The sequence below is a fragment of the Phyllobates terribilis genome, unplaced genomic scaffold (assembly GCF_046119375.1).
Source record: "Phyllobates terribilis strain yellow unplaced genomic scaffold, ASM4611937v1 Scaffold_8__6_contigs__length_399053987, whole genome shotgun sequence".
In the NCBI taxonomy this organism is placed as follows: domain Eukaryota; kingdom Metazoa; phylum Chordata; class Amphibia; order Anura; family Dendrobatidae; genus Phyllobates; species Phyllobates terribilis.
Genome location: NW_027362768.1, coordinates 55,162,252 through 55,234,340, shown reverse-complemented (window position 1 = coordinate 55,234,340; position 72,089 = coordinate 55,162,252). Strand labels below are relative to the sequence as shown.

Here is a 72,089-nt window from a genome sequence, read left to right as displayed (position 1 = left end):
GATGATAACAGTAAGTCCAGCCCAAAAAAAAATAAAAGGAAAAAAATTCGGGCATCAGTATGGTTTCCGTCCAGGAGTTGGCTCAACGCCTGCAGGGATTGTCTCTGGAGGTGGACGAGCTTCAGCAACACGTGAGTAGCTGTTCTGTAGCGCATTTTGTGGAACCCAAGGTAGGACTGCCTGATGTTTTTTATGGTAAACAGCAAGATTTTTTTTCCTTTAAAAATGCTTGTTTGTTATATTTTCGTTTGAGACCAAGGTCCTCTGGGAATGAATCACAGCGCATTGGTTTTATTATGTCACTTTTGCGCAAACAACCACAGGGTTGGGCCTTTTCTCTCCAGCCTAATGATCCGTGTCTAAGTTCTGTTGAAGAATTTTTTTCTGCTATGGGGCTATTATATGACGATCCTGATCGAATCTCATCTGCTGAATCAGAACTTAGACGTTTGAATCAGGGGTCTGATGATGTTGAAAATTATTGCACACACTTCAGGAGGTGGGCTTCAGAAGTTAAGTGGAATGATTCGGCGCTGAGATGTTTATTTCTTTCTGGTCTGCGTGAAAGGGTTAAGGATTTGCTAATTGCATTCCCTGCACCTGAGACTCTGCAGGAAGCTATGCAGTTAGCTGTTCGTATAGACAGGAGACTGAGGTGCAGGCTCAATGAGGTAAAGACTCCTGTAATGTCAGGTCCTAGTCCCCAGAAAATCTGCTCTGACGGTGGGGAACCGATGGATGTTGGGGGGATGTCACTCTGCTCTCAGGAAAAAGACCGGAGATTCGCTGAGGGATTGTGTCTTTATTGTGGTAAAGGTGACCATTTGATTAAGTATTGTGAGCATCGTTTAAGTAAAGAAAAAAAAAGGTCAGTTACACCCATATAGCTTGTTTACGCTCTGCAGGAGTATTTCTTTCTGGGAGTACTACTCTGCAGGGAGATTTGATTGAATTTCAGGTGTTTGTGGATTGTGGTTCACCACTTAATGTGATTGATAAAGGGTTTTTGGAAAACCTTAAATTGAAATCTAAACCTTTGTTATCGCCTATTTCTGTGGTTGCAATTGATAACACTCCCTTGAAATGTATTACTCACAAGACTGCTGCATTTCCTCTCACTATCAATGGAGTTCACCAAGAAATTTTGGACTTGGTTGTTTTGGATAATTTACCCTCTCCAGTTGTTTTAGAATTGCCTTGGTTAAGACTGCACAATCCTTTATTGGACTGGTCTACTAATGTGATTAAGTCTTGGAGTTCGAAGTGCTATGATAAATGTTGTAATGGTCGCATTGCGGCTGTGGAAAAAGTGGAATTACCGGTACCTATTCAAGATTTTTGGAGGGCTTTTTTGGAGGAGGAGTCGCAAGTTTTACCTTCTCATAGGGATTATGATTGCGCCATTGAGTTTGTTCCGGGTGCTACTCTTCCCAAAAGTCGCTTGTTTAATCTGACTATCCCTGAAAGAAAGGCCTTGGAGGAGTACATACAGACTAGCCTGGCTGCTGGTCACATTAGACCTTCTAAGTCGCCTGTGGCAGTTGGATTCTTCTTTGTTAAAAGAAAGGATGGCGGTTTACGTTCATGTCTGGATTTTCGTGAAATTAATAAGATTACCGTACGCAATTCCTACCCATTACCGTTAATTCCTGACTTGTTTAACCAGTTAGTGGGAGCCAAGTGGTTCTCCAAAATTGACCTCCGGGGGCATACAATTTTTTACGTGTGAAGGAGGGTGATGAATGGAAAACTGCTTTTAACACTCCGGTAGGTCATTTTGAGAATCTGGTGATGCCTTTTGGTCTTACCAATGCACCTAAAAATCATGTGCAGTTAACTGAATGCAGTTTTTACATAAACAAGGTGGATTTGTGATGGTCTGGTGAGGATATCATTACAGGGTTACACAAGCCTCTAGATAATAGCCAACAGTACCCTGACTGCTGTTAAGTTCCAGGATTAAATCCTCAGAGACATTGTCAGACCTTGTGCTGGTGCAGAAGGCCAAAGTGTTTCTCCTGGTAGAGGATGATGTCAAGCCTCATGTGGCCAAAGTGTGCAGGCAGTTTCTGGATGACAGAGAAATTGATGCATTTGACTGGCCATCACACTCCCCAGGGCTAAAACCAATTAAGAACATCTGGTACATTATGCATCAGTGCATCTGGTACCTCCAAATAGTTTCAGACTGCCCAGTATTAGTTCACTGATGCCATGATCCAGATCTGGGAGGAAATGCCCTTGGGAGACCATCCACCATCTCATCTAGAGAATATTGAGACATTTTCAGGAGTGCATACAAGTACAAGGTGTCCAGAAACACAAATGAATTGCCATCATGAAATTCATACACATTGGATCCACCTGTGATTTCAGTATTTTACTTTGATTTTCAAAGGGACTTGCAATCCAATCTTCAGTTGGTTGATGATTTTGGCTTTTATTGACCATTTATTAAAGATGATCAGATTGATCTGCTGAAAATCCACTTTCAGTCGAATTTCATGAAATTTGTAGGTCCCAAAGAATTTGAAGAATTTACTATTCAATTCACACAAATCGCCCAAAATTACCCATTGCCATTTTAGACATTGCACCAGCCAGAGAGCTGGCTCACATGACGTTAGGCACGTCTGTGCAGGCTTCGCCATATAGTCTTGTAGGTATTACTTGTTATGATCTGTTGCAGGCAATAAGAGGGGACTATTACAGTCACTATAAAAGATGAGGCAGGAAAAGAAGTTGCCTTTTTAGGGTTTTATAGCCTAGGGAGAAAAGGTCAGAGCGCACAGCTCATCATTAGAGATAGGGACAAAAAGGCCAAAAACAGGATTTTTTCTCATTTGTTAGCCATTCATAGTCTGTTTCTATACAGTCCTGGCCAAAAGTATTGGCATCCCTGCAATTCTGTCAGATAATTCTCAGTTTCTTCCTGAAAATGATTGCAATCACAAATTCTTTGGTATTATTCTCTTCATTTAATTTGTCTTCAATGAAAAAAACACAAAAAGAATTGTCCTAAAGCCAAATTGGATATAATTCCACACCATACCTAAAAAAGGGGGTGGACAAAAGTATTGGCACCCTTTCAAAAATCATGTGCTGCTTCTCTAATTCGTGTAATTAACAGCACCTGTAACTTACCTGTGGCACCTAACAGGTGTTGGCAATAACTAAATCACACTTGCAGCCAGTTAACATGGATTAAAGTTGACTCAACCTCTGTCCTGTGTCCTTGTGTGTATCACATTGAGCATGGAGAAAAGAAAGAAGACCAAAGAACTGTCTGAGGGCTTGAGAAACCAAATTGTGAGGAAGCATGAGCAATCTCAAGGCTACAAGTCCATCTCCAAAGACCTGAATGTTCCTGTGTCTTCCGTGCGCAGTGTCATCAAGAAGTTTAAAGCCCATGGCACTGTGGCTAACCTCCCTAGATGTGGACGGAAAAGAAAAATTGACGAGAGATTTCAACGCAAGATTGTGCGGATGGTGGATAAAGAACCTCGACTAACATCCAAACAAGTTCAAGCTGCCCTGCAGTCTGAGGGTACAACAGTGTCAACCCGTACTATCCGTTGACATCTGAATGAAAAGGGACTGTATGGTAGGATACCCAGGAAGACCCCACTTCTTACCCCGAGACATAAAAAAGCCAGGCTGGAGTTTGCCAAAACTTACCTGAGAAAGCCTAAAACGTTTTGGAAGAATGTTCTCTGGTCAGATGAGACAAAAGTAGAGCTTTTTGGGAAAAAGCATCAACATAGAGTGTACAGGAAAAAAAAAGAGGCATTCAAAGAAAAGAACACGGTCCCTACAGTCAATCATGGCGGAGGTTCCCTGATGTTTTGGGGTTGCTTTGCTGCCTCTGGCACTGGACTGCTTGACCGTGTGCATGGCATTATGAAGTCTGAAGACTACCAACAAATTTTGCAGCATAATGTAGGGCCCAGTGTGAGAAATCTGGGTCTCCCTCAGAGGTCATGGGTCTTCCAGCAGGACAATGACCCAAAACACACTTCCAAAAGCACTATAAAATGGTTTGAGAGAAAGCACTGGAGACTTCTAAGGTGGCCAGCAATGAGTCCAGACCTAAATCCCATAGAACACCTGTGGAGAGATCTCAAAATGGCAGTTTGGAGAAGGCACCCTTCAAATATCAGGGACCTGGAGCAGTTTGCCAAAGAAGAATGGTCTACAATTCCAGCAGAGCATTGTAAGAAACTCATTGATGGTTACCGGAAGCGGTTGTTCGCAGTTATTTTGGCTAAAGGTTGTGCAACCAAGTATTAGGCTGAGGGTGCCAATACTTTTGTCCTGCCCTTTTTTGGAGTTTTGTGTGAAATGATCAATGATTTGATTTTTTCTTCATTCTCTTTTGTGTTTTTTCCTTGCAAGCAAATTAAATGAAGAGAATAATACCACAGAATTTGTGATTGCAATCATTTTCAGGAAGAAACTGAGTATTATCTGACAGAATTGCAGGGGTGCCAATACTTTTGGCCAGCACTGTACATCATCATTGTAAAAATGTATAAGACTAAACACAGGTTCTCATGTTAAAGAATTTCAATGTATCCGAAAAGTCCGGATGTTAAACGGTGGCTATGATTTTTGGGGGTTACCCATAGACTTGAATAGGCGAGTCTCATCCGACACACAATGGAAACTAGTGCATGCTGAGAATTTTTTCACTCACAGATTTGGTCCATAAAAAAAATTGTTCATCTGCATTGCCCCATTGAATAACATTGGTCTGAGTGCTGTCCTTTTATTCTATGACCAAACTAAGACCAAAAATATGGTTGTGTGAACCTGTCCTGACTGAGAATTGATTGATCCTTGATGTAGCACAAAACATTTCCAGCTGTCTGTGGATTTAATTACACCAATTTTTCCCCTCACCCATGACAGCATCTAAAAGAGTGGGATCCGCACCTTCACTGGACAGAAGCCAAGAGCACAAAATGAAAAAGCAACTCCCACTTCCTCCTTCAATGTGATTTCCTGTCCTTTGGATGTAGGAACCTTGAGCACATGGCTGAAGCAGCTGTGAATCATAGAACACCATAGCGTGTTTCAATAGCAACCTCTAATAAGAATGGCAGTGAGTACAGGGCCCAGTTGGGCGCTGAAATGCTAACATCAGTCTGTGAGAATTTACATTTTATGCTTCAGTACATACCTATATTTGATGTCTGGCCTATGAGCTGGTGTCTGGCCTGGGCCTTGTGTTTCAGTAGTACTGCAGTGTTGTGATTCTCGCATGTCTTGCAGCCTGGCGATTCTCATTTGGTCTGCAGCCTGGTGTGTGGCCTGCAGCCTGGCATTTAGCCTTGCAGCCTGGCATTTAACCTTGCGTTTCTCATTTAGGTGCTGTGGCTTAGTTGGTTAAAGAGCCTTTCTTGTCAACAGATCCTGTGTTCGAATCTCTGTAGTGTCTGGCCTAGTGTCTTGTATATTGGGCCGGCTGCCTCATGTCTGACCTCATGTCTTGTGTATTGAGCCTGCCGCCTCATGTCTGGTTTCATGTCTTGTGTGTTGGGCCTCCTACCTTAAGTCTGGCCTCATGTCTTGTGTGTTGAGCTGGTTGCCTCGTGTGTGGCCTCATGACTTGTATGTTGAGCCTGCAACCTCATGTCTTGTGTGTTGAGCCTACCGCCTCGTGTCTGGCTTCGTGCTTTGTGTGTTGTGCCTGCCGCTTCATGTCTGGCCTCATGTCTTGTGTATTGAGCCTGCCACCTAATGTCTGGCCTCATGTCTTGTGTGTTGGACCTGCCGCCTCTTGTCTTGTGTGTGGGTATGGCCTCTTGGGTATGGCCTCATGTTTGCCATGTTATCTCATGTCTGGTGTTTGGCCTGCCACTTCAAGTCTGGCCTTATGTCTCATTTTTGGCAGGCCACCTCATGTCTCGTTTTTCCAGAAAATCACATTGTATGATTTTTAAATATTTAATCTAATAAACTGCAATTTAATTAAGTATTTGATCACCAAACAACCAGCAAGAATTCTGGCTCTCACAGACCTGTTAGTTTTTCTTTAAAAAGCCATTCTACTCTGCACTCATTACCTGTATTAATTGCACCTGTTTGAACTCGTTACCTTTATAAAAGACATCTGTCCACACACTCAATCACACTCCAACCTTTCCATCATGGCCAAGACCAAAGAGCGTTCTAAGGACACCATGGACAAAATTGTAGACCTGCACAAGGCTGGGATAAGCTACAGGACAAAAGGCAAGCAGCTTGTTGAGAAAGCAATAACTGTTGGCACAATTATTAGAAAATGGATGAAACACAAAATGACTGTCAATCTTCCTTGGTCTGGGGATCCATGTCAGATCTGACCTCGTGGGGTAAGGATGATTCTGAAAAAGGTCAGGAATCAGCCCAGAACTACATGGGAACACCTGGTCAATGACCTGAAGAGAGCTGGGACCACAGTCTCAAACATTACTGTTAGTAACACTCTATGTCGTCATGGATTAAAACATTGTTCTCCAACTCCAGTCCTCAAGGCCCACCAACAGATCATGTTTTCAGGATTTCCTTAGTATTGCACAGGTAATGGATTTATTGCCTGTTCAGGTGATGTAATTATCACCTGTGCAATACTAAGGAAATCCTGAAAACATGACATGTTGATGGGCCTTGAGGACTGGAGTTGGGGAACCCTGGATTAAAATACTTCAGGGCATGCAATACCCCACTTCTTACACTAGGACATGTCCAGGCCCATTGAAGTTTGCTAATGACCATCTGATGATCGAGTGGAGGCACTGGAGAAGGTCATGTGGTCAGATGAGATCAAAATAGAACTTTTTGGTATCAACTCTACTCGCCGTGTTTTGAGGAAGAAGAAGGATGAGTACAATACCAAGAACACTGTTCCAACCGTGAGGCATGGTGGGGCTTTGGGGGTGATTTTCTGCAAATTGAAGGGAGGATGGATGGGCTCATGTATTGCGAGATTTTGGCCAACAACCTCCATCCCTCAGTATGAACATTAAAGATGGGTTGTGGTTAGGTCTTTCAGCATGACAATTACCCGAAACACACAGCCAGAGCAACTAAGGAGTGGCTCCGTAAGAAGCATTGCAAGGTCCTGGAGTGGCCTAGCCAGACTTAAGACCTGAAACCAGTAGAAAGTCTTTGGAGGGAGCTGAAACTCAATGTTGACCAGCGACAGCCCTGAAACCTGAAAGATCTGGAGAAGATCTGTATGGAGGAGTGGGCCAAACCCTGCTGCAGTGTGTGTAAACTTAGTTAAGAACTACAAGAAACGTCTGACCTCTGTAATTGCAAACAAAGGTTTCTGTACCAAATATTAAAGTTCTATTTTTCTATTGTATCAAATACTTATTTCATGCAATAAAAAGGCAAATTAATTATGTAAAAATTATACAATGTGATCTTCTGGATTTTTTTAAGATTCTGTCTCTCACAGTTGAAGTGTACCTACGATAAAAATTACAGATCTCTCCTTTCTTTGTAGCTGGGAAAACTTGCAAAATCAGCATTGTAAAAAATACTTATTTTCCCCACTGTATGTACAACATTGGGGGTAGTTGCTTTTGCCTGGTAGTCAGTCAACTTGCGGCTTGAAGGTTTGATTCCATTACTGTCTCAAAGCTTCACCACCCTTTACAACAATATTGGTAGGATGGCTCCCAGATGATGTAGTCGGTCTGTGGTGATTCTATTAAACAACGAGAGTCTTTTAGAAAATACAGTTCTGAGAGTAGTTGGTGAGTCCAATAGATTTCTAGCCAATTCCTCATATGGATTGCATATTGAACTGGTCCACATTTAACATCTATGTGTCACGGGTATGTCAGAGGTGACAGACATTTGCCCTGCAGTTGGTTGCAGGAGATGTCTACGTTTGGCATTACAGACGTCTTCTTAGAGGCTGGCTGTCTCTAGGACCCAGTGGCTACCTCCCTTTGTCTAATTAGCTCCTTGGCCTGAGTGTATAAATAGCTGGTGTGTCTGAGAGGGAGGTGCCAGCAATATTCATTAGTACTTGTGAGGCTTTAGCAGGAGTAGTACGTCATCCTCTCTGGAGCTTGAGGCTGTGTGCGCATTTGTCTGGAATCATCTAAAGCTAAGAAATCCCCCCATTTGTCTCCCCTTGTTGTCTATAGAGTTTAGTGGAGATCGACTAATGCTCATAGAATCATAGAATCATAGAATGGTAAAGTTGGAAGGGACCTCCTGGGTCATCTGGTCCAACCCCCTGCTCAAAGCAGGATTCACTAGATCATCTCAGACAGATGTCTGTCCAGCCTCTGTTTGAAGACGTCCATTGAAGGGGAACTCACCACCTCTCGTGGCAGCCTGTTCCACTCATTAATCACCCTAACTGTCAAAAAGTTTTTTCTAATATCTAATCTGTGTCTCCTCCCATTTAGTTTCATGGGAGCCATATGCCAGGGAAAGTCAGGGCGAGGCACGCGTGCAGCAATTGAAGAGTCAATATAGGGACGGTAGTTGAGACAGGGAGACACTAGACCAGACTAGGAGGTCTCCACTCGTCCCATTCCCTCTTCCCTCTGTGTTGCACTAGTTCTTCCCACACCCTGCGTGACATTATCGCCAGCCGACCACGTTTTGAAAAGGAAAAAAGAAACAACTGACATTTTTTTTTCTCTGTGTGTTTTTGGCCACGGACCTTTTTTTTTCATTTCTCTCTTGGTATGGGTTCAGTTTCAGAGCTCGCAGAGCAGTTCCGCCGTCTGTCTCTGGAGGTGAATGACCTCCACTGTGAGGTTCAGCAGCACCATCAGCGGTTACAGGTCGCCAATGTGGGGGTCTCAGCAGGTAGGCCTGTCCAGCCTGAACCCAAGGTTGCCCTTCCGGACAGGTTTTCAGGAGGTAGGGACAAGGAGGCATGTAAATTTTATTGGAAACTTCATCCTTACTCCTCCGGTAATGAGGAGCAACGGGTTGGTATTGTGATCTCTCTGTTGCAGGGAGATCCTCAGTGATGGGCGTTTTAGTTACAACAGGACTCGGATTGTCTCCAGTCTGTGGAGGGGTTTTTCGGGGCTCTGACCCTCATCTATGATGACCCTGACCGAGTCGCTTTGGCCGAGTCTAGGCTACGTCGCCTTCAGCAGGGAAATCGGTCAGTGGAAACGTACAGTTCGGAATTCCGTAGATGGGCAATGGAAGCAAAATGGAATGACTCAGCCCTTAGAAGTCAATTTTGTGACGGGCTTACTGAAAGGTTGAAAGATTCCTTGGCAGTATATGAAACCCCTCAGTCCTTGGAGGCTGCCATGTCTTTGGCCATACGTCTTGATAGACACCTTCGGGATAGACGGGTGAGACCACCTTCTCCGTTCTCCGGGGCCTTCTTGTCAGGGTTGTGTACCTCTGCTGGTGGAGAGGTCTGGGGTTGAGCCAGTACTGGGGGAGGTGGAGGAACCCATGCAGTTAGGGGGTGTCTCTACATCATACATATCCCCAGAGATTCGCAAAAAAAAGGCGTTTTTTTTTTTGTGGGAAAAAGGGACATTTTGTTGGGACCTCTCCTTCAATTCCCAAACAAAAGGAGACTCGATTAACACTTGGTAGTCTGGAATTGGATAAACAAGGGGTTCATTTGAGGCCAAACTGCAGTTCCTGCTTTGTCCTTACAGCAGAGGTGGTGTTAGAGAGCAAAACTGAGAACATTTCTGTGTTTGTTGACAGTAGAGACGGAGACAGCATGGTTGATGCTGAGTTTGTGAAAACTCATGGTCGTGCTTGTTGTACTTTAGCTGAACCTATTTCCATCTTTGCCATTGACTCGGCGCCACTTGCACAGAAAGTATTTACTCAGATTCTACATAATGTAAAACTAAGGGTGGGGTTAGTTCATTGTGAAATAATCCCTTGCTATGTTCTGGACAATCTTCACACCGATTGTCTTGGGTACACCTTGGCTTGTTAAGCATAATCCGCTAGTGGATTGGCAAACCGGGGAGATTATTGAATACTGCCATGAGAACTGTCTAGATATTTCCCTTGCTACTGTCTATGGAAATAGTACCTGCTTTTCTGTCTGGTTTTGAGGACGTTTTTTCTGAGAAGGGGTGTCAGTATTTGCCTCCTCATGGTGCTTATGACTGTCCTATTAACCTGACCCCTGGAGCTAAACTACCAAAGTCCAGACTGTATAACTTTCTGGCCCTGAGAGACAAGCCATGAAGGATTTCATTGCGGAAAGTCTGGAGAAGGGACATATCAGACCCTCATCTTTGCCCGTGGTGGCAGCGTTTTTCTTTGTGAAGAAAAAAGATGGCGGTCTACAGCCCTGTTTAGATTTCCGGGAATTAAATCAAATTACCATCCATGATCCATACCCTCTTCCTTTGATTCCTGATTTGTTCAGCCAGGTTGTGGGAGCTAAGGTATTCTCCAAGTTGGATTTAAGGGGAGCCTACAACTTGGTTAGAATCAGAGAAGGGGGCGAATGGAATACAACGTTCAATTCCTCGGAAGGACATTTCGAGAGTCTAGTTATGCATTTTGGTTTGACCAATGCACCTGCGGTATTCCAGCATTTCATAAATTATATTTTCCATCATTTGATGGGGAGGTTTGTGGTGGTCTATCTGGACAATATTTTGCTTTACTCACCTGATTTTGAGACTCATCGGGGGCATGTTAAGCAGGTTCTCCATATATTAAGGGATAACAAACTTTATGCCAAACTAGAAAAATGTTTTCGCTGTTCAGGAGGTGCAGTTTTTGGGGTACTTGTCATCTTCAGGTTTTTGGATGGATCCGGAGAAGATCCATGCAGTCCTTGACTGGGAATGTCCCGAGAACCTGAAGGCTCTACAACGTTTTCTGGGCTTTACTAATTTTTACTGGAAATGTATCCAAAATCACTCTTATAGTGAAACGCCTTGCTGACATGACTAAGAAGGGGTCTGATTTTTCCAAATGGTCGCTTCCCTCCAGGCTTTTTTTTCCTTAAAGAATCACTTTGCTACTGCACCTATACTCAGTTAACCTGATGATTCTTAGCCCTTTATTGTGGAAGTTGATGCGCTGGATGTCGGGGTTGGGGCTGTGTTGTCTCAGGGTTCGTCCCCTGGTAAATGGTGTCCATGCACCTTCTTTTCTAAAAAAAGTGACTTTGACTGAGAGAAATTATGACGTGGGTAATAGGGAACTTTTGGTGATCAAATTAGCGTTCGAGGAATGGCGACATTACAGTTATTACTGACCATAAGAACCTGTCATATCTCCAGTCAGCTAAATGTCTCAACCCTAGGCCAGCCAGATGGTCCCTGTTTTTTACTAGGCTCAATTTTGTTGTCACTTTTCGTCCAAGGGTCAAAAATGTCAAAGCTGATGCTCTGTCGCAGAGCTTCCATGGTGGTGGTAACCATGAGAACCCTGCCAGGATATTACAGAAAGGGGTATTCATTTCAGCACTGTATCCTGAACTGGAGGGTGAGGTGTTGGAGGCTCAGGGGGACACCCCGGCCTCCTGCACTTCATGAAGGTTATTTATGCCATCTGATCTGCGCCGCAAAGTAATTAAGGAACATCATAATTCGGTACTTGATGTGCATCCAGGTGGTAAGGAGGCAACGGTGGACCTCCTCTCTTGTCGTTTTTGGTGACCGGGGTTGCATCGGGATGTAATTCAGCTGCTTGTAGTATTTGCGCGCGTTCTAAGGCTTCGCATACCCGTCCGTCTAGTACTCTTCTTCCGCTACCTATCTCTAGTAGGCCATGGACACACTTGTCCATGGATTTTATCACTGACCTACCGGTTTCTGCAGGCAAAATGGTGGTTTTGGTGGTAGAAGATAGGTTCAGTAAAAAGATTCATTTTGTCGCATTGCCTGCACTTCCAAATGCCAAGACACTTGCTCGGGTGTTCATAAATGAGATTGTGAAGCATCACGGGGTTCCCTTCGATGTGGTGTCAGATTTGTTTCCAAGTTCTGGAAGGCATTCTGTTCTCGACTGGGGGTGCAGCTGTCCTTTTCCTCTGCCTTCCACCCTCAGTTAAATGGACAGACTGAGCGTGTCAATCAGAATTTGAAGACCTACTTCAGGTGTTTTGTTTTCGAAAATCAGGAGGATTGGGCATCCTACATACCGCTGGCAGAATTTGCCATTAATAATCATAGTCAAGGATCCACTGGCAGATCACCGTTCTTCAATGCACACTGTTATCACCCACAGTTTGGTACCTTTAGTGGGGGAGGAGCTTCAGGAGTTCCTGAGGAGTAACGGTTTGCTTCGTCACTCTCCTCGGTATGGCAGGGTGTGCTGAGTAATTTAAAAATCATGGGAGACAGGTATAAACATATGGCTGACAGAAAACGCTTGCCAGGTCTGGAACTGAATGTGAATGACTTTGTGTGGTTGACTACCAGGAATATAAGATTAAAAGTTACTTCTTGGAAGCTGGGACCTGGGTTTATTGGTCCCTATAAAATAACCACCGTCATAAACCCGGCAGCGTTTCGTCTTGAACTTCCTCAGGCCCTTAAAGTCCACAACGTGTTCCATAGGTCCTTACTTAAAAAATATGTGGAACCTCTTGAGCCCTCGCCTCTACCACCACCCTCAGTAATGGTTAATGGTGGTCTGGAGTTCCATATTTCAAGGATTGTAGATTCTCGTCTCCAATGTTGTTCTCTATGATACCTGGTGCACTTGAAAGGCTATGGTCCAGAGGAGGGGATGCAGGTTTCAGCGTCAGAGGTGAACGCTCCCAGATTGGTTCGCTCATTTCACACCTCTTTTCCTGAAAAACCCAGTCCTGAGTGTCCAGAGGCCACTTGTTGAGGATGGGGTACTGTCAAGGGTGTGTCAGAGGTGACAGACAGTCGCCCTGCAGTTGGCTGGCTGTTTCTAGGACCCAGCAGCTACCTCCCTCTGGCTAATTAGCTCCCTGGCCTGAGTGTATAAATACCTGGTGTGTCTGAGAGGGAGGTGCTGGCGATATTCATTACTACTTGTGAGGCTTTAGCAGGAGCAGTACTTCGTCCTCACGGGAGCTTAAGGCCATGTGTGCATTTGTCTGGAGTCATCTAAAGCTAAGCAATCCCTCCCCTGTTTGTCTATAGAGTTTAGTGGAGACCGACTAGTGCTCATCTCCTCCCTTCCCTAGCCTTAGTCATACCCAAGGGAAAGTCAAGGCGAGGCACGCGTGCGGCGATTGGTGAAGAGCAAATATAGGGACGGTAGTTGAGACAGGATGACACTAGACCAGACTAAATGGAGGTCTCCATTTCCCCCTTTCCCTATTGTCTGGGCTCACGTTCCCTCTGTGTTGCACTAGTCTTTCCCACACCCTGCGTGACACTATGTCCCAGTTTGTAGGAGGCATAAATGGTTACCCTAATCAGGATGAAATCATTTTAAGTTCAGTTAATCTTTGGGGTCTGGAGTCCCAATTTGGACTGGTTGGCATTTAAGTTTGTTAATCATTTAGGTTCCAGATTATCCTTTTAGAGGGATTTGTAGCTTAGGTATGGCTAAACTGAACAAAACCAGTGTAAGTCCAGTTAATCATCTCGGTCTGGTGTCATAAGATAGACTGATAAGCATTTAAGTTGATAAACATCTACATTCCCATTTAGCCTCTTAGTTGGAGGTGCAAGAGGGACATGGAAGCGCTAAGCTAAGTGAAACCACCAAAAGTCCAGTTAAGGCTCCTAGTTAGAGTCACAAAATGGCCTTGTGGATATTAAGTGATTAAATTCTCAATTGCCCCAATCTACCCTCCTGGTATGGAGTGGTAAGATGAAATTGAAGGTGCCAAGTCGGGTGGCACTGTACCAGTCTACCCTCCTAATGGAGGTGCGAGTTGGTCTCGATGGTATGGGGGGCTGATAAACCATAAGTTGCAAGAATCTATCCTTCTGGTATGGAGTGATAAGATGAACTTGATTGTGCCAAGTTGGGCGGCACTATTACCGTCTACCCTCCTAATGGAGGTGCGAGCTGGAGTCACCGGTATGAGGCTGATAAACCATCAATATTCCAACCTATCCTCCTAACTAGAGTTGCATGACAGACATCGTTATACCGGATCTGGTCAAAATATTTCAAGACCAGTGTATCCTCCTGGTTGAAGTCAGAAATTGGACTCATTGGAAATTAAGTCGGTGGAGCCATTATGCCCAACACGTATTTTGGACTGAAGTAATGCAACTGGTAGATTGAACTAAGCAAGGAGTTGTGTAAATATCCAGACTATGCGCTTTTGGAGTGATAAAATGGCAACTCTGCAATAAACCTATAAAGGGAGGAATCGATAGATGAGCTAAAACGTCCCCTTACCTGTCAGACTCCTGTGGCGAAAGAGGAATATCTTCGCTAGTCAAGACGAATGCCTTCGCACTGAGGTAAGACCATTTTAGATATCACTCAAGAACAAGAGGATACGTCTGTAAGGTACATGTTTGAGGGGACTGGGTTCTAATACCTTGGTTTAAAACCATCTGAGCTTTGACCAATACCATATGAGGTCTATATATCTTTCTGACAGAATCGCCTCCTCATGGGGAAAAAAGTGGTGTATCACTTGGTTTTCTTAGTCTCAACTAATTTATTTAGTCTATGACTGTTTTCAACTAACAATCTTCATGGTTGGATTGGATTATTAGCATCAATTTAAGTTGTGGAATTGATGCCATTATAGAGAAAAGGATAAATTCTATCATCCCTAAATGAATATTTGATTGTGGCTCTCTTTCTGTTGAATACCTCAGACCTCTTTTTGCCTGTTCTAGTTGTATCAGCTCTGGAAATTCTCTAAGATCTTGAGCTAGAGTTGTCTGTTTCGGCTTAAATAAATTTCTTAGGAGGACTTAACATTACATCCTAAGGGACACACCCCAAAAAAAAAATGATAGTCAATGTCGAATTATAATAAAGTACTAAATATTTCTTTTGATTTCTGTAACCCTTTGGCATTCTGGGATGCTCAGTCTCCACTTGATAGCATAGAGTTGGGTAGATTTTCAACCATTCAACCATTTTTCTGCTAATGATATTTTGGTGCACCAGGGCCGGACTGTACACAGGGTCTTCTCCTCCCTGTCTGTGATTCCCGCATCCTCTGCCTCCAGTCAGTGAATGACCGGCCTCCTTTGAAATCTCAGCAGTGACCTCAAGAGCCTTAAAGGGATTGTTCCCTCTTAAATTTTCTCCCCTGCCTGCAATTTGTTAAAAAAAAAAAAAAAAAAAAAACGCTTTGCACTCAGCCTCGAAGAGTCCAGTGGTGAGTCTCCGCTGCTCCTCCAGGTGTCTTGCATTGGTTGCGGCACTGACGTCTGTTGAGAGCCCCCCATTTTGATATTCTTTTGAAGCCCAGTTACAGGCTGCAGGATTTTTGCTATTAAAGGGTTTGTCCATTACTCGGATAACCTTTTCTCAAATCGCTCACATACGGAGGAAGGGAGCACTGCTGCTCTCTCTCTCTTCCTTTGGATGTAAGTGATTTATCTGAAGGCAGGGAGAGTAAAGTGGGCACTGATTGGCTGCAGGGTTCGCATGACGTGACACTGTTACACGATCGCCAGGAGAGACAGTGCTGACACCGCTGAAGTGAGATCAGAGTATAAGTGTTATTTTAAAAGGGAGAAACATACTGATTGAGAAGGGGTTGTCCGAGTGGTGGACAAACCCTTTAAGGCCAGGCTCACACGGCCATCGATTCTCTCATGTCAGTGTAGTCCTATGTTTCACACGCACCCAGGGTCGGATTGTGGTGTCTGGGGCCCACAGGAGGAATTTACTCTAGGGACCCACCCTACAGCTATATGCAATTATCTGTTAGCCATCATCCCTGTTATAGTGGAGCGTTGACAATAAATCACAGGCGGCTCCAGTACATGTACTGTGCGCCACCATAACTGGGAAGTACAATTATGGTGGTTTGCATTAAAGGGATTCTTTGGTGAAAACAAGTTATCACCGATCCACTGGTTAGGAAGGTAGAATCCGACCATTGGAAACAAACCGCACTGATAGAAAGAATGGGAACTTTTATTCCTCACAGGACACTTTTATCCCCATTTTAAAATGGAGTGGCAGGTCGGATGTCAGACGGCTGCTTCATTCATCCTCTTTGGGTCTTCCAGAAAAAGCCAAGTCAGCAGCCATTTAGGGATTGAATGGATCATTTGTCAAGTCAAACATGCCACTCCATTCTAATGGGGATGAAAGTTGCACATTCTACCAATCGGTGCGGGTTCCAAGAGTCGGACCCCACCAATCAATAAATTATTACTTATCCTTTTGCCACATTCACACGTTGAGTATTTGGTGAGTATTTTACATCAGCATTTATAAGCCAAATTCAGAAATGGAACAATCAGAGGAAAAGTATAATAAAAACACGTCACCACTTCTGCATTTATCACCCACTCTTGGTTTTGGCTTAGATATACTGATGTAAAATACTGATCAAATACTGAATGTGGCCATAAGATAGGCGATTACTTGTTTTCACCGGAGAACCCCTGTAAGTGCATATTTGCTACTGTGTAACAGTCACAGGACAGGAAGGGGTTGAACATCCAAGTATTTAATCTCTATTGGAAATAAAGAATATTCCTTCTAGATTCTGATTGAGAATTTTCTGATTCCTCAGAATGTCCCACTGTCGAGTCCTGGTATGGGCCTGAGCCCATCGTACCCCCGGGATACAAGCTGTAAGAGATCCTATGAGAGACATAGCTGTCCTTAGCAACATGGTTGGTGATTCTATGGCATTGGACACTAGGCTCTGGATCCTCATTATCTTGTACCGAGGAAGGTGGCAGTCTTGTTTGCCTGAATCCAGTATAAGACCTAAGAAGGTCTGGGACGTTAATGGGGTTAGCCTTGATTTCTCCCAATTGATGAGCCACCCCAGATTCTGTAACATCTTGAAGACCTGTTGGACCTGGTCCAAACAATGCTGAGCTGTCTTTCCAACTATCAAGAAGTCGTCTAAATATGGCACAATTAGAATCTTCTTTTCTCGAAGATGTGCTGAAACCTCTGCGATAACCTTGGTGAAAACACGAGGAGCAATTGCTATGCCGAACGAAAGGGCCTGGTACTGGAAGTGCTTGATCTGAGAGTTCATCTGAACCGTGACCCGAAGAAATTGTGGAGATTGATTGCATATGGGAATATGGTAATATGAGTCTTTTAAATCCAGAACTGCCATGTGGCAGCCTGGACAGAGAGGCTTTATAGCAGACTCAATTGACTCCACCTTGAAAGTTGGGACCTCTAAGAAATTGTTCAAGTCTCTTAGGTTTAAAATGGTTCTGAAAGAACCTTCTGTTTTTTTTTACCAGGAAGAGGGGGGAGTAATAACCTCTTCTCTCCTCATGAGCCGGAACCTGAACTAAGACAGCCTTGTTTAAGAGAGTCTAAATTCCGTTCACCAGAGCTTGCTGTTCGTACTGTGAGCACCGAGGAGGGGTGACAAGAAACCTGGTTAGAGGAAGGCTTGGAAACCATAGTCTCAGCCCTGTTCTTATGAGGCTTAGGATCCAGCTGCTTGAAGATATTTGTGTCCAGGCAGGGAGGAAGTGAGAAAGTCGACCTCCCACCTGGGGGAAAGAGTCACTTGGAGGTCTTTTTGGGGTCTCGAGCAGACCCTTTAAACATAAAACCTTTCCCTCCTTTCCTACGCTCTGACCAACCTGACTGGTCTTTTTTAGGGGAATACTTTCTTGAGTATCTTCTGGTCCGAAAGGGCTTTTTGAGGGAAAAATCTGAAAAATCTGGAAACTTTTTCTTTTTATCCCCGGCCTTCTCCAAGATGTCATCAAGTGCGGCCCCAAATAAAAATTCCCCTTCACAAGGGAGTAAATTAAGCCTGTTCTTTGTTTGAAGATCCCCAGGCCAACATTTTAGCCATAACGCCCTCCAGGCGGTCATTGGAAGATGTTGCGGACCTTGCTGTCAAAATGGTGGAATCCGCAGCCGCGTCTGACAAAAATGCTGCAGCCCCCTGTATTACTGGGACCAAGGCTAAGATCTCGGCTCTAGGGACTCTGTTTTTTAATTGACTGGAGAGTTGGTCTAGCCAGACCATAAGGGACCTGGCCGTACCTATGGCAGCAATCCCTGGTTTCAGTCCTCGTGCTGACGACTCCCAGGTATTTTTAAGGAACTGGTCGGCTTTCTTATCCAAGGGATCTTTTAGCGAACCCATATCTTCAAAGGGAAAAGAATACTTCTTTGAAGCTTTTGCCACTGCCATGTCTAGTTTCGGAGCCTTATCCCAAGAAGAGCAGGAGGCCTCTTCAAAGGAGATATTTACGTTTCAAAAAAGACGTGGGGGCGCCTTTCCTATCTGGCCTACTCCATTCTCTTGTTATTAGGGCTTGGATCCTTCCATCAAGGGGAAAGGGGCGACGCTTCTTCTGCCCTAATCCTCCAAATATTAGATCTAGGCTAGATGGCTGCGCCTTTTCCTCCTTAATCCCCATTGTAGATCGGATGGCTTTAATCAAATTGCCTACTTCCTCAACTGAAAAACAATGGTGTCTGGCAGAATCGTCATCCAATGAAGACGCCGAGGAAGCCCCTGAGGACTCACATTCTCCTTCTGATTTATCCGAGTACTCAGCAGGTAGGGAAGACATATTAGAGGATCGGGGCACTATTTGACTTCCCTGAGAAAAAACCCTAAAGGAGTTTCCCACTTCCGATCGAATTAAGGACTGCAGGGAGGAGGAAAAATCCGGCGATTCTTCCGTGATAGTCTGCTCTATAAAGGCTTTACATAATAAGAGTCCGGAAGCCTATACTCACAAAGCCTACACAATAAATGTTTAGTTTTAGCAGTGGGTGGATTTCCCCGATTTTTTCTGAGTCTAAAGAGAGAAAAAAAAAAAAAAGAAACATGACACCATTCAGTAAGAAAAAAAAAAAAAAAATCACATTCACGGAACTCTCTCACCCATCAGACGTGAAGAGGTACCAGACCCGGGGAAGGACCTTTGTCCTGAGACAATTCTCCTCTGGAGGTCTTGTGGGAGGAATGGCTGCTACTGCGGTGTGTTCTCTCCTGAGGCTGTGTTTCCACCAAAGCCTCTGTCCCACTCATGCTGCTGCTGTAGTGATAACACTGGCAGAAGCTGGATGGAGAAACTGAGGCAATGCTCCTGCTCCGCTGACTGCCTTATAAACTATGCCTCCAGATTCTCCCTGGCCAAACCCCAGAAGTCCAGGCGAGTCACGTGACCAGATACCGGGGCCGCCCCCTCCAGACCTCTGCGGCTCTCCACATGGCAGGTGCCGCCCTCAGTGTGACCCGGAAGGCCCACCCCCGGAAGTCCGGCGCACTAATAGCCTGGCCCGACCAGGCGTGTGCGCAGCCCAGGACACCCGGCAGACGCCAGCCGCAGCTTGGCGCCGGCAGTACCAGAAGAATTATCACCCACCGAGGGCCGCAGCCTTAGGTGCCGGGAACAACGAGGTCCGATCCAGCCTACCCCGCGCCCGCACTCCTGACGTTCTGCAGCTCCTGCTACATGGTATGGCATGTAAAAAATAACAAAATCTCCTGGAACCGCCGTTTCTGAGGCTCCCCGTTCCAGGACAGGGAACCAACTGACAGGGGGAAAGGAACCGCCCTTTTTAAAGCCTGGTGGTTCCCTGTCTTTGGAAGGCGGATCTCTCTCTCTTTTTGGAGGCGGTCATGGATGATCGATAAAAGTACATAGTTAAACGCAATATCAAAGTTTAACGCAAGCTCATAGTTTGGTGTTTTCCTTACTAGCTTTCCATTAGTTTTTCCGCTTTTACCTCTATTGTTTATCCCCATTTAATAAGTGCTCCATGGACAATGCTACCAGGTGTGCGTCTTGTGAGATGCATGCCTTGAACAGCCGTTTGAGGGTGAATATGTCTGTGCTTGATGTCAGCGAGTTACATGTTTGGAAGCCCAGATACTGGATCTAAATGTGCAGCTAGCAACACTCAGGAGCATTGCAAACCTGGAGAGGAGTTTAGAGCTCACTGAGATTGTGCTGGCTGGGGCCAGTGATATGGAGGAGGGTGGAGGTGGGGAAGATCAGGATAGAGAAGTACGTAGCTGGGTAAATGTTACAAGAAGGGGTAGGGGGATTAGTGCCAGGGAGCCCAATCCTGATCTGGCACAACCTAGTAAATATGCTTGTTTGGCTGATATTAGGACTGAAAGCCCAAGGCTGAGATCACTGCAGCAGGACATTGCTTCTAGCAACCAGGAAGACGACTGCTGTAGGAAGGAGGGAAATAGGAGTGCAGCAAAGGCCAGACAGATGTTGGTGGTAGGGGATTGTATAATTAGGAGGACAGACAGGGTCATCTGCTGCCGAGACCATGAATGCTGAACAGTGTGTTGTTTGCCGGGTGCTCGGATTCGACATACTGTGGATCGGATAGACAGATTGCTGGGTGGGGCTGGAGAAAACCCAGAAGTCATGGTACACATCGGTATCAATGACAAAGTTAGAGGGAGGTGGACGGTCCTTAAAAATTATTACAGGGAACTAGGAGAGAAGCGAAAGGCCAGGACCTCCAAGGTGGTGTTTTCAGAAATACTGCCAGTGCCACAAGCATCACTAGATTAGCATTTAAACTAGGACCTGGGGAGAGGGAAGGTAGTTGTGATAATAAGGGGATAGATAGAGTAGACAGAGACATTGTGACAGTAGGGGTTAATGAGGATTTAGGGGGGGGCTGGGATATGCAAGGAAAATAGGGAGCTGATTAGGAGTAACAATGGTGCTAATAGTATTAAATGTCTGCTGTCAAATGTAAGAAGTCTCGCAAACAAAATGAATGAACTGGAGACTCTTATGTCGATCACAGAATACGATGTGGTGGGCATTATGGAAACCTGGCTGGATGAAAGCCATTAGTGGGTAACAAACTGTGAGGCAGTGACCGGGATCGTATACGTGTGATGTTATATATCCCCCAGAATGTGTACAGAGACCTATTAAATCCATTGGAGTGCATTGCAGTCACAGACACAGCTGCGGCTGCAATGCAGGAATGAAGGTGAGCAATGACCTGGTCAGACTACCTGGCTAAGGCAGATTAAGTAAAACCCGGCAGGGCCTTCACTTCTTGGAGGAGGTCACAGGAGGCAGTGGGGCGGCCTCCTCCCTCCAACCCAGGTTTTCCAGTGGCTCTTGCCACAGGTCCTTTAAAATCCCTGCACTAAGGATTAGTGGTGTTCTATGTTGGAAGCTGCTAGGAGCATAGGAGGAAAGCTCAGCAGGATTGAGTGTGGCTCAATCCACGCCTGGAAAGGCTCTGCACCTGTCAGGCTCTGAGCGGCCCGGCGTGAAGATGTAATGACAGCCATCTCCCCAGTGCCTTTACATGACATGCCGCCCCATATCATCAATGACTGTGGAAATTTGCATGTTCTCTTCATGCAGTCATCTTTATAAATCTCATTGGAACTGCACCAAACAAAAGTTCCAACATCATCACCTTGCCCAATGCTGATTCGCGATTCATCACTGAATATGACTTTCATCCAGTCATCCACAGTCCACAATTGCTTTTCCTTAGCCCATTGTAACCTTGTTTTTTTCTGTTTAGGTGTTAATGATGGCTTATGTTTAACTTTTCTGTATGTAAATCCCATTTCCTTTAGGCGGTTTCTTACAGTTCGGTCACAGACATTGACTCCAGTTTCCTCTCATTCGTTCATTTGTTTTGTTGCGCATTTCTTGTTTTGGAGACATATTGCTTTAAGTTTCCGGTCTTGACGCTTTGATTTCTTCCTTGGTCTACCAGTATGTTTGCCTTTAACAACCTTCCCATGTTGTTTGTATTTGGTCCAGATTTTGGACACAGCTGACTGTGAACAAACAACATCTTTTGCAACATTGCGCGATGATTTACCTTCTTTTAAGAGTTTAATAATCCTCTCCTTTGTTTCAATTGACATCTTTCGTGCTGGAGCCATGATTCATGTCAGTCCACTTGGTGCAACAGCTCTCCAAGGTGTGATCATTCCTTTTTAGATGCAGATTAATGAGCAGATCTAATTTGATGCAGGTGTTAGTTTTGGAAATGAACATTTACAGGGTGATTGCATAATTTTTTCCTCAGAATTGAGTGATTCCATAATTTTTTCCCTCTGCTTGGTCTGAAAAAAATTACCCTTACTGAGTACCACATTTTTTATCTTGATTTCTTTTAGTGTTTCTTAAAGCCCTAAAGTTGCCATTTGAAATGACTTTAGTTTTGTGTCATGTCTGTGATCTGCTTTTTTTCAACAACATTAAACAACTGAATGAACATCCTCCGAGCCCGGTGATTCCATAATTTTTGCCAGGAGTTGTACACAATACAGTGATCACAAGTGACATTATACACAGGAGCTTTGTATATGGTGTACAGGTAATAAAGAGATCACCAGTGACATTATACACATGAGCTCTATATATAGTGTCAGCATACAGATAATACAGTGATCACCGGTGGCATTATAAACAGGAGCTCTGTATATATTGTCAGTGTACAGGTAATACAGGGATCACCAGTGACAGTATACACAGGAGCTCTGTATACAGTGAGGAAAATGAGTATTTGATACGCTGCCAATTTTGCAAGCTTTCCCACATACAAAGAATGGAGAGATCTGTAATTTTTATAGTAGATACACTTCAACTGTGTATCGTATCGTAGATATACTGTGAAAGACTGAATCTTAAAAAAATCCAATAACACACACAGCACTGTGGCATCCACAGCACAACTACACACACACACACTGCGGCATCCACAGCACAGCGACACACACAGCACTGCGGCATACACAGCACAACACACAACACTGTGGCATCCACAGCACAACGACACAGCACTATTATTATATTCACAGAAAACCACATTTTTGGGAAACAAAATAGTACAATGATCATGTGACCTCCCAATATCTGTTCCAGCCGGGACATAAATTCTTGGATATAGTGAACTCCATTGCTAATATAACACCTACAAGAACCACTGGAGTCAACCACTATTAATTAAAAGCATAAACTTTATTAGACAAATATAAATTACAATAAATAGAGGTGCAGTCAGAAGAAATAACAATTATGGTCCCTATTTGGTAAGTAGTGAAACGATATGCTCTATTATTCAATCTCTGTGGGTTAATTATAATTGATTTCACCAATAATCTTTAGTCAATAATATCAATATAAATATAACATGGCCAGGGTCAATATCGTAAAGAGATTATATCATTTAAGCAGCAGCCATTAGAAAAATATAATCAGTGGACCCAAAAGACGATATAATCAATATATGAAATTAAGGTAACTCACCCATCACAATATCACTGCTCACACCCAGGAGACACCCCTGTGGGTGTCGTTGGGCTGCGGCATCCACAGCCCAACGACACAGAGAGACACAGCACTGCGGCATCCACAGCACACAGACACAGCACTGCGGCATCCACAGCACACAGACACAGCACTGCGGCATCCACAGCACAACACACACATACCACAACAACACAGAGACACAGCACTGCGGCATCCACAGCACAAAGACACAGCACTGTGGCATCCACAGCACAACAACACACACATAGCACAACAACACAGAGACACAGCACTGCGGCATCCACAGCACACAGACACAGCACTGCGGCATCCACAGCACAACACACACATACCACAACAACACAGAGACACAGCACTGCGGCATCCACAGCACAAAGACACAGCACTGTGGCATCCACAGCACAACAACACACACATAGCACAACAACACAGAGACACAGCACTGTGGCATCCACAGCACAACACACACATAGCACAACAACACAGAGACACAGCACTGCGGCATCCACAGCACAACGACACACATACACACAGCACTGCGGCATCCACAGCACAACAACACAGAGACACAGCACAACGACACACACACAGCACTGCGGCATCGACAGCACAACGACACACACACAGCACTGCGGCATCGACAGCACAACGACACACACACAGCACTGCGGCATCGACAGCACAACGACACACACACAGCACTGCGGCATCGACAGCACAACGACACACACACAGCACTGGGGCATCGACAGCACAACGACACACACACAGCACTGCGGCATCGACAGCACAACGACACACACACACAGCACTGCGGCATCGACAGCACAACGACACACACACACACACAGCACTGCGGCATCGACAGCACAACGACATACACACAGCACTGCGGCATCGACAGCACAACGACATACACACAGCACTGCGGCATCGACAGCACAACGACATACACACAGCACTGCGGCATCGACAGCACAACGACATACACACAGCACTGCGGCATCGACAGCACAACGACATACACACAGCACTGCGGCATCGACAGCACAACGACATACACACAGCACTGCGGCATCGACAGCACAACCACACACACACAGCACTGCGGCATCGACAGCACAACCACACACACACAGCACTGCGGCATCGACAGCACAACGACACACACAGCACTGCGGCATCGACAGCACAACGACACACACACAGCACTGCGGCATCGACAGCACAACGACACACACACAGCACAACGACACACACAGCACTGCGGCATCGACAGCACAACGACACACACAGCACTGCGGCATCGACAGCACAACGACATACACACAGCACTGCGGCATCGACAGCACAACCACACACACACAGCACTGCGGCATCGACAGCACAACGACACACACAGCACTGCGGCATCGACAGCACAACCACACACACACAGCACTGCGGCATCGACAGCACAACGACACACACACAGCACTGCGGCATCGACAGCACAACGACACACACACAGCACTGCAGCATCGACAGCACAACGACACACACACACAGCACTGCGGCATCGACAGCACAACGACACACACACACAGCACTGCGGCATCGACAGCACAACGACACACACACACAGCACTGCGGCATCGACAGCACAACGACACACACACACAGCACTGCGGCATCGACAGCACAACGACACACACACACAGCACTGCGGCATCGACAGCACAACGACACACACAGCACTGCGGCATCGACAGCACAACCACACACACACAGCACTGCGGCATCGACAGCACAACGACACACACACAGCACTGCGGCATCGACAGCACAACGACACACACACACAGCACTGCGGCATCGACAGCACAACCACACACACACAGCACTGCGGCATCGACAGCACAACGACACACACACACAGCACTGCGGCATCGACAGCACAACGACACACACACACAGCACTGCGGCATCGACAGCACAACGACACACACGGAGACACAGCTCTAATGCAGTCACAGACACACTATACTCAGGAACTCAAGAGCGTGACTCCGCCCACACACGTGATCACATAGTCGTGACATCATCACAGGTCCTATAAATTTCAATGTCCGGGTCTTTGCCGGATAATTATGGACACTCCTGACCGGTTAAGTCCTGGTGCCCGGGAAGGGGAGGAGCCATGGATAGAGCAACACCCGAAGGTGAGGAGGAGATGCCGCATAATGTGTACACAGCTCAGCAGCAGCGGACATGTGTGGTGGTGTGTGTATAATGCACGGGTGGAGCCGCAGGTAAACCAGTGCTCCATCTACACACTGCATCCCCCGCAGTCTCCCCTCTGTAGTGATAACGCTGGTACCCGCTGTGTGCCCGCAACACTCTTCAGTATTCGCTCTAGGACAGAGATACGGTGTGGCACCAGACACCACGTGGTGCTGCTGCTTTTGGTGCTGCTGCTGCTTTTGGTGCTGCTGCTCCTGGTCCTGGTGCTGCTGCTGCTCCTGGTGCTGCTGCTGCTCCTGGTGCTGCTGCTGCTCTTGGTGCTGCTGCTGCTCTTGGTGCTGCTGCTGCTCTTGGTGCTGCTGCTGCTCTTGGTGCTGCTGCTGCTCTTGGTGCTGCTGCTGCTCCTGGTGCTCCTGGTGATGTGCTGTGTCTATCGCACCCGGACTTTTGCCGTCATGTGCACGAGCTCATGGTGGGATCTCCCCCTGTGTCGTCACCTAACATGTTCATCTCCTCAGGGCCACAGAGTGCAGGAGCCGGGTGCAGCGGTAGATGAGCGCAGCCCTGTCCTCGACGTCTTGTGGTTGATCTGTAGCCTGTAAGAGCCATAAAGATCCCATAAAGCATCCGTGCGGCAGTGATGAAGGATCCCAGTAGTGGTGCTCGGCCCAGTTCATATATCATAAAACAGAATTTTTGTTTTCAACACTACATGCTGTAACAGTTTTGCACACTTGCCACTTTTTCCATTGTAACACGAGGCTCTACCGCACCGACTAATTAATTTTAATTTCCGCCACAAAAGTGTTGGAAATTACAACAAAAATATACCGCAATTCCTGAGCACAGGACGGTTGTCACTTTGGCGCATGGCAGCTGAGAGATGCACCAAACCCACGAATAGGCGCAGTCCTAGTAATGACTGGATGCATCTCCCTCAAGCACACGGCTCATCAGGTCTGGACCGTATAACGCCAACAATGATGAATCTTAGCCTACGACTTCGTTCAGACAAGCGTTGCGATCCACGGGCAGGACACGTCAGCGCGTTAGACGGGTGCACAAGCTTTGCGCTAGTGAATGTAGCAGACCTGGACATGGTATACTTCAGTGTGGAACCATTGGTGCACAAGCATAATGCCGTACGTTGGTGGGCAGCCCTGACTGAGCGTATCCCATAAGGGTCCCTGCTGTCTCCATACTAAATCAATGAGGGCCCGCCGCCTTCTGATTGCAGTGATCACGGTGCCCATCGTGCTGCTAATCCATGGGCCTAATAATTCAGCAGTGGGTGTCCATTGAAGGTATTGATGGCTGCTCAATACAGAACAGTTAAAGGGCTTGTCGAGACAGTCGCTCTGTGTGACTGCAGACTGTCATCATATTCTCAGTGACAATGGGTGACCGCATGTGTGCAATATTCATGCTTGTGGTCATGTGCCGACTGGACTCATCTGGCTTCTTTCAATTCACTTCTATTGCAAAGATCTAAGGGCAGCAAGTCGGCATGTGACCAGAAGTATGAAAATCCTACACATGGGTCATGAGACAGCCCACATTGGGAATACCGGGGAATCCTGACTGTAGAGTGTTGTCTGAAGCCCGGACAGCGCCTCTAGGGGCTTATAAGAGATTCACCACTGGATCATAAGTGCGTGCCCCGGCGTCTGCATGCTGGGATTCATCTTGACAGCTGACAGCGTTCTGTGAGTGCAGTGATCTGTGCATGCGCCACCCACCAGCTCTCGGTGAGATAGGACCATGTGACCAAATCACATGATATAAAGGTCCTATAGATGGGATTCCTCTACTTACCCTTGAGAAAGCATGTGGTTAACACGCGAAACGTTCGTACGTAGGGCTTCAGCTTGTGCATTCCCAGGGGGGGCTTCACCTGTGACATGAGTAAGGTTTTTTTTTCATTGAATTATTTGATGGTGGTTTTTCTGACATACTTTCATTTACACATGTGTGACATAGGACCGATTGTATACAGTGGGGGAAAAAAAGTATTTACTCAGCCACCAATTGTGCAAGTTCTCCCACTTAAAAAGATGAGAGGCCTGTAATTGACTTCATAGGTAGACCTCAGCTATGAGAGACAAAATGAGAAAACAAATCCTGAAAATCACATTGTCTGAGTTGGAAAGAAATTTTTATCAAATTTTGGTGGAAAATAAGTATTTGGTCAATTACAAAAGTTCATCTCAATACGTTGTTCTATATCCTTTGTTGGCAATGAGAGGTCAAATGTTTTCTGTAAGTCTTCACAAGGTTGGCACACACTATTGCTGGTATAATGGCTCGTTCCTCCATGCAGATCTCCTCTACAGCAATGATGTTTTGGGGCTGTCGCTGGGCAACACGGACTTTCAACTCCTTCCAAAGGTTTTCTATAGGGTTTAGATTTGGAGACTGGCTAGGCCACTCCAGGACCTTAAAATGCTTCTTACGAAGCCACTCCTTCGTTGCCCTAGCGGTGTGCTTGGGATTATTGTCATACTGAAAGACCCAGCCACGTTTCATCTTCAATGCCCTAGTTGATGGAAGGAGGTTTGCACTCAAAATCTCACGATACATGGCCCCATTCATTCTTTCATGTACACGGATCATTCGTCCTGGTCCCTTGGCAGAGAAACAGCCCCAAAGCATGATGTTGCCACCCCCATGCTTCACAGTAGGTATGGTGTTCTTTGGATGCAACTCAGCATTCTTTCTCCTCCAAACACGACGAGTTGTGTTTCTACCAAACAGTTCTACTTTGGTTTCATTTGATCATATGACATTCTCCCAATACTCTTCTGAATCATCCAAATGCTCTCTAGCAAACTTCAGACGGGCCTGGACATGTAATGGCTTAAGCAGGCAGACACGTCTGGCACTGCAGGATCGGAGTCCCTGGCGGCGTTGTGTGTTACTGATGGTAGAATGTATAACGTTGGTCCCAGCTTTCTGCAGGTCATTAAGTAGGTCCCCCCTTGTGGTTGTGGGGTTTTTGCTCACCGTTCTTGAGATCATTTTGACCCCACGGGGTGAGATCTTGTGTGGAGCCCCAGATCAAAGGAGATTATGGCTGTGTGCCCATGATGCGTTTTTTAAACGTTTCCGCAGCAGCAAAAACGCTGCAGAAACGCTTAAACGCATAGTAGAAGGCCTGCCATTTATTTTGCGGAAGCGCTGCTTTTTCGCCGCCATTGACTTTCATTGGAACACTTGGATTCTGCATCACTGGATCTGTACATACGAAATCCAAGCGTTTCAATGTGCGGATGGTACCCGGGTCTGGAGGAGAGAAGACTCTCCTCCGGACCCGGGTACCATAGAACCTGGAAAAAAAAAAAAAAAAAACTATAATATTTATTTTTTATTTATTTACCTTCTGATGGCCCGCAGTGCGCTTGTCTTCGCTTGCCGGCAGATCGCGGTGGACTGAAGGACCTGCGCTAACGTCATAGTCGTGTGACGGCAGGTCCTTCAGTGTAGTGTACCGCGAGCTGCCGGCAAGCCAGGACGGATCGAATAAAGACTGCGGGGGCCATCAGAAGGTAAGTATAGATTTATTTTTTACCATTCTTTATGGTCACAGTATATAAATCCATGCCGTTTGCATGGATTTATATAGTGTGACCAAGTTGTCAAGCACTTTCCAAGTGATACTAAAATCTCTTGGAAAGCGCTTGTCAACCCGCATGCGGAAATGCGTGTGAAGAACGCTTCACATCCGCGTGTCCCTGGCAGGAAAAACATATGTACAATCCGCATGCGTTTTTTCTGCCAGGGAGATGCAGAAACGCTCAGGAAAAAATCCGGATCATTTCTGCATCGTGGGCACATAGCCTATCAGTGGTCTTGTATGTCTTCCATTTTCTAATTATTGCTCCCACGGTTGATTTCTTAACACCAAGCTGCTTGCCAGTTGCAGATTCAGTCTTCCCAGCCTGGTGCAGGGCTACAATTTTGTTTCTCGTGTCCTTCGACAGCTCTTTGGTCTTCACCACAGTGGAGTTTGGAGTGTGACTGTTTGAGGTTGCGGACAGGTGTCTTTTATACTGATAACAAGTTCAAACAGGTGCCAGTACTGCAGGTAATGAGTGGAGGACAGAGGAGCCTCTTAAAGAAGAAGTTACAGGTCTGTGAGAGACAGAAATCTCGCTTGTTTGTAATTGACCAAATACTTCTTTTCCACCAAAATTTGAAAAAAATTTCTTTCCAAATCAGACAATGTGATTTTCAGGATTTGTTTTCTCATTTTGTCTCTCATAGTTGAGGTCTACCTATGATGTCAATTACAGGCCTCTCATCTTTTTAAGTGGGACAACTTGCACAATTGGTGGCTGAGTAAATACTTTTTTTCCCCCACTGTACATGTCAAGATTCCACCTATCAGTCATAATATTATACCTTCTATACTTGCATGTTGATTGTGTTTTCCTACCCCAGGATTTTTGCTTGTTGCTATTTTGCCTGTCCTGGTTATTTGTAAGAATGTTAACCAGTATTTAATAAAAAAATATTTTATACGCTCTCCCTTTGCTCCTCCTCTTTTCAAGTATTCATTTAGGAGTGTTCTAGATTTCTTTACATGAATGAATGATCTATGATGATCTAATTATTTGTATCTCAATATGCCTATGGGACTTGTAGTTCTTATAAGAGACTAGTTGTTGCTGCAGTGGGTAGAGATCTTACTGTCCGTAAAGACTGGGGCTTTTTTCCTCTTCTGCTCCAGATTGGCTTTTTGATCACCAGAAAAAAATGAAATAAGATTAATGTTATTGGTATTTTTTGTTTATTTTTTTTTGCAGTTCAAGGAGATGAAGATGATGGACGTGGCAGAAGGAACACAAGTTTATGCAGCGTTTCTAGTGTACATGGATCTCCTAGAAGGTAACCGGTGTGAGCATTGAAGGGGATTCCAAGATGGAAGGAACCTGTCAGCTTCCCGCCACCATGTCTTTATTGGTTCCTTCATATACTTCCTAACAGGTCCTTTGGTGGCTTATTACATTCATCATATGTCTAAAATCAGTTTTATAACTGCAGTGCCATAGCCTTATAAGTGGGTGACTAGTTGTGGGGGTGTTATTTCCCCTTGACTAATAATCCCACTAATCATGTTATCACCCTTTGTGGGCATGCACCAATTCTTTGCAAATTTCTGCTTCCCTGGCAATGTTCAGTAAGCCAGGTATACGCACCCCAACTTAATTAGCGTACTACACATGCCTCCCGGGGCAAGCACAGTGCGCTGATGGAGCCAGGGTGCCTATACCCGCTTACTGTCCATTGCAGGGAGGCAGCGGTGATGCATGACTCAGCCATCCTCGGAATTTGCAGAGCTGGCAGTAACAGCATCACCACTGCCTCCCGGGGCAAGCACAGTGCGCTGATGGAGCCAGGGTGCCTATACCCGCTTACTGTCCATTGCAGGGAGGCAGCGGTGATGCATGACTCAGCCATCCTCGGGATTTGCAGAGCTGGCAGTAACAGCATCACCACTGCCTCCCAGGGCAGGCGCAGGGTGCTGATGGAACCAGGGTGCCTATACCCGCTTACTGTCCATTGCAGGGAGGCAGCGATGATGCATAATTCAGCCATCCTCAGGATTTGCAGAGCTGGCAGTAACAGCGTCACCACTGCCTTCCAGTACAGGCGCAGGGTGCTGATGGAAACAGGGTGCCTATGCCTGCTTACTGCCCATTACTGGGAGGCAGCGGTGACGCAGGACTCTGCCATCCGTGGGATTTGCAGAGCTGGCAGTAACAGCGTCACCACTTTCTCCCAGGGCAGGCGCAGGGTGCTGATGGAACCAGGTTGCCTATACCTTCTTACTGCCCATTGCAGGGAGGCAGAGATTTGCAAAGAGCCAGTGGTGATGCCACGCTTATAAACCATGTCACTCATGCCCAGAGGGGTGTGTTAACATAATTACTGGGATGATTAGTCCGGGAAAAACAACACCCCTGCAACTAGTCACCCGCTAATTAGCATACCGCTACCGCAGATATAAATTTAATTTTAGGCATATGCAAAAATTAATAAGCCACTAAAGGGGCTTGTAAGGAAGTGTGTGTGTGTGTGTGTATGTATATAACGAAAGCAATAAATATATGGGTACCTGAGGAAGCTGACCGGTTGCATTAAGTGTTTTCATTACATTCAGATTTTATCCATCTATTGCACATTTCTGCCTCTGTATTTCTTCTTAGTGGTCACATGACTCCTTAACATCCCACCTACAAGTCACATGGTATTCAGGCCCGTGTACCGTGACCAGTTGATGGGAAGCCATCAGTGATGTCCCATTATAGGGCTGTGTAAGGCCACTACATGATGCACACATGTCCAGTGAAGACTAGAGCATAGTCCTCTGCTATGAAGAATAGACAGGACATGTGCAGTGAAGACAAAGAGATTGATGTAACAATCAGTCTCACTCGGCAATGGGGTGAAGGTACAAGGAAAGGGTGACATAAATATGTAATATATTTCGGACACTGGTATGGCCTACTGCAAACGGTGGAACAGAGATTGGGAAACTAAGATGTGCGGGGGCGACTGGAGTGGAAAAATAAATTTGCAGCTTGGTCGACCGGCCACGTCATCGTTGTCACACTCATACAATGTTTCGCCGGGCCTAGTAATCCTAAAAGTTACCAGCAGGCAGAGGATGAAGGTCTTCTTTTTTTTTTTTTTTTTTTTTTTTTCTGAACTCTGGGGGCAGCAGAGAATGAAAACACTTGTCACAGCAGCACGTGGCGCACCCGGAAATATAGGTGCAGCTTCACACTGTAACGTCAGGCTCACGTCGCTGCAGCAGCCCGAGAGTCCTGACAGGTGGCTTATGACAGCAGCGGACGGTGCCCTACAAACAAGATAGTGATTACCCACCTATTGACCCCCAACGCTCCTCCATACGGCTGGCCCGGTTTCCTGGGGCCTCCTCTCTTCGGCCTTTTTCAGACGTCTGTGGTCATCAGTCTGATCTCGGATCACAATGCACTGACTGGCCAGGTGGCACACATGTGGCTAGTCCATGCATTGTGATCCGAAACCGGACCGATGACCAAGGACGTCTAAATGAGCCCTTCTTCTGGTTTGGCCAGGGTGTGATCACTGGAAGAGGAGACTGCTGGAGGATTGGTTGGTGAGTATGTGCTATGTAATTATCTATTACACCGCCAAGCCTTCTGTGAGATAAAAGAAAAGGTGGAAAACCCCTTTCTCCTCTTCATGGTCAGGGATTTTAAACATTTTTTACCTCTGTTTTTTTCAACTTTCAATAAATAGAACTAAATTGCGAAGTGAAAAAATCATCCCAATTCCCCCAACTATATATTTTCTAAAATTAGGCACACAGTAAATGTGTGTGTATGTAACCCAGCCCCTGTATACAGTGTATTGTGCAGTGACAACCATTTTACCTGTCACCTGCATGTGCAAGTTCTTTCTGTCTCCGTATAGTAGCAAAGTACTTTTATATTTAGTTTATTAATTTTGAGAAATTAGTCATTTTAAAGGGGTTTTCCCACAAACTAACTACATTTTAATCAATAGATATTGGAATAATAATAGTTTCTACAATTGGATGCATTTAATTAAAATGTTCCTGTGCCGAGATAATCTTATAAATGTGCCCCTGCTGTGTACTGTGTAATGTCTGTGTCTGACCATACAGGAACATGGTCTGATCAAACCACATCTCCTGGGCAGGGGAGGAAGCAAAGGAGTATATAGACATTACAGCACAGCACAGCTGATCCTTTTTGTGAGGTAACACATTTCCCTGCCTGTTTTTAAGCAATGTTTTACCTCACAAAAAGAATCCGCTGCGATCCCCTTCTGTAATATCTGTATACTGTCTTTTGCTTTTCCCCCGTGCCCAAGAGCTGTGGTATGATCAGACTATGCTCCTGTACGGTCACATACAGCCATTACACAGTACACAGCAGGGGCACATTTATAAGATTATCTCAGCAAAGGAACAGTTTTCTTTAACACATCCAATTGTGGAACTTATTATTCCAAGATCTATTGATTAAAATGTACTTTGTTTGTGGGAAAACCCCTTTAAGTTGCTAGTAATTGGGTCCCAGTTATCCATTGGTGAGGTGCGGAGCAGCGGCCTGGCACACACAGTACCAGAGGTGAGGTAATGGTGGCCTGGGATGCCTCTTGTTTGCAGACACACATCTACCGCACTTGCGTGTTGTAGTGAGGCCAGCTATAAACTGAATTCCTCTTTAGGAATGTATTCCAAGAGGGATTCTGGTTCCATCCTAATTTTTTGTTCAGTAAATTGTTTATTTTGTTAGGTCCTACCACTAGGCTACAAATGGTGAACTGCTCTTGTGTTCCTTACTTGCACCATCTTTTACTTGTACATCTCTTTTTTTTTTTTTTTTTTTGTAGTAAGGAACTGGAACGACGTGCAGATTCTGAGCTCACCAGAACTTCATCTCCTCTACCTGTGTGGGAAAGAGAAGGATGACAGCCCTCCTCAGGTCATAGTCCCCACACCAGTCGCCATGCCGTGCAGCCCTGGGAGGTACGCTGTCCAGCTACAAAGCTATCAGTGTGTCTAAGGCCACGTTCACATGTTCAGTATTTGTAAGCCAAAACCAGGAATGGAACAATCAGAGGAAAAGTATAATAGAAACACGTCACCACTTCTGCATTTATCACCCACTCCTGGTTTTAGCTTACAAATACTTATGTAAAATACTGACCAAATACTGAATGTATGAACGTGGCCCATTAGTGAGGACATATTGTCAGTAAAACCTGTTTAGTATTGGCTACTATTTCAGAGGAAAACCTGTTTTGTTTGTTAGCTGTGGCAAAATGTTTAATGCCTTCTCTATAGTAGAATTATTACATGCATTGGAACTTTCATAAGGGCAATAGCGACTACAACCATTAATGTACCACTCGTATTTTTTTAAATTCTTTCACCAGTGGTTAGGTATTAGTAATGTACAGTGGGGAAAATAAGTATTTGATACACTGCCGATTTTGCAAGTTTTCCCACCTACAAAGAATGGAGAGGTCTGTAATTTTTATCATAGGTACACTTCATCTGTGAGAGACAGAATCTAAAAAGAAAACAGAAAATCACATTGTATGATTTTTATATAATTAAATTGCATTTTATTGCATGAAATGAGTATTTGATCACCAACCAACCAGCAAGAATTCTGGCTCTCACAGCCCTGTTAGTTTTTCTTTAAGAAGCCCTCCTACTCTGCACTCATTACCTGTGTTAATTGCACCTGTTTGAACTTGTTATCTGTATAAAAGACACCTGTCCACACACTCAATCAGTCACACTCCAATCTCTCTATCATGACCATAACCAAATAGCTGTCCAAGGAGGCCAGGGACAAAATTTTAGACCTGCACAAGGCTGGGATGGGCTACAGGACAATATGCAAGCAGCTTGGTGAGAAGGCATCAACTGTTGGCAAAATTATTAGAAAATGGAAGAAACACAAGATGACTGTCAATCTTCCTCGGTCTGAGGCTCCATGCAGGATCTCGCCTCGTGGAGTAAGGATCATTCTGAGAGCTGTCAGAAATCAGCCCAGAACTACATGGGAGGACCTGGTCAATGACCTGAAGAGAGTTGGGACTATAGTCTCAAACATTACCATTAGTAACATTACCATCAGTAACCATCATAGATTAAAATCCTGCAGGGCCCACAAGGTAACCAATGACCATCTGGATGATCCAGAGGAGGCATGAAAGAAGGTCATGTGCTCAGATGAGACCAAAATAGAACTTTTTGGTATCAACTCCACTCTCCGTGTTTGGAGGAGGAAGAAGGTTGACTACAACCTCAAGACCATCGTCTCAACCGTGAAGCATGGTGAGGGAAACATAATTTGGGGGTGCTTTTCTGCAGATGAAAAAGGGAAGACTACATCGTATTGAATCGAGGATGGATGGGGTCATGTATCACGAGATTTTGGCCAACAGCCTCCTTTTCTCAGTAAGAGCATTGAAGATGGTTCGTGGTTGGGTCTTCCAGCATGACAATTACCCGAAACACACAGCTTGGGCAACTAAGGAGTGGCTCCGTAAGAAGCATTTCAAGGTCCTGGAGTGGCCTAGCCAGTCTCCAGACCAGAACCCAATAGAAAATCTTTGGAGGGAGCTGAAACTCAATTTTGCCCAGCAACAGCCCCGAAACCTGAAAGATCTGGAGAAGATCTGTATGGAGGAGTGGTCCAAGATCCCTGCTGCTGTGTTTGGAAACTTGGTCAAGAACTACAGGAAACGTCTGACCTCTATAATTGCAAACAGAGTTTACTATACCAAATTTTAAGTTCTGTTTTTCTATTGTATCAAATGCTTCATGCAGTAAAAAGGCAAATTAATTGTGTAACAATTATCCAATGTGAATTTCTAGATTTTTTTTTTTTTTTTTTTTTTTTAAGATTCTGCCTTTCACAGTTGAAGTGTACCTACAATAAAAATTACAGACATCCATTCTTTGCAGGTGGGAACTTGTAAAATTAGCAGTGTCTCAAATGCTCATTTTCCCCGCTGTATGTTCCCCCATGTGTAGTAAAATACTTACTGTCCATCATCTTCTGCTGTTGCCTGTGCCGCTTCTGTCATCTTTTGTACCTAATGACCGAAGTTGTGACATGCCGGAACGGTCCAGTGTTTGCTGGGCGAACCGGAAATCACTTCTTAGTGTGAGTCTGTGAGCGAGGCTCTCATAGACTTATTCATCAGATGAATGCTATCCGATGTTTTATGGGATAGCACTCGGCCCAATGTTATCCTATGGGCCACTGCAGATGTGCCATTTATTTATTTATTTTTCCTCATGCTGATCTGGCATGAGCAAAAGAATTTCTACGCATATCGGAGCACATACACCCATTCAAGTCTATGGGTGTGTGTAAAACGTTGGACTCACTCATCTGATATAACATTTTTAATCGTGCATTAAAGCGCGATCCCTTCCCAGTTTTAGTGCACTAATGAAAAGGACACCGCTGAACAAAGGCCAGCAAAAGCAGAGACCAAAGTAACTCTGCTGCCACATTATAGTGAATGGATCCCTCGGGGGTTTCATCTGAATCTCGTCACTCGAAGATTTAGTAAAATCTCGATATCAGTGCTCAGCATAGAACACAGGATAAATGTGATCCAAAATGTTCCCAATAATAGTTTCAACTCAATCGATGAAAGAAAGTCTCCACTCAGCTCCATCATCTGTTAACAGAAATATAAGGGGCTTCCACCCTTCTTCTATAGGGAGTTTCTGGAAAAGCAAAATAGCTCATCGCCCCCCAAAAGAAATCCAGCAATTTTTGCGCTCCTAAATCCAAATGCCCCCCTCCCTTCTGACCCCCACAGTGTGTCTAGACCACAATTAGCGTCCCCATGTTTGTCAGTACTGTTGCGATGAAAACCCGTTTAATTTATGGGTTCATATCTCCAGAAACACGAGCTTGGCATAATGTACTGGGCACTACAACGGCAGATTTGCAATTTTCACTCAGCAACATCTATTGCTGCTTGTTTCTGGAGAACACCCATGAAGTCAAAATCGTCATTGCGGCTGTAAATAAATTTCCAGAGGGGTGTAACTTCCAAAATGGGGTCACCTAAGGGGGGATTCTGCTCTTCTAGCAATTAGGGGCTCTGTATATCTGGTCCGCAAGCTATTCTAGGAAATATCTGTACTCCAAGAGTCAAATAGCGCTCCGTCCCTCCCGAGTCTCGCCGTGTGGCTTAGCAGTACTGCACAGCCACATATGGGGGATTGCTACGTTCAGCAGAAATTGTGGGACAAATTTTGTTGCCATTGTTACCTGTTTACCAGTGTGAAAATTTTAAATCTGGGGCTAAAACAAAATTTGTGTGGTAATAATGTAATTATTTTTTTTTTCACTGTCCAATGGTGTAAAATGCTGTGACACACCTGTGGTGTCAATATGATCACTGCGCCCTTGGATGAATTCATTGAGCGGTTTAGTTTTAAAATGGGGTCACTTATGGAGTTTTTTGCTGTTTTGGCACCTCAGGGACTCTGCCATTGTGACATGGCACCGTCAAACCATAACAGCAAAATCTGCGCTATAATATGGCGCTCCTTCTCTTGAGCTTCGCACTGTGCCTCAAAAGTAGTTTTTGACCACATATGGAGTGTTAGTGTACACAGGAGAAATTGCGCAACAAATTGTTGCATTAGTTTTCTTCTGTCTATCCTTGTGAAAATTATAAATTTAGGGCTAAAGTAACATTTTTGTAGGAAAAATGTATTTTTTCATTTTCACAGCTCAACGTGTGAAGCACCTGCCGGTTCAAGATGCTCACCATACCTCTAGATACATTCCTTGAGAGGTGTAGTTTCCAATATGGGGTCACTTGTCGGGGGTTTCCACTGTTTAGGCACATCAGGGGCTCTCCAAACGCAACATGGCACCCACAGACCATTCCACCAAAGTCTGCGCTCAACAACGTCGCTCTTTCCTTTCGGAGCCCTGCCGTGTGCTCAAACAATACTTTCCCCCACATATGGGGTATTGGTGTACTCAGGAGAGTACATATCGGATCCATTTTCTTCTGCTACCCTTGTAAAAAATGAAAAATATGGGTATAAAGCAACATTTTTTGGGAGAAAAATGTAATTTTTTTTATTTTCATGGCTCAATGTTATCAAATTCTGTGAAGCACCTTTGAGTTCAAGGTGCTCACCACAGCTCTAGAAAAATTCCTTAAGGGGTCTAGTTTCCAAAATGGGGTCACTTGTGCAGGGTGTCCACTGTTTAGGCACATCAGGGGCTGTGCAAAAGTGACACGGTGTCCTCTATGTTCCAGCCAATTTTGCGCTTCAAGAATGAAATGATGCTCCTTCCTTTCCGAGCCCTGTCGTGTGTCCAAACAGTAGTTTTCCACCCCAAATAGGGTATCCGTGTACTCAGGAGAAATTACACAGAAATTTTGAGGGTCCATTTTCTCCTTTTACTCTTGTGAAAATGAAAAATTTGGGACTAAAGCAACATTTTTTGTGGGAAAATGTAATATTTTAGTTTTTTTTTTCTTTCCACATTGCTTTAATTCCTGAAAAGCACCTGGAGGGTTAATAAACTTCTTGAATGTGGTTCTGCGCTCTTTTAAGGGTGCATTTTTTAAAATGGTGTCACTTTTAGGCATTTTCTGTCACAGGCTCCTCAAAGTCACTTCAAAAGGGATGCTCCCTAAAAAAAATGGTTTTGTAAATTTATGTTGAAAAAATTAAAAATTGTTGATAACTTGATGATTATGATAAAATGATGCTGATGTAAAGTAGACATGTGGGAAATGTTATTTACACTACTAACAAAGTTAGGGATATTTTGGCTTTCAGTTGAAATTTATGGAAAACGTAAAAAGTTCACGCTACAGTAATATTTTGACATGAAATTGGGACATTTAAGTAGAAGCATGCAAAGGTGATTTCCTCATCTCAAACAATTTATTAACAAAAGCCAACAAAAGTGATGGGTATGCTCCAACAAATAATGTCAGTGTGTCAATAACTTGTCATGTGGCCTTGAGCATCAATTACAGTTTGACAACAACGTCTCATGCTGTTCACAAGTGGAGTTATTGTATGCGGAGGCATGGCATCCCACTCTTCTTGCAGGGTGGCCCTCAGGTCATTGAGGTTCTGGGGTACAGAGTTACGAGCCTTTACACGGCGACTCGGCTCATCCCATAGGTTTTCTACGGGATTCAGGTCTGGAGAAAGTACAGGCCATTCCATTTGAGGAACCCCAGTCACCAGCAGCCGTTCCCTAATGATGCAGCCTCGATGAGCTGGAGCATTGTCGTCCATGAAGATGAAATTAGGCCTGTGTTGTTTGTGCAGATGCACAATGATTGGATTAATGATGTTATACAAGTAGTAGGAGCTTGTCACTGTACCATTCACAAAGTGCAGGTCAGTTCTGTATTGGCTAGACACACCTGCCTACACTGTAACACCAAAGGCTCGTCTGGTGATAACAGTGGCTGATGCTAGGAGCTGTCGTTGGCGGCCATTATTTTTGCTTAACTTGAATCGACTTTCATCAGTGAACAGCACTGAGGCCCACTAGTCCCTCGTCCAGCGTAGATGCTCCCTGGCCCGTACAAGAAGATGACGCCTGTGCCTGGTGGTGTGGTCAGGTACCCTTGCAGGTCATCTAGCACGCAGACCACGCTGATGTAAATGGTTTTGAATGGTCTGACGTGACACTTGGGTTCCTCTCACTTCCATTAAATGTGTCTCTGGTGTTGTGTGGCATTCATCATCCGGTTCCGAAGGGCATCTTTCACAATGAAGCGGTCATCAGTGTGGGATGTGGCCAAAGGACGTCCACTTCCATGCCTTTCTGTTATTCTTCCAGTCTCTCTGTATCTCTGTTGCAACCTGCCGATGATACTCTAAGCTCAGTGGTCACTTCCGTCTGAGAACATCCTGCATGAAGCCTCTCAATAGCAAGGTAGTGTTAGTCAATTGTTAGGTGTCATCTTGGTCTCATGATGTCCAAAATGTAAACAGCATGATGAGGAGGACTGTTTAATACCAATTCTAATTGAACCCCGAAATTTATTGGCCGACTCATGGATCAAACACTTGTGAATTTGAACATAGTTGTGCAAAAAGTACAGAATCATTTTACAGTTGGACATGTGCAGTCAAAAGTTTAGAGACAGTCACATTAAGTTCACCTGAAAATGTTAGTGCATTTTAGGTTCATCCTGAAATTTTACCCGAAAGCCAAGTATCCCTAACTTTAAGGCTATGTGCACACTGTGCGTTTTTGATGTGTTTTTTCTGCTCGAAAATGCACCAAAAATGCTAGCTAATCTGTGTGCCAGCTAACGCAATGACAATCTTGAAGTGCTGTGCACATGATTAGGAATTTTCCTGTCAGGATTGTCATTGCGTTTAAATCTGCAGCATGTCAATTCTTTGTGGGGTTGTGTTAGCGGCTGATATGAAGCCCAGGTTACTAATGGAGGGATGCCCCATTACTAACCCCGTAGTAAGGTTTTTGACGGATTTCAAATAAAGACACGCCCAGAATAAAGTCTTTTATTTTAAATAAAATTCCACATGGTTTTAATCTTTTTATTTAAAAATAAAAAACACCATACACTCACCTAACGCCCACTCCCCAAAGCCCTCGTCTCCTGTAAGAAACCAAAAATAAAAAGCAATCCTATCCCTCACCTGTCCGCCGACCTGACGTAATTCCAGTGTCCCATGATGATCCGGGTTACTTCTACAGCAGACACATCCGCAATCACTGATGTGACTTCTGTAGAAGACAGCACTGTATACACTGACGAGAGCGCTCCCGGCAGTGTACATCGCTGCTGGGACTGAGTTCACTGGAGTTCATCAGCTGAAGATCAGCTGAGAGCTCCGGCGCCCTCACTTAATCGGTGCTGCACGGGAAATTTTCCACGCAACACTGATGCAGTTAGTGAGGGCACCGGAGCTTATCAGCTGATCTTCAGTTGATGAACTCAGGTGAACTCTGCCCTAGCAGCGCAGAGATTTACACTGACAGGAGTGATTACACTCCTGGCAGTGTATACAGTGCTGTCTTCTACAGCAGTCACATCAGTGATTTCTGATGTGGCTGCTGTACACGTGACCCGGATTGTCATTGGATACTGGGATTACGTCATGATGGCAGACAGGTGAGGAATATGATTGTTTTTTATTTTTGGTTTCTTACAAGAGACTAGGGCTTCGGGGATTGGGCGTTAGGTGAGTATACAGTGTTTTTTATCATTAAATAAAATATTAAAACCGTGTGGAATGTTTTTAAAAATAAATGTATTCTGGGTGTGTCTTTATTTGAAACAAGTCAAAAAAACTTTACTACGGGGTTAGTAATGGGGCGTCTTATAGACTCCCTCCTTTAGTTACCTGGGTTTCATGTCAGCCGCCAATACAAGGCTGACATGAATCCCAACCTTATTACCCCACTCGCCACCGCTACACGGCAGTGGGAAGAGCAGAGGCTAAGCGCCAGATTTTGCGCATCTTTTGGATGCACCATTTCTGGGATTGCTGAGGGGTGATATTATTAGCCACGGAGGGGGACCAGGATCCATGGCCCCTTCCCTGGCTATTAATATCAGCCCGCATCTGTCTGTTTAGCCTTTGCTGGTTAGATTTTATAGGGGGTCCCTACGTCAATTTATTTTTTTTTGCTGGGGTCCCCCCTGTAATCTAGTCAGTAAAGGCTAAGCAAACAGCTGTGGTCTGTTATTAATAGCCAGGGAACATCTTTGGCTAATGGCGCCTTCCCTGGCTACTAATATAAGCTGCCAGCAGTCGGCTTTCCCTCTGCTGGTTATGAAAATGACGCGGGAGCCCACGCCATTTTTTTAATGTTAGGCTTTGTGCCCGCGATCTGGACTTGGCTGCGCTTTAGACACAACATATTTTTGCTGCGTCTAAAACGCTGCGTTCTATTGAACACAGGTAAATCGACATGTGTTCACTGAATCATGCGGATTTACTACATTCTAGTGGTCAAATTTATGTTGTGGAGCCTAGCGACTCCGCAAGAGGATTTGACATGCTGCGGTCCTGAAAGACGCGCCACAGTCAGTGTCTGTGGGTGATCCGCAGCCTCAGATGCACAGATAGTGGACATGGGATTTCTAGAAATCCCATCCACTATGCTGTACCATCTGGAAGCTGCGGGTTTGACTCTGCATAAACACGCAGCTTCAAACCCTCAGCTGCTCCTGATCGTGGGCACGTAACCAGACTCACCTGCAGCATGTCAATTTCTGTAGCGGATTTTGACCTATTGAAATGTCATTAAATATGGTGGATCCGCATGTACTGACAACAAAAGTGCAGCATTAGAACTCTAAATACGCTAAAATACGCTGCGTCCAAAGCGCTGCTGGTTGCTGATCGTGGGGACGTAGTGGCTAAACAAACAGCTGTGAGCTGTTATTAATAACCAGGGAACATGTTTGCCTAATGGCACCTTCCTAGGCTAAAAGTAGCAGCTCTCAGCTGCCCCAGAAATTACATGAATGGGAATGCTAGAGGGATTAAGGTTTATGGGATTAGCTGACACCTAGTCCTTTGTTAGTGATGAAAAGGTGTCAATCAGACCCTCTCATTACTAAACTAAAGTAAAGAGTTAAATAAACACAAACACTGAGAATAAAACACCTTATTTGAAATACAACAGGCACATTATTTAATCATTTAAATTAACCAATATACTCACCCCAGGTCTGACAGTAATCCAAGGGTTCAAGCGATGTCCCACGTTTGCTTTTCAAATATCTTTATTAAGCTCCAAAAAGCATTCATTGCTGTACAAAAATGCATCAAAATCACAGCGAAACGTATGTTTTTTTTTCTCTGCACTCTTTTTCTCTAGAGAGTTGCTGGTGATAGTGTTCTGATTCTATTCAGGTCTGGAATTCTACAACCCCTGGCAAAAATTATGGAATCACTGGGCTCGGAGAATGTTTATTCAGTTGTTTAATGTTGTTGAAAAAAAGCAGATCACACACATGGCACAAAACTAAAGTCATTTCAAATGGCAACTTTATGGCTTTAAGAGACACTAAAAAAAATCAAGATAAAAATGTGGTACTCGGTAAGGGTAATTTTTTTTTCAGACCAAGCAGAGGGAAAAAATTATGGAATCATGAAAAACAAACACAAAAGAACACTCCAATACATCACTAGTATTTTGTTGCACCACCTCTGGCTTTAATAACAGCTTACAGTCTCTGAAGCATGGACTTAATGAGTGGCTAACAGTACTCTTCATCAATCTGGCTCCAACTTTCTCTGATCGCTGTTGCCAGATCAGCTTTGCAGGTTGGAGCCTTGTCATGGACCATTTTCTTCAACTTCCACCAAAGATTTTCAATTGGATTGAGATCCGGACTATTTGCAAGCCATGACATTGACCTTATGTGTCTTCTGTCAAGGAATGTTTTCACAGTTTTTGCTCTATGGCAGGATGCATTATCATCCCCAAACATCCTTTCAATTGGTGGGATAAGAAAACTGTCCAAAATATCAATGTAAACTTGGGCATTTATTGAAGATGTAATGACAGCCATCTCCCCAGTGCCTTTACCTGACATGCAGCCCCATATCCTCAATGACTGTGGAAATTTGCATGTTCTCTTCATGCAGTCATTTTTATAAATCTCATTGGAACGGCACCAAACAAAAGTTCCAGCATCATCACCTTGCCCAATGCTGATTCGCGATTCATCACTGAATATGACTTTCATCCAGTCATCCACAGTCCATGATTGCTTTTCCTTAGCCCATTGTAACCTTGTTTTTTTCTGTTTAGGTGTTAATGATGGCTTTTTATTTAGCTTACTGTATGTAAATCACATTTCCTTTAGGTGGTTTCTTACAGTTCAGTCCCAGACATTGACTCCAGTTTCCTCCCATTCGTTCCTCATTTGTTTTGTTGTGCATTTCCTGTTTTGGAGACATATTGCTTTAAGTTTCCGGTCTTGACGCTTTGATGTCTTCTTTGGTCTACCAGTATGTTTGCCTTTAACAACCTTCCCATGTTGTTTGTATTTGGTCCAGATTTTAGACACAGCTGACTGTGAACAAACAACATCTTTTGCCACATTGCATGATGATTTACCTTCTTTTAAGAGTTTGATAATCCTCTCCTTTGTTTCAATTGACATCTCTCGTGTTGGAGCCATGATTCATGTCAGTCCACTTGGTGCAACAGCTCTCCAAGGTGTGATCACTCCTTTTTAGATGCAGACTAACGAGCAGATCTAATTTGATGCAGGTGATAGTATTGGAAATAAAAATTTACAGGGTGATTCCATAATTTTTTCCCTCTGCTTGGTCTGAAAAAAATTACCCTTACTGAGTACCACCACATTTTTTATCTTGATTTCTTTTAGTGTTTCTTAAAGCCATAAAGTTGCCATTTGAAATGACTTTAGTTTTGTGCCATGTCTGTAACATAGTATAGTAACATAGTCTTCCTTCAACCTTAAAAAAAACTAAGTCCATCTAGTTCAACCCATACCCTAACATGTTGATCCAGAGGAAGGAAAAAAAAAAAACATGTGGCAAACACTAAGCTCCACATTGGGGAAAAAATTCCTTCCCGACTCCATACGACAATCAGACTAGTTCCCTGGATCAACGCCCTATCAAGGAATCTAGTATATATAACCTGTAATATTATACTTTTCAAGAAAGGCATCCATGCCCTTCTTAAATTTTAATAGTGAATCACTCATTACAACATCCTGCGGCAGAGAGTTCCATAGTCTCACTGCTCTTACAGTAAAGAATCCCCGTCTGTGATTATGATTAAACCTTCTTTCCGCCAGACGTAGAAGATGCCCCCTTGTCCCCGTCTCTGGCCTCAGAGTAAAAAGATCAGTAGAAAGGTCTTTGTACTGTCCCCTCATATACTTGTACATAGTAATAAGATCACCCCTAAGCCTTCTTTTTTCCACACTAAATAACCCCAAGTGTAATAACCTGTCTTGGTATTGCAGACCCCCCAGTCCTCTAATAACCTTGGTCGCTCTTCTCTGCACCCTCTCTAGTTCAGCTATGTCTTTCTTATACACCGGAGACCAAAACTGTACACAGTATTCTAAGTGTGGTCGGACTAGTGACTTGTATAGAGGTAAAATTATGTTCTCCTCATGAGTATCTATACCTCTTTTAATGCATCCCATTATTTTATTTGCCTTTGCAGCAGCTGCCTGACACTGGCCACTAAACGTGAGCTTGTCTTCCACCAATACACGCAGGTCTTTTTCAGTTACAGTTTTGCCCAGTGTTTTACAATTAAGCATATAATTATACATTTTGTTTCCTCTGCCCAAGTGCATTACCTTACATTTATCCCCATTAAAGCTCATTTGCCATTTATCAGCCCAAGCTTCTAGTTTACATAGATCCTCCTGTAATATAAAATTGTCATCCTCTGTATTGATTACCCTGCAGAGTTTAGTGTCATATGCAAATATTGAAATATTACTCTGTATGCCCCCTACAAGGTCATTAATAAATATGTTAAAAAGAAGGGGGCCCAATACTGACCCCTGTGGTACCCCACTGTTAACTGAGACCCAGTCTGAGTGTTTTCCATTAATAACCACCCTTTGTTTCCTATCACTGAGCCAATTCTTAACCCACATACATATATTTTCCCCTATCCCCATTGTTCTCATTTTATGTATCAACCTTTTGTGTGGAGCCGTATCAAAAGCTTTTGAAAAGTCCATATACACAACATCCACTGCATTTCCTAGGTCCAGTCCAGAACTTGCCTCCTCATAAAAACTGATCAGATTAGTTTGACAGGAACGGTCCCTCGTAAACCCATGTTGATATTGGGTCATGAGGTTATTCTTCTTCAGATACTCTATTATAGCATCTCTTAGGAAACCCTCCAGGATTTTACCCACAGTAGAGGTTAAGCTTACTGGCCTATAATTTCCAAGTTCAGTTTTTGTCCCCTTTTTGAATATTGGCACCACATTTGCTATACGCCAGTCGTGTGGTACAGACCCTGTTACTATGGAATCTTTAAAGATTAAAAATAATGGTCTATCTATGATGTTACTTAATTCCTGCAGTACTCGCGGGTGTATCCCATCCGGGCCAGGGGATTTGTCAACTTTAGTGATTTTTAGACTCCGCCGTACTTCCTGCTGGGTTAAGCAAGTGACATTTAATGGAGAATTTTTGTTATCACTAATCATGTTTTCTGTCATGCGATTTTCTTGTGATCTGCTTTTTTTCAACAACATTAAACAACTGAATGAACATCCTCCGAGCCTGGTGATTCCATAATTTTTGCCAGGGGTTGTAGTAGTCAGCTAGAATTTTCTTGGAGTTCCTTCTCGGATTGTTGCCGTTTTCTCTCTGGTGTCATCTTGAAGCTAAATGTATTCCCTTGTTGTTTTCCCTTGTGTGTACTTTAGTTTGCAGTGGGGCTGACCAGTGCTCACCCCTCCCCCTCCCTACCTAGGGCCTCGCTTTAGGGTCAGCTAGGGCCAGGTTCCCTGCTCTGCGATAGGTGCAGAACCTATATAGGGTCTGTAGGGGAGTCAGGGTTTGTCGTTTGAGCGGTTTAGGGGTCTCCACTCCCCCTTTGTTTTTTTTTGTGTTATGGATCCCGTTTCGGTGCTGGCAGAGCAGCTTTGGAGTTTATCACTGGAGGTAACTGACCTTCAATCAGCTGTTCAGCAGCAACTCCAGCGGCCGCAGATTCCTAATTTTGGGGACTCTGCGGGTAGTCTGGTCCAACTTGAGCCCAAAATTGCCCTCCCGGGCTGGTTTTCAGGAGGTAGAGACAATTTTTTTGTGTTTTTAAAGAAGCTTGTAAATTGTACTTTAAGCTTCGACCCTACTCCTGAGGAGATGAGGAGCAGCGAATGGCAATTGTGATCTCACTGTTACAAGGAGATCCTCAATCCTGGACTTTCTCTTTGCCACTGGGCTCTGCTTGCCTCCTATCGGTTGAAGGATTTGTCGGGGCTCTGGCCCTTATCTATGATGATCCTGACCGAATCTCCTTGGCTGAATCCAGGCTGCATCGCCTTCACCAAAGGAATCGGTCAGTGGAGACAACTTTGTCAGGGTCTTTCAGAAAGGTTGAAGGATGCCTTGGCAGTTTACGAAACCCCTGGGTCGTTGGAGGCCGCCACGTCATTAACTATAAGTGTAGATAAACGCCTTCGGCATAGGTGGGTGAGGCTACCTTCTCCTGAGCCCCCTTTTCGGGACAACGACTCGGGGGGGGTGGTCTTGGGGTGAACCTGTACTTATGGATTTAGATGAACCCATGCCGTTAGGGGGAGCTACTGCGTCACATATTTCCCCTGAAATCCGCAAAATAAAGGTGGTATGTTTTTTGTGATAAATAGGGACATTTTATTGGAGTCTGTCCTCTGTTCCTAAGCAAAAAAGGAACATCTGGAACTTGATTGACCCTTGGTAGTGTGGGGTTGATAATCAGGGGTTGTGATTGTCTTCTACATGCATTTCTCGGTTTGTCCTGATGGCAGAGGTGGTGATAGAGAGCAGGACTGAGAAAATTTCTGCGTTTTTGGACAGTGGAGCTGGAGTCAACATGGTTGATATTGAGTTTGTGAGAACTCATGGGCTTACTTGCTGTATGTTAACTAAGCCCATCCCTATTTGCCATCAATTCAGCGCCACTTTCACAGAGATGTCTGACACAGATTATACATGATAGAAGACTGAGGATGGGGCCCCTTCATTATGAAGTAATTCCTTGTTATGTCCTGGAGGGCCTTCCTACTCCGGTTGTACTGGGTCTACCCTGGTTGGTGAAACATGATCTGGTAGTGGATTGGCAATCCAGAGAAATTGTGGAATGGGGAGATTACTGTCATGAAAACTGCTGAAACATTTCTACGATCTCTACGGAGACCTTACCTGTATTTTGTTTGGTTTTGAGGACCTATTTTCTGAGAAGGGGTGTCAGGATTTTCCTCTTCGTCATGCATATGACTTTTATATTAACCTGATTCCCAGAGTTAAACTACCCAAATCCAGACTGTATAATCTTTCTGGTTCTGAGAGACAAGCCATGAAGGATTTCATTGCTGAGAGCCTGGAGAAGGGACATATCAGACCGTCATCTTCGCCCGTTGCAGCAGGGTTCTTCTTCGTGAAGAAAGATGGGGGGGTCTCCGTCCCTGTTTAGATTTCCGAGAATTGAATCAAATTACCGTCCGAGATCCTTATCCTCTGATTCTGGATTTATTCAACCAGGTTGTGGGAACTAAAGTGTTCTCCAAGTTGGATTTAAGGGGAGTCTATAATCTGGTTAGAATCAGAGAGGGGGATGAATGGAAAACGGCTTTCAATACCCCTGAGGGGCACTTCAAGAGTCTGGTTATGCCTTTTGGTCTGACCAATACACCTGCGTTTTTTCCAGCATTTCATAAACCATATTTTACACCATTTAGTGGGCAGGTTTGTGGTGGTCTATCTGGATGATATTTTGCTTTATTCACCTGATTTAGAGACACATCAGGGTAATGTTAAACGGGTACTACAGATTTTAAGAGATAACAAACTATATGCCAAACTAGAGAAATGTGTTTTCGCTGTCCATGAGGTGCAATTTTTGGGGTACCTCTTGCCATCGTTGTGTTTTCGGATGGATCCGGAGAAGATCTGTGGTGTACTTGATTGGGACCGTCTCGAGAACCTGAAGGCATTACAGTGCTTTCTGGGCTTTACTAATTTTTACTGGAAATGTATCCAAAATTATTCTGTAATTGTAAAACGCCTCACTGACATGACAAGAAAGGGATCAGATTTCTCTAAATGGTCGAATGCCGCCCAGCAGGCTTTCTCCTCTTTAAAGAGATGTTTTGCCATAGCACCTATACTTAGTCAACCTGATGTTTCTCAACCTTTCATCGTAGAAGTTGATGCGTCAGAGGTGGGAGTTGGGGCTGTGTTGTCTTGGGTCTGTTCCCTGGTAAATGGCATCCATGCGATTTCTTTTCCAGAAATTTGTCTTCGGCCGAGAGAAATTATGACGTGGGTAATGGGGATCTTTTGGAGATTTAAATTGGCTATCGAGGAACGGCGACATTGGTTGGAGGGGGAAGTCCATCCTATTACTGTTATCACGGACCATAAGAACCTGTCATATCTTCAGTCTGCTAAATGTATCAACCCTAGGCCAGTTAGGTGGTCTCTGTTTTTTACTAGGTTCAATTTTGTTGTCACTTTCCATCCAGGGGTTAAAAACATCAAGGCTGACGCTTTATCCCAAAGCTTCCCTGGTGGTGGTGACCATAAGAACCGTGCCCCTATTTTGCAGAAGGGGGTAGTCATTTCGGCATTGTGCCCTGACCTGGAGGGTGAGGTGTTGGAGCTCAGGGGGACTCCCCTGTCTCCTGTCATTCGTGGAGGTTATTTGTACCATCTAATCTGTGCCGTAAAGTAATTGGGGAACATCACAACTCTGCTTGCTGGTCATCCAGGTAGTAAGGCAACTGCGGATCTCCTTTCTCGTCATTTTTGGTGGCCGGAGTTGCATCAGGATGTGGTTGAACATTATTGATGATCGAGAGTGTTTCATTAACCCTTTCTGGCAAGCACGCTCGGGTGCTCGCCAAGTATTTTGGCCTGCTCGGGATTTCTTTCATTGTCGCCGCTGCTGTAATGCTGTCAGACAGCCATGACACATGCAGAGATTGACTAACGGACAGGCAATCTCTGCATGTGTCACAGTTGTCTAACAGCCGTGAAACTTCCAGCTGTGGCGACAATAAAAGAAATCACGAGCATGCCAAAATACTCGGCGAGCACCCGAGCGTACGCGCCGGAAAGGGTTAATGATACATACTCGATCATCACTATTCAACATGTATTTGCGTGCGTTCTAAAGTATCGCATACCCGTCCGTCTGGTTCTCTTCTGCCGCTGCCTATTCCTAGCAGATCATGGACACACCTGTCCATGAATTTTATTACTGACCTACCGGTATCTGCAGGCAAGACTGTGGTTCTGGTGTTTGTATATAGGTTCAGTAAGATGGTACATTTCATTGCATTACCGGCACTTCCAAATGCCAAGACTTTCTCGGGTATTCATTAATGAGATCGTGAAGCTTCACGGGGTTCCTTCCGATGTGGTGTCAGATCGGGGGACCCAGTTAATCTAAATTCTGGAAAGTTTTCTGTACTCGACTGGGGTGCAGTTGCCTCTTTCTTCTGCCTTACATCCTCAGTCGAATGGACAGACCGAGCGCTTAAATCAGAATTTGGAGACTTACCTCAGGTGTTTTGTCTCCGAGAACCAGGAGGATTGGGCATCTTACTCATTGTTGGCTAAGTTTGATATAAACAATCATCGCCAAGAGTCTACTGGCAGGTCACCTTTCTTTGGTGCATATGGTTTTCATCCACAGTAGGTACCTTTTAGTGGTGGAGGGGCTTCTGGAGTTCCTGAGGAGGAACGTTTTGCTTCGTCGCTCTCTTCTGTGTGGCGGAGGGTTCAGCGTAATTTGAAAATCATGAGAGCATAAAATAACCGCCATCCTTAACCCAGCAGCGTTTCGTCTGGAGTTACCTCAGGCTCTTAGGATGCACAATGTGTTTCACAGGTCTCTGCTCAAGAAGTATGTGGTACCTCTTGAGTCCTCCCCCTTACTGCTGCCCCCAATCATGGTTGATGGCAATTTATAGTTCCAAATGTCAAAGATTGTGGATTCTCGTCTTCAGCGTCATTCCCTTCAGTACTTGGTGCACTGAAGGGGTTATGGTCCCAGGGAAAGATGTGGGTTTCGGCATCAGAGGTGAAAGCCCCTAGGTTGGTTTGTTCATTTCATGCCTCTCATCCAGAGAAACCTGGTCCTGATTGTCCGGAGACCACTGTTAGAAGGGGGGCGGGGATGCTGTCACGGGTGTGTCAGGTTTGACCAGACAGTTATACGGAGTCCGGCTGTAGAAACTCTCTGCGTTTTGGCTTTGCAAACATCTTCCTGATCCTTTCGTGATCCTTCTCGCTTTAGGACCCACTGGCGACTTTCACCTTGCTTGGGGATTATACCTTTTAGGACCCAGCGGTGATCCTCACCTTCTGCTTCTAATTAGCACGCCCTTGCTGTATGCTCAAATACACTCAGTTTCTCCAGAGAGTTGCTGGTGATAGAGTTTTCTGATTCTATTTAGGCCTGGAATTCTAGTAGTCAGGTAGAATTTTTTTGGAGTTCCTTTGTAGATTGTTGCCGTTTTCTCTCCGGTGTCATCTTGAAGCTAAGTGTATTCCCTTGTTTGTTTCCCTTCTGTGTACTTTAGTTTGCAGTGGGGCTGACTAGGGCACACCCCTCCCTACCTAGGGCCTAGCTTTAGGATCAGCTAGGGCCAGGCAGGTTTCCTGCTCGGTGAAAGGTGCAGAACCTATATAGGGTCCATACGGGAGTCAGGGTTTGTCGTTTGAGCTGTTTAGGGGACTTCACTCCCCCTTTCCCTACTTGTAGGGTACCCTTCCAGTTTCCTGTTGTTATTCACTGGGTTCTCCCCATATTCAGCGTGACGCCTAAGGCTTGCTGTGGCACTGTTATTGGCACCCTTTACATTAATTTAGTATGGAAACACATTTTGACTTTCCTGTGGTAAATCATAAAAAAGATTCACCGGTGATTAATTGTCGGTGCCCATGTGACATGAATTACTTCAGTGTTTTAAAAAGCCACATAGTAGGCCCTGATCCTTTCACAATGGTGAAGACAAAAGAGCTATCTGAGTACATCAGAACTGCTATTATTAGCAAACACAAGACTTCCAAAGAGTAAAATGTTCGGTGGACAAATGACACAAAAATAGAGCTTTTTGGCAATGCAAAGTAAGAGTTTGATTACAGACAGCGCAATGAAGTTTATAAGGAAAAGAACACCTTACCAATAGTTAAGCATGGTGGAGGATCCATAATGCTGTGGGGTTGCTTTGTGTCATCTGGTACTGGAGGCCTTGACCGTATCACAGGAATCATGAAATCAGAGAATTATCAAGAGATTTTAGAGCAAAATGTCCTACCCAGTGTAAGAAAACTTAGTTTGAGTCAAAGATCATGGGTCCTCCAGCAAGACAATGACCCAAAGCAAACATCCGGAAGTACACAGGAATGGTTGAAAAAGAAAAAATGGACTGTTTTAAAATGACCTGCAATTAGTCCTGACCTAAATCCCATTGAAAATCTTTGTTGAGTTGAAATCTCCCATTGGGTAAAAGAACCCTGTAAACATTCAAGAGCTTGAACATGCTGCAAAGGAAGAGTGGGAGAAAATTCCAGCTGAGAAGTGCAAGAAGCTTATAGATGGCTACAAGAAACTTTAGAGGCCATCATCAATGCCAAAGAGTGAGCAACCAAGTATTAATGAGGGGTGCGTTTATTGCTGCACATTCTGTTTATTCTGTTTGTTTTTTATGTGTTTTTCCACTTCCATGTTGCAATTTCAATGTTTTATTGCTGTATTACTTTCGACCACTAATTAAAAAATCCTGAAGATATTGGTACATTTCCATTGGTACAACTTTGGTACATTCTCATTTCTTTGAAGATATTGTACAGTCTATGAAAAAAATGAAGGGGGTGCCAATAATGGTGAGCAGCACTGTATCAGGCTGTGTGAAGGTTTTATCACCAGGACATTATCATTGCTGTGACTAGCTGGCATGCAGGCTCTCCTCTGACCACACCACCTCCTGTGATAAGCAGTTTACTATCAATAGACTATGTACATACGGATCCTGGTGTGTGCGGGGATAGCTTTCTCAGCTCTGCTGCATGCAAGAACTCTGATTTTATCACAACTGCTCCATCAGTAAACTAAGTGATACATCCTTGGATTCAGGGTCTCGGTCCCTACATCATGTTGCTCTCAGGTGAGACCTAAGATAGAAACATAATGGACATATACCCTGCTATAAGTAAGTAAAAAGCAATAGTGCATAGAAATAACATAGGGTACTTTGTAAACACTGTTTTTAATTTAAAAAAAAAAGCGTAAAAACTATCCCACCAACGCCAAGGTGTACCCAATCGGGATAGTCCTAACCTCCAGTATTAAAACCTTATCTGTCAATAATGACCTCAATGTGAATAAGGGCTGAGCAGGACCAGGGCCGACTATGGACATGGAAAGCCATATAAATGTAATGCCCAGCTTTATTTGAGCTACGTGTTCACAAAGAATAAGGCTTGTTCCATCTCACAGCTGAGTGTGGCTCTCAAGGTAAGTAATCTTGGGGCCCTGCTGGAGATGCTATTCCTTGCAGTGCACTGCCGCCAAGGAGTGTGATGTGTTTGGGCGCACTCTCGCCTTCCAGCTGCTGAGGGCCATGTTTGGTTATTACTAGGCACGTATGTGCTCTGATAGGTTCCCTTTCACACCATCCATTATTTTTGCCTGATGCATCTAGTGCATGCTACCTTGCTTACTTGTAAAAAGGAGAACTTTGCCAGCTATATAACATAATGTATGTGTCGCTAAATTTGGTGACATTTTAACTTTAACTCCAAATTTGCATGAAAGTTCTGAATTTCTGTAGACACTTCTTCTACGTTTTCCAGCCACACAAGTGCACGATTGTTCAGAATCTTCCCCGGGGAACGCTTCCTTTCATTTCTTACAGTCCCTTGTTCAAATGCTCTGTGGTGTGTAAAGCTTCTGTGTCCATTGTCTGTCTTTGCATATTCGGGAGTTTTAGGAAGAACAGGGCTGGTGTGGAGGCTCTGGTGTTCTCTTATGCCTGGCCATACAGACATTACTGTTCCCATGAATGTCTTCTATTCAGCTGCATTGTCAGGTTGTATTACACATAGAGGCTGAACATGTTCTTTTTTTATTCCAATACTGGGCATTTTAAAGGCATTCACTGTATGATTAAAGAGGAAATCAGTTTGTGTGCCAGCGCTTTTTACAATTAGTCCAAGGAGAGTGTACAAAACACCCATTATAATATGTAGTAGTGTGCTCTGTGTAGCAGCCACTAAAACCAGAGCGATCATGCTGCTTGTAAAGGTTTAAAGGGAATCTGTCAGATCGAGCGAATCCCCCAAGCTGTTTCTGTGGTTATGTTGCTTTCAGTAAGTTAGTCATCCATACCTATTAATGTAATCTCTTGCTCCCTGACAGAAAAAAAAAAGCTTAAGTGCTCTGGCAGGTTCAAAGCACTTCTCAAGCCTGTGCCTGTCTGGCTCTATTCTCTACCCAGCCCCACCTTCCTCTGGCTGACGGGCAGCTCACTGACGGGCAGCTCACTGGCTGACTAGTTCACTGGCTGACTAGTTCACTGGCTGACTAGTTCACTGGCTGACTAGTTCAATGGCTGACTAGTTCAATAGCTGACTAGTTCAAAAAATAGCCCAGCAGGAAACAGAGTCAGGGCAGCAGAGGCTCGGGAAGCATATTGACACTCCCAGAGCACTTAAAAATGACCTGTCCAGATTTTTGCTGTTTTTTATATTTTCACTTCTTCCATAATTATTCCACTTTTTTTATATTCTGCCATACAGTTCCAGAGATCTAGACCCTTTTTTTTTTTTTTTTTTTTTTTTTTTTTTTTTTTTAAGTGCTAATTTTCTGGGTCTTTAGAAGAGGGTGTTGCTCACATGATTCCCTGGGTGCATGTGTTTAGGGTGCTCTGCATTACCATGACTAAAGATCATAAAAATTAGCAGGAAATTAAAAGGTGCATATTTCTGGAGCTATATGGTGGATTTAAAAAAAAAAAAAAAAAAAAAGAAAAAAAAGTAGTACGCAGGGGAGAAGCAGGAATAAAATAAGAGCATAAACTGGCCAATTGTGACCTGGTGACAGCTCCTCTTTAAGCCTCGTTTGTATATGAATTAAAACGCCAGGCAGTAACAGATTGCATCAGTAAAGATGTCAGTGCCTTCTGTTACAGCCAAACATTTCACATTTTGACTCGTCAGTCCAGACTACCTGCTGACATTTTTGTGCATCTTAGTTCCTATGTTTTCATGCGTAGTTGAGTCGCTTGCATATGTTTCCATATAGAAGGTATGGTTTTGGCCACAATTCTTCCATGAAGACCACTTTTGCCCTGACTTCTCTGAACAGTAGTTGGGTGTAACTGGATACACCTAGTTTCTGTCACTTCTGAGCTGATGACACTGCTTTATCTTCCGATTCCGAAGGTTAAGTAAGCAGGATTTGTCTCAACTTCTACACCAAGTTTCCCTGACCGACAATGGCTTCTACAGTCCTCAACATTGCCCATTTCTTTTTGTCCTCAATGCTTAGAAATACAGGCTGATACTTATCCATCATACAATACCACCATGGAGGCATCAATAACAATAACCCCAAACTTAGTCAATGTCATTAACAACCATCTTCTGCGTGAAGAGAAGCAAGAAGTCCTGGAAGTGATGATATGGCCCTCACACAGCCGTGATGATGTCAGCATATATATGAAGAAATGTAAAGTTTAGTTACATATTTTTATTTAAAGATAGATGTTTTTTTCTAAAAGCTGTTATTTTTAATTATAGTGTCTGGCGACTAAAACAGGCTTTTATGTGAGGTCAGTTTTGGATCTAATAGGGTGCGGTGGTTTGGGTGTTGAAAACCGCATGCAGTGCCAGCTCATACTGCTTTGCAGGGTTCTATAACTGGCAGAACACATTGGTTTATGAGAGCTACTTCTTATATCTTGCTTATTTGTAAAAGTCCTTGCAGCATAATATTTCCTCTTTTTTATTAATTTGTATAATTTGGTGTTACAACTATGTACTTTGTTTCTTAGCTAGTACAGCTTAAGGCTGCGTGCCCGCTATGCGTGTTTTGAGCATTTCCGCAGCTTAATTTCTGCCGCTTAAAAAAACGCTTGTTAATAGGTCTGCAACGGTCTCCAATGATAATCCGCATGTGCTGTCCATTAATTTTGCAGAGTCACAGCGTTTCGGCTGCCATAGACTATCATTGAGTCGCATAACATCCGCATGCATACAAGTATGCATGCGGATGTTATGCGATTCAATGCACGGATGGTACCCGGGTCTGGAGAAGAGGAGACTCTCCTCCAGACCAGCTCTTCGGCTGCTCGCGGTGGTGTCAAACGACCTTCCATGACGTCATGTGACTGGTCACGCGACAGCTGGCGTCGGTGCTTGCGTAACCTGTCACATGACTAAATGACGTCATGGAAGGTCCTTTTTAGAGAGCCGCCGAAGACACCGGACACAACGGTGAAGTAGATCGGGGGCCATCGGAAGGTGAATATATAAAATATATATATATATATTATTATTATTATTTTTTTTTTTTTTTTACTATTGCATTTGCAGCATCGTAACTTGGTCACACAACATAAATCCATCCCGGTTGCATGGATTTATATAGTGTGACCAAGCTGTCGAGCACTTTCCAAGTGATGCTAAAATCGCTTGGAAAGCGCATGACAATGCAAAAAGGCTACACAAACTCTTCTACCTGGCAGAAAAAAACATATGTACAATCCGCATGCGTTTTTTCTGCTAGGGAGATTCAGAAACGCTCAGGAAAAATCCAGAGCGTTTCTGCATTGTGGGCACATAGCCTTATAGCAACATTATACTACTAGTCTATGAAGATTGTCTGTCTGTGCATTCTTAAATTAGATTTGGTACAAATTAAACTAGTTCTCTGTTTCCAGACCAGTTTATATGTGAATATGTGCCCCAAAAACATTTTAGCCTGTATCCCAGGGCAGCACGGTGGCTCAGTGGTTAGCACTGCAGCCTTGCAGCTCTGGGGTCCTGGGTTCAAATCCCACCAAGCACAACATCTGCAAGGAGTTTGTATGTTCTCCTGTGTTTGTGTGGGTTTCCTCCAGGTTCTCCGGTTTCCTCCCACACTCCAAAGACATAATGATAGGGAATGTAGATTGTGAGCCTCAATGGGAATAGAGATAATAATGTATGGAAAGCGCTGTGGAATATGTTGGTGCTATATAAAAATAAGGATTATTATAAATAAAGATTATTATTATCCTTTTTACAAGTTGCAGGCAGAATGACTGCTTTAGTTAAAAGATCCGTAGGCAATTCTACCAGATATATGTTGGGCATAATCACAGACAGGATAATTTTCTTCCATATCCATTTTTCATAACCATTTCCTTTTGATCCATTGTTTTCCCGGATGCTTGCAAACTCTTGCCAAATAACTGGTATACTGTGATATAAAGAAAAGTCTTAAGATATATTAAGCAAGAAATGCATAAAAAGAAGATTCTTATGCGAAAGACTATGTACAAGGACATCTTGTAATTTGTTATAATTATATCTGAAATAAATGCTAGGTGCTTACAGTGTAATTACTGTAAATGTATTTTTTTCTTATTTTTCAGAATTCAGCAGCTTCTGAAATTGAATCACACATCAGAGGAGAACCCAAAGCCTAACTATTCTGTTCTCTTAGCTATTGTGGAAACAGATTCAACAATCGTGTACTACAAATTGACAGATGGATTAGTGATACCAGATCCCCCAGATTTTTCTGAAGATGTGGACAATAAACGATGGAAAAAAAAGAAACTGAGGTTTTTACGCTAACCAAAAGACTTCTGCTATGGTGGATATAACTGCTCTCCACCGTGGGATTGTGGCCCTATACTCACCTAGGGGCAGCAGTCACTGGTCTCAGGTTCTCATCCTGAAATAGGAAGTTGTATATTAGATTATGTAGGGTTTTGTTACTTGAAACCGCCAAGATCTGCTGGTAGTATTCATCACCATTTTCTGCTGTGTAACAAATCAAGAAAAGGTAAAATATATACTTTACAGCAAAGAGGTTTTAATGGGGAATCTTTCTCTATTGAACCTTGTTAAAGGATTATTTCCATCTTTACAGAATGTTGTTGGATATTGTTTATAAAAACAAGCACTTTTAGCAAGACTTGCATCCATTCTTGAGAAAGTAACACTTTTATTTACAGCCTGTTGCCTAGGAAACTGACCACTAGTGATGAGCGAATGTGCATTGGCAACCCTTTCGGCGAGCGTGCTCGCCGAGTATTTGCAGCGTGCTCAGGAGCTATGCTAGTGCCGCCGCGGCTGAATGTGTCACGGCTATTAGACCGCTGCCACACATGCAGGGATTGCGTGTTTGACAGGTTGGGAATAACCCTTTAACTAAATATTGCCATGCTTTGATGTGCTGTCTGCAGCAATAAAGCAATCAGTTGTGTAGTGTGTGACCTGATCCTGATCACTGCATACTAGCCAGTGTCTAGATTACTAGAGTTGTATGCAGAGCTTAGTTTATATCTGCAGTGTATATAGTGGATGTCACAGCGCTCTGTCACATCTATACACAGCAGACTCCACCTGTACCAGACAGACCTTATGGACATATAATAGCAGCTTTGTGTTGTTAGTCTGTTTTTGTTTTTTTATGTTTGTTTTTACAAAAAAACACTACTTGCTGCTCTCTTTTTCCTGGTAAATATGATAGAAATATCTAGGTATTCAACATAGAATATTCTATTTTTCCTAAATTTTTCTCTGCTTTGGTTTATGAAGCAGTACTTTATAGATATTATGGATAAAGTGCAAACTTGCCATGTATCTTATTTCTAAGTTAAAGATTATCAGATTTCCTCCAATAAATATTATTTTAATATTATTGTATTGTACTAGTGATATAATTTTGAAATCATTTATTTTGTGAAAATCACTACACCATGTCTAAGATACTAAAAGTCCTAGCAAGGGGATCGGATGGAGTGGCACATGTTGTCATACTTCTTAATGTAGTTGTCTGCTTTCATAGAAAATTGGTAGACAAATAACAAAAAACATACCTGTTGAAGTCCCTGCCGCTCCAACGTCCTCTCTGTACTGCTCCCCGCCAGTCTTTATTTAAGATGTTGGAGCAGTGACGTCCCACCTACAACATGTGACCATTGCATGTAATGATAATGATTGGCCTCTGAGGTTTAAGGCTGTCTACCTCAATCCTGCAAACACTGACCATTAGAGAGGTGGGCCACTATATAATGGCTTCAATTGGTTAGTAATTCTTGTATTGTGACTTAAAAAGTATTAACAGCCTGGCTCCAGAGACTGTGTGGGGAGTCACATAAACATTTTGCCAGAAGTACCAAATTCTATGGGGGTGGAAAAAATTTGACCTACTCCCACTGGTGCTTGTTCTTGGAGGAGCACAGTGAGTTTCTGGATGTCAATCAACAAACTAAATGATTAAAAAAGCCAGGGGCTGCTTTGATACCTAAGTCGGTGTCACAGGTTTTTGTGTAGAGTGCTGCATTCGAGCTAATTTGCCATCAGCTGATGCGCTCTGCATAGAGAGCGACCAAGATAGCAAATCTTTCAATGAACTTAGGCAGCGAACTAGATGACAATGTGGAGTGCCGCAACTGATGACGACAAACTCGTATTTACTGCGCTCTGCATAAACAGCAACTGGGATAACAGAGCTCTGAAGTGGACTTTGTTATCTCAGTAGCTAACCATGCAGAGTTCAACAACGCTTATCTCAACTACTGCACTCTGCATGGGTAGCAGCTGAGCTGACAAAGGCTGCACTGGTCTCTTCCACTATATACAGTACAGACCAAAAGTTTGGACACACCTTCTCATTTAAAGATTTTTCTGTATTTTCATGACTATGAAAATTGTACATTCACACTGAAGGCATCAAAACTATGAACTAACACATGTGGAATTATATACTTAACAAAAAGGTGTGAAACAACTGAAAATATGTCTTATATTCTAGGTTCTTAAAAGTAGCCACCTTTTGCTTTGATGACTGCTTTGCACACTCTTGGCATTCTCTTGATGAGCTTCAAGAAGTAGTCACCGGAAATGGTCTTCCAACAATCTTGAAGGAGTTCCCAGAGATGCTTAGCACTTGTTGGCCCTTTTGCCTTCACTCTGCGGTCCAGCTCACCCCAAACCATCTCGATTGGGTTCAGGTCTGGTGACTGTGGAGGCCAGGTCATCTGGCGTAGCACCCAATCACTCTCCTCCTTGGTTAAATAGCCCTTACACAGCCTGGAGGTGTGTTTGGGGTCATTGTCCTGTTGAAAAATAAATGATGGTCCAACTAAACGCAAACCGGATGGAATAGCATGCCGCTGCAAGATGCTGTGGTAGCCATGCTGGTTCAGTATGCCTTCAATTTTGAATAAATCCCCAACAGTGTCACCAACAAAGCACCCCCACACCATCACACCTCCTCCTCCATGCTTCACGGTGGGAACCAGGCATGTAGAGTCCATCCGTTCACCTTTTCTGCGTCGCACAAAGACACGGTGGTTGGAACCAAAGATCTCAACTTTGGACTCATCAGACCAAAGCACAGATTTCCACTGGTCTAATGTCCATTCCTTGTGTTCTTTAGTCCAAACAAGTCTCTTCTGCTTGTTGCCTGTCCTTAGCAGTGGTTTCCTAGCAGCTATTTTACCATGAAGGCCTGCTGCACAAAGTCTCCTCTTAACAGTTGTTGAAGAGATGTGTCTGCTGCTAGAACTCTGTGTGGCATTGACCTGGTATCTAATCTGAGCTGCTGTTAACCTGCGATTTCTGAGGCTGGTGACTCGGATAAACTTATCCTCAGAAGCAGAGGTGACTCTTGGCCTTCCTTTCCTGGGGCAGTCCTCATGTGAGCCAGTTTCTTTCTAGCGCTTGATGGTTTTAGCAACTTCACTTGGGGACACTTTCAAAGTTTGCCCAATTTTTCACACTGACTGACCTTCATTTCTTAAAGTAATGATGGCCACTCGTTTTTCTTTACTTAGCTGCTTTTTTCTTGCCATAATACAAATTCGAACAGTCTATTCAGTAGGACTATCAGCTGTGTATCCACCAGACTTATGCACAACACAACTGATGGTCCCAACCCCATTTTTAAGGCAAGAAATCCCACTTATTAAACCTGACAGGGCACACCTGTGAAGTAAAAACCATTTCCGGTGACTACCTCTTGAAGCTCATCAAGAGAATGCCAAGAGTGTGCAAAGCAGTCATTAAAGCAAAAGGTGGCTACTTTGAAGAACCTAGAATATAAGACCTATTTTCAGTTGTTTCACACTTTTTTGTTAAGTATATAATTCCACATGTGTTAGTTCATAGTTTTGATGCCTTCAGTGTGAATGTACAATTTTCATAGTCATGAAAATACAGAAATTTCTTTAAATGAGAAGGTGTGTCCAAACTTTTGGTCTGTACTGTATATAAATATATAATATTACACCTTTTATATCCCTAATTAGGGTTATGGTTAGGAATAGGGTTAGGGTAACGACTAGGATTAAAGTCAGAACTAGAGTTTAAGACTAGGATTATGCACACACAAACCACGTAAACATGGAGAAGCTAAGCCCGCTAAGAGTAGTTGATGCAGCATCTAATGCTAGCAGAGAGAATTCTGGGGCATTTTTGCGTTATGCAGGTAGGAAGCTTCATAACACCAGGAGGACAAAACATTTATGAATGAATAAAAACTTGCATTTAGAGCAGGGGTAAGCAATTAATTTTCCTGAGGGGCCACATGAGAGACCGTGACTGTTATGGAGGGCTGAACCAATAGGCCCAAATTAATTCTAATCAATAATAATACTAATATAGAAAATACTTTATATTAATTTATAATTATTTTATCACTTAAGGCTATGTGCCCACATTGCAGAAATGAAGCAGAAAATTTCTGCTTCATTTCCGCATGTCCTTTCCCGGAAAAACGCTTGCGGAATTTGGCAAGCGTTTTTCGCGCGTTTTAGAAGCGTTTGGGACATGCGGAATTGCCTTGCGTTTTTTTATTGCTTTGACAAGGCAATTCCGCATGCATAAACACAAAATTAATGGACATGCTGCAGATTTTTGAGTGCATCAAAAACGCTGCGGAAAAATCCGCAGCATGGGCATTGAAATTGCCTATTCTCATTGGGGACCATGGGGGACGGATTACTAAGCGTTTCACAAGCGTTTACGCTGCGGAAATTCCACAGCATATACGCTTGTAAAACGCTACGTGGGCACATGCCCTTATGGAGATCAGAATTAAGGATGCTGATATCTTCCTATATATCGTGTGAGCCCCAACCTAGCCTCCAATATACACTGTGTTCCAGTGCATGATAATGCCCCGTCTCATACTGCACATAACACATCTGCATCTCTGGCTGCTATGGGCATAAAAGGGGACAAACTTATGGTGTGGCCCCCATGCTCCCCTGACCTCAACCCCATTGAGAACCTCTGGAGCATCATCAAAAGGAGTGTCTATGATGGCGGGAGGCAGTTCACATCTAAGCAACAGCTCTGGAAGGGTATTCTGTCCTCATGCAAAACAATTAAAGCAGAAACTATCCAAAACCTGACCAATTCAATGGACAAGAGAGTTCAGAAGCTCCTTTCGAACAAGCGGTCCTATGTGCAAATGTAACATCACCTAGAATAAACTTTTGAGTTGAAAACTGTTTGATTTCAGTTTGTAATAACCTGCTAATGCTTATAATTTCAAAAATGACCATTTTTTTTGTTCTTTATTAAAATGAAAAGGTTGAAAACTGCTGTGCATAATAATTTGGAACATGCATTTTGAGTGCAGTTTTGAGTTTTTTATTTTTTTAAAAATATACTGTTATCATAGGCAGTTGGTACAAAAACCTTTCAATTGTACTCTAATAGTTATTTGAATGGAAAATTACAATGACTGCAATTCATATAGGTAATTTGGGAAAATCTGAGAAAATATTATTTGCATAATAATTTGGAACACAGTGTACAGTGTGAACCCTCAAAGCCTCTTTATTTACAGTATGAGAACCTCACATAACCTCTCTATGCAGTATGAGCGCTCTATATATAGTATGAGCGCCCATATAGCCTATCTATCTGTGATCACATAGCCCCGTAAATACAACATGATCTCCCCACATAACCCCTTACATACAGTATGAGCCCCCACGTAGCCTCTATATTCAGTATGAGCCGCCACATAGCCTCCTATATACAGTATGAGCCCCCTCCTATAGACATGCAAACATCCCATGCACATATAAAAAAAAAAAAAAAAAAACGTACTTGCCTCGCTCCCATTCCCTCTGCTCTGCTCCTTTCTCCGGTGCACAGAGTCTGCGCACAGCAAATGCGATGTAGTGACGTCAACGCGTCTGTTATCTGAGTCACACACGCTGATTGGTGGAAGAAGGAGCTGGCGACCCATCCTTCACTAATGTATTCACCAATGTCTGCATCCTGAAGATGCAGATATTAGTGACGGGGGCAGGCGAGAGCATGGTGCGGCCCATGGGCCACTGTTTCAGCCCTTCGGCTGTCTTGGTCTGCAGGCTGGACTAGAACAGCCAGAGCCTGCAGGTTGCCCAGCTCTGATTTAGAGTATTGTTGCTGCTCTGAGACTGGTTTTAACATGTAATGAAAAACAATATGAAGAGGTAACTGCAGACAGAACCTGTTCTGTCAGATAACACTACCTGCAGTTATAGGGTTAATCTGCAGGTAATTGACATTAGAACGGTGCCCGGCCGCCCTACTGAAAGCGCAGCTCTTTGGAGAAAATTAACTTTATTCTTCCTGGAAGTTGCCAGCTTTCAGTAATACAGGTGTGTCCAGAGCAGCTACAGTTAGGCTGTGTGCCCACGATGCGTTTTTGGTGCGTATTTGCAGCGCGTAAACGCTCCAGAAACGCATTGCATACCTTATCCCATGACTTCCTATGACCTTCTGCAAGTTCTGTGCACATGGTCCGTATTTTTTCTGTGCAGATTTTACTCGCAGAAAAAATACGGACATGACCAATTCTTGTGCGTTTCTGCATGCGTATTTGCCTATATAGTGCATTGGAAAAACGCATGGCAAATACGATTCAAAAACGCATGTAAAAGTTTAGGTTTTCTGTCCATGATGCTCCCATCCATCTGTCCATTATGCTTACCTGTAGAATGAAGACGGACTCTTGCCCCAGATGGAGTTGACAGTGTGTTTGGAGTAATGAAGTCTCCCACCCTGGGTCGGTCCAGGACTTCTGGAGACGCCACGGCAGGGCTCATTGGGGCGCCTCCGTGTGCGTTGCGGCAGGCGCGACATCCCCTCACTGGAGGTAGATGTCCGCCATGTGTGGGGGCGTCCCCCCCCCCCCCCCCCCCCCCCGCTATGCAATGCAAGAGTTCCGGGCCGCGCTGGCGGGGAACGTGACAGGCACGGCCCTGTGACGTGTTTCCGGTGCGTCGGACACTCCACCGGAAGTGGGCGGAGCTCGCGCGCGCAACCCGGAAGCCGCGTGCGAGCACGAAGATGCCGGGAGTACAGGGCGCTGGAGCTGCTAACAGCGGCGGTTAGCCCACCAGGGGGGTGGGGGTGTGACCTCCTTCCTGAGCCCCCCCCCAAAAAAAGGAAAAAAAAACACAGGTACCAGGTATGGCCAGTATAAAAGGTTCCTGGCAACATACCAAGGTGCTTCCCAGCCCATTGTTTTTGCCTTGGTAAACATGGGAGATACACAGGAGCAGCTATCACCTCAGCAAGAACAACTGCTGCAGGAGCAGCCCTCTGGGGAGCCCTCACAACTGGCGGTGCAACGACGTTCCCGGTCTGGGTCCAATCGTTCGGCTAGAAAGTTCACCGCAAAAAGCAGAAAAGAAGGTCTGGTTGTTCGGCGTGATTCTCCGCCAGTTAAGATGGATTCTTCTGCTTCTACGGTACCAAATATTCCATGGGGTAAGTGGAATCTTCGTGAAAGTTCTAATTCTTCCTCCTCCTTCTCTGTCTATAACTTTCTTTCAGAGCAAGAAATGTTCATTTAAGTCTAAACATAAGGAATGTGCCCTATGCAGCAGTCTGCTCTCTGATGCATATGTTAAGAACTTATGCCAGCCTTGTATTGACAAAGTAGTGACGGAAGAAACCCCAGGATTTTCCTTGGGCCTAAAGTCTTTACTTAGAGAAGAAATAGGCAAGGCTCTGCAGGGGAAATCTGAGTCCAGTCATGTTCCTAGGGACCCTCAGCCTGGCTCAGATTCTGATATATTTCAGACGTTTCTTCTTCCTCTCTCTCCTCCTCTGATGGCGAGTCGGATAGACAGTGTTTTCCTCTGCAAGAGGTTGATGCCTTGGTGAAAGCTGTCCGGACTACCATGGGCATTATAGACACGAGGCCAGAAAAATCTGTAGAGGATGTAATGTTTGGGGGATTAGGTCAGAAGAAGAAAAGATGCTTCCCCGTAAATACTCGAGTCAAAGATCTCATTGACAGAGAGTGGCAAAAAACAGACAGGAAGGGCAGCGTTCCTCCCTCTTTTAAAAGGAGGTATCCATTTGATAATGCCGCATATACCTCTTGGTCAAAAGCACCAAGGTTGGATGTCGCCATCGCTAAGGCATCAAAGAAGTCATCTCTCCCATTTGACGACATGGGAGCATTAAGAGACCCCCTGGACAGACGAGCTGATACCTTCCTGAAAGGTGCATGGGAGACAGCTGCAGGAGCTCTGAAACCAGCAGTAGCAGCCACCTGCACATCAAGAGCCCTAATGGTTTGGCTAGAACAGTTGGACAATCAGCTAAAGGAGGGTGTCTCTAGGAAGGAGATTATTTCTTCCCCGGGTCCAGGGTGCTGCCGCCTTTCTTACTGATGCGTCTTCGGATTCGGTTAGATTGGCAGCAAAATCATCAACTTTGTCAAATGCTGCTCGACGAGCCCTATGGATTAAATGCTGGCCTGGAGATGTACAGACCAAGTCTAGACTTTGTACAATCCCTTGCGAAGGAGAATATCTTTTCGTCCAGACCATGGACGAACTGTTGGAAAAAGCCGGAGATCCTAAGAAGGGATTTCCATCTGTACCTCTACCCTCTTTTTAAGAAATTGTTTCGGAAAAAGAAATTTATCTGAAGGAGATTTTTCAGAGAACTAGAAAAATTCGAAGAAAGAGGTCGCAAAGGTAGAGGCCTACTCTTTGGTTCTTCTTCCAAAAAACGAACAGAAACCAGGGAAATCACAATTGACCCAGGTGGAAGGGAGATTGTCGTTATTCTTCCCAGCTTGGGAACGAATTTCACATAGTAATTGGATTTTGAGCCTAATTAAATTTGGTCTTAAATTTCAATTTCAAGCTCTTCCTTACAGAAGATTCTTGATTGTTCCCTCTAGTTCCTCCCCAGAATGGCAGACTGCCCTCATATCGGAAGTTCAAATCATTCAGAAGAGGGTCGCGGATTCTACTCCCCGCTCTTCCTGGTCCCCAAACCAGATGGGTGTTTCAGGACATTCATAAATTTAAGATCTTTAAATAGCTTCCTTAAAATTGACACCTTTAAAATGGAATCCTTAAAAACGATAATAAAATTACTTTTTCCCCACTGTTATATGGTAGTTCTGGATCTTAAAGATGCTTATTACCATGTTCCCATTCATAAGGACTATCAAAAGTATCCGAGGGTGGCCATTGAAATAGGTGGGGTGGTTAAACACTTTCAGTATTGTTAGAACCTTGCTGTTAGGTTTTTTTTCCTTTGCGGGTCACATGACCTTGTTGGCCTATTTAATCCTGCTCCGCCCTTCTGGCTTTGCTGGACTTCATTGTATATCTACTTTCTAGCTAGCCTGTGCTCTGTATCTAACTCTGTTAGTTTGCTTGGTCTACGGACCTCTATGTTCTATCTATTTTGTTTGTTCGTCTGTCTGCTACTATTTCTGTTAGGAGGTGTCCCATATTCCTCCCAGTCCTTAGTACTTGTAGGGATTCCCTCCCCACATCTATAGGTCTCCGTACAGACTAGATTAGGACTTTAGCAGGTCTGATCGCAGGATCAGGTTCCCTGTTACATCGTAGGGATTCAGCTGAGTCCTATAGTAGGGACAGATCTCCTCTCTTTCCTTAGCTTTGGTAGCAGAACATAACAGTAAGTCCAGCCAGCAAATTCTCTAAGGAAAGATTTTTCTGTTCCATCATGGTGTCGGTTCAGGATTTGGCTCATCGCCTGCAGGGACTCTCTCTGGAGGTGGCCGAGCTCCATCAGCACGTGAGTAACTGTCCTGGAGCACATTTCTTGGAGCCTAAGGTATGTTTGCCGGATTTATTTTTTGGTGAACACCGAGAATTTTTTTCATTTAAAAATGCTTGCTTATTGTATTTTCGTTTGAGACCTAAGTCCTCTGGGGATGAATCCCAGCGCGTAGGGTTCATAATGTCACTTTTGCGCAAAGAGCCTCAGGAGTGGGCCTTTTCTTTGCAACCTAGTGATTCATGCTTCAGATCAGTGGATAGTTTTTTTTCTGCTTTGGGACTATTATATGATGATCCTGACCGTGTCGCATCAGCTGAGACTGAGTTGAGATGTTTAAAACAAGGATCGGGTAATGTGGAAAAATATTGTACACGTTTTCGTCGTTGGTCCACTCAAACAGGGTGGAACGATTCTGCTCTGAAAAGTCTATTTCTTGCTGGGCTCAGTGAAAGGGTTAAAGACCTGCTAATTGCTTATCCTACACCTGAGGATTTGCAACAGGCTATGCAATTAGCTATACGGGTGGATAGAAGACTGCGTGCTAGGGTTAATGAGAGCAAATCCTCTGCTATGTCAGTTTCTGGTTATGATAATGTGTGTATTAACAGTGGTGAACCGATGGAGATTGGATCGGTGGCACCTCGCTCTCAAGAAAAAGACCGTCGTTTTTCAGAAGGCTTGTGTTTCTATTGCGGAAAATCTGGTCATTTGATTAAAGGCTGTGAGCTTCATATGAAGAAAGAAAAAAAAAAAGGTCAGTCACGCCCGTATTGCCTGTTTAAATTCCAAGGGTATATTTTTAGCTGCTTCCACGATTGCTCAGGAAAAATTGATGGAATTTCGGGTGTTTGTTGATTGCGGGTCTACACTGAATGTAATTGATGGGGGATTCGTGGAAAAACTCAATTTAAAACCTGAACCTTTGTCATCCCCCATTGCTGTGGTTTCTGTGGATGGCTCCCCTTTGAAGAATATTACTCTCAAGGTCAGTGAATTTCCTCTCACTATTAATGGTGTTCACCATGAGAAATTGGATTTGGTAGTGTTGAATAACTTGCCTTCTCCAGTAATATTGGGTTTGCCCTGGTTAAAATTTCACAATCCTGTACTGGATTGGTCTACCAGTGAAATTAAATCCTGGAGCCATAAATGTTATGACAAGTGTTGTAACAGGCGTATTGCAGCTTTGGATAGGGGAGAATTGCCTGTTCCTATTCAGGATTTTTGGAGAGTTTTTTCTGAGAAGGAATCGCAGGTTTTGCCTCCCCATAGAGACTATGATTGTTCTATTGAATTTGTCCCTGGAGCGACTCTTCCTAAGAGTCGTTTATTTAACCTTACTATTCCTGAGAGGAAGGCTTTGGAGGAATACATACAGACAAGTTTGGCCGCCGGTCACATTAGGCCCTCTAAGTCTCCTGTGGCGGTTGGATTTTTTTTTGTAAAAAAAAAGGACGGCGGTTTACGTCCTTGTCTGGATTTTCGTGAGATTAACAAAATTACGGTACGCAATCCTTACCCACTGCCATTGATTCCTGATCTGTTTAACCAGTTATTGGGGGCCAAGTGGTTCTCTAAAATTGACCTTAAGGGGGCATACAATCTGTTGCGCATGAAGGAGGGTGATGAATGGAAGACTGCTTTTAACACTCCTGTGGGTCATTTTGAGAATCTGGTTATGCCTTTTGGTCTTACTAATGCTCCTGCATTTTTTCAGAATCTGATTAATGACATCCTTAGACCTTTGATCGGTAAAAATGTGGTTGTGTATTTGGATGACATTTTGATTTATTCGCCAGATCTGGAGTCTCATTGGCGGAGCGTGCGTGAGGTATTACAGTTATTAATGGACAATTCGCTTTTTGCTAAGCTGGAGAAATGTGAGTTCGCTGTACAGAGAATTAGTTTTTTGGGCTACATTATCTCCAGCAAAGGTTTTGAGATGGATCCGGTTAAGGTTCAGGCTGTGCAGGAATGGCCTAGGCCTATTGGTTTGAAATCGATACAGAGGTTTTTGGGTTTCGCCAATTACTATAGAAAATTCATAAAAAATTTTTCTAGTATTGTCAAACCTCTGACTGATCTCACCAGGAAAGGTGCTGATGCGGTTCAGTGGTCTTCTGAGGCCATTGAAGCTTTTGTGTATCTCAAGGAGAGGTTCACCTCTGCTCCCATCCTTATGCAGCCTGATGTTACTAGGCCGTTTTTGGTTGAGGTTGATGCTTCCTCTGTGGGGGTTGGCGCAGTATTGTCTCAGGATAACGGGGATGGATTACATCCCTGTGCCTTTTTTTCAAAAAATTTTTCGGAGACTGAACTGAATTACGATATTGGTAATCGGGAATTATTGGCTATTAAACTCGCATTTGAACACTGGCGCCACTTCTTGGAAGGTGCAGAATTTCCCGTTCAGGTTCTTACGAATCATAAAAATCTGATATATCTTGATGCTGCCAAGCGCCTGAATGCCCGTCCGGCTAGGTGGGCACTGTTTTTCTCGCGGTTTAATTTCTCCGTTACTTACATCCCTGGTACTAAGAATGTTAAGGCGGATGCCTTGTCTCGCAGTTTTTCTCCCATAGTCGGTGGTGAGAAAGAGGAGAACATTTTACAAGAAGGTGTTGTGATAGCTGCTTTAGACTCCGTTTTGGAAGATGAGATTCTTAAAGCTCAGGAGAATGCCCCATCTAACACTCCTCATGGGAGGTTGTTTGTGCCTGGGACCTTTAGGAGAGATTTGTTTGTTGAGTGTCACGAATCTCGGTTGGCAGGTCATCCCGGAATCTCTGAGACCAAGAGACTGGTGGGTCGCAGTTTTTGGTGGCCTGGATGGCAGAAGGAAGTCATTAAGTGGGTGCGCCAATGTACTATATGTGCTAGATCTAAGTCCTCACATACTCCTGCTGCGGGGTTGCTTTGTCCTTTGGAGGTCCCCAGTGCTCCTTGGACACATTTGGCTATGGACTTTATAACTGACCTTCCCCCCTCTGAGGGTTTTACTGTCATCTGGGTGGTCGTGGACCGTTTTAGCAAGATGTGTCACTTGGTTTCCTTCGTCAAACTGCCCTGCGCTAAAACTCTCGCTAAGGCCTTTGTCAAGGAAATTGTCAGACTTCATGGCGTTCCTACTGACATTGTTTCTGATAGGGGTCCTCAGTTCGTGGCTCGTTTTTGGCGTGCCTTTTGTGACAGGTTGGGAATTCATTTGTCGTTTTCGTCCGGATATCATCCTGAATCTAATGGCCAGACAGAAAGGAAAAACCAGGATGTTGAGCAGTTCTTGCGTTGTTTTGTGGCAGACAACCAAGAGGGGTGGTCTGAGTTTCTGCCACTTGCCGAATTTGCTCTGAACAATCATACATCTTCTTCTGCTGGTTGTTCGCCTTTTTTTTGTTGTTCTGGGAGACATCCGTCGTTTGGGTCGTTCTCCAAGTTGGGATCTGCCGTGCCTGAGGAGGAGAATTTTTCCGGTGATTTGGAAAGAGTTTGGACGGATGTGCATGGTAATCTTCAGGAGGCCAACAGAAAATCTAAAGACTACTTTGATAGGAAACGACAGGAGGTTTTGTTCGCTGTTGGTGACATGGTTTGGTTGTCCTCTAGGAATCTGCGGTTGAGGATTCCTTCTAAGAAATTGGGTCCCAAGTTTGTAGGGCCCTTTAAGGTGCTTCAGGTTGTCAACCAATCTGCTGTTAGGTTGGAGGTTCCTACCTCTTGGAGAATTAATCCGGTCTTTCATGTCTCTCTGTTAAAAAAAGCTGTTGTGTCAGATGGTGACGCCTCTGCCTCTGTTCCTCCGGTGGTGGAGGACGGGGAATATGAAATTTCTCGCATCCTTGACTCTAGACGGTATAGAGGTAGTTTGCAGTATCTTGTGGCCTGGAAAGGTTTCGGACCCGAGGATAACTCTTGGGTGAGGTCAGATGATGTTTCCGCGTCCAGACTTATCAGAGCGTTTCACAGGAGATTTCCTGATAAGCCTGGTCCTAGGGGATCCGGAGGATCCTCTTAGAAGGGGGGGTACTGTTAGAACCTTGCTGTTAGGTTTTTTTTTCCTTTGCTGGTCACATGACCTTGTTGGCCTATTTAATCCTGCTCCGCCCTTCTGACTTTGCTGGACTTCATTGTATATCTACTTTCTAGCTAGCCTGTGCTCTGTATCTAACTCTGTTAGTTTGCTTGGTCTACGGACCTCTATGTTCTATCTATTTTGTTTGTTCGTCTGTCTGCTACTATTTCTGTTAGGAGGTGTCACATATTCCTCCCAGTCCTTAGTACTTGTAGGGATTCCCTCCCCACATCTATAGGTCTCCGTACAGACTAGATTAGGACTTTAGCAGGTCTGATCGCAGGATCAGGTTCCCTGTTACATCGTAGGGATTCAGCTGAGTCCTATAGTAGGGACAGATCTCCTCTCTTTCCTTAGCTTTGGTAGCAGAACATAACAAGTATACTGCACTTCCCTTTGGTTTAGCTATAGCCCCGCTAATTTTTACCAAGCTAGTGGCAGAGGTTATGGCCCATATAAGAGAAAGAGACATCTTAATAATCCCTTACCTTGATGATTTCCTGATAGTGGGGAACTCCTTTGTCCAATGCGAGGCCCACCTTCAAGTAACTATTTCTGTCCTGGAAGGACTAGGTTGGTTTTTAAATCTGGAAAAATCTAGATTGACTCCATTAAAAGCTCAACCGTTTCTGGGGGTCATTTTAGATTCTGAAAGACAATTATGCTATTTATCAGAAGAAAAGATTGCAAAAATCCAGGGCTTGGTAAGACATTGTATGGATAGACCCTCTATGACACTCCTTAAGGCCATGTCATTATTAGGGACCTTGACCTCGAGTTTTTCCGCGGTGCGTTGGTCCCAACTTCACTCAAGGCACTTCAATGGGACATATTGTATAACGATTCGATCCTAGGTGGACATCTAGACCGGGAGTTTACCTTGGCCCCTCGC

At 44.2% G+C, this 72,089-nt stretch overlaps 1 protein-coding gene across 2 annotated transcripts; it reads left to right on the top strand.

Moving 5' to 3' along the window:
* Nucleotides 1-25,374: 25,374 nt before the first annotated feature.
* Nucleotides 25,375-58,028, top strand: TSEN15 (tRNA splicing endonuclease subunit 15). Of its 2 annotated transcripts, none has more exons than XM_073642558.1 (4): nucleotides 25,375-25,633; nucleotides 30,371-30,452; nucleotides 33,978-34,113; nucleotides 57,483-58,028. In XM_073642558.1, exons 1-4 carry the CDS (start codon nucleotides 25,472-25,474, stop codon nucleotides 57,685-57,687), a joined length of 585 nt encoding a protein of 194 aa, XP_073498659.1. In that variant the 5' UTR covers nucleotides 25,375-25,471; the 3' UTR covers nucleotides 57,688-58,028. The 2 variants fall into 2 exon arrangements, with proteins under 2 accessions (XP_073498659.1, XP_073498660.1); XM_073642559.1 differs by having other exon boundaries at nucleotides 25,377-25,543.
* The last annotated feature ends 14,061 nt before the right edge of the window (nucleotides 58,029-72,089 follow it).

Bases quoted from the DNA above. Each gene is read 5' to 3' on its own strand.
- TSEN15 (XM_073642558.1), top strand. From the start codon at position 25,472: ATGGACACTCCTGACCGGTTAAGTCCTGGTGCCCGGGAAGGGGAGGAG. The intron at 25,634-30,370 runs GTAAACCAGTGC...TTTTTTTTGCAG, and splicing joins ATGCACGGGTGGAGCCGCAG to TTCAAGGAGATGAAGATGAT. The intron at 34,114-57,482 runs GTACGCTGTCCA...CTTATTTTTCAG, and splicing joins ATGCCGTGCAGCCCTGGGAG to AATTCAGCAGCTTCTGAAAT.